The following is a 72,089-nucleotide window of genomic DNA, read 5'->3' as shown; positions in this document are numbered from 1 at the left end:
AAAATCTGTATGAGTTTTTCTTCAGGTGTCATTCAACCAAATAATATAATTAACATTGTTATAATATTGAGTCTATCTCTCAATTAATTCAGTTATTTCAGAGCTCTAAATGAAATTTATTTTTCCACAAAATCTGGCAAATCTCTGCTACTTTATATTTCATTCTATTGTAATTGTTTCTTTTAAATAATCATTTTCTATATCTTGCTTCTCTTTTATAAGTATTCGTATTTCTTTATTGGCCTGTTGAAACCAATTGCCTTCTTAAACATGAGTCAAATGAGATTCTCCCTATATTTGTGCAGGTTGGTTTTTTTAAAACTTTCTCAATAAAAATTATGTGCTGCTAGTGAAAAAAGGCACATGCAAATACGCTCAGCATTACTAGCTATTCAGTAAATACAAATCAAAACTACAATGAGATATCACTTTACATCGATTAGCCTGGCAGCTATTAAAAAAACAAGTTTTGGGTGATCCCTGGGAACTTTGTTGTGTGGGGAGTTCCCAAACCCTGAGCGGGCTGTTTCGGGGGTTTGCAGGGCAGGAATGGTCTGGATGTCAATTTGGTGAGACAATGATGGAAGAGATTCTTGCAAGAGGTGGAACTTTCGGATTCTGACATGGAGGTCAGAAGTTCTAGGTGGAACTCTTCCCCCTAGGGCTGGCAGCCCATTCGCGGTGGTCCCTGAACTCTTTGTAGTGCAGCGGCGCTCCCAGCAGGCTGTTTTGGGGGCTTGCAGGGCAGGAGGTGTCTGGATGTCGATTTGGTGAGACAGTGACAGAAGAGACTCTTGTGAGAGGTGGAATTTTGGATTTCTGACACGGAGGTCAGAGGGTGTGGGCAGGCACCCAGCTTCTGGGATCCCTGAAGGCTGTGTTGTGCTGCAGTGCTCCCAGGCCCCCTGTTAACTGGATGTGTGGTTCCCAGGTCTATGTCCCCTAAACCCTGGTGGCCCACGCTCCAGAGACTCACACACGTTAGGTCTGCAATATCACAGACTTCCCATCCCTGAATCCACCATGCCCTGAGGTCCATCCGAGGTCCTTGGTTACCCTAGCCCTCGGCATTTGTGGGTTTTTTTTGTCTTTTTTCTTTCTTTTTTTCTCTTGGTTGCCAATATTGCATTGTCTCATGGTCTTTTCTCACATTTTATCCCTCAAGGTCCTTTTTCATTTATTTAGTTTTTTTCTCCTTTTCTTTTTCTTTCTTGTTTTCCTCCCTTTTCTTTGCCAAGCACCTTTATTTTTCTTCTTTTTTTTTCTTTTCTCTCTTTTTCTTCTTATTTTATTTTATTTTATTTATTTATTTTTTATTTTTTATCTATTTTTTTATTGACTTTGTAATAATATTACATTAAAAATATATATATATGAGATCCCATTCAACCCCACCACCCCCACCCCACTTCTCCCCCCCCCCCCCCCACCAACACTCCTTCCCATCATCATGACACATCCATTGCATTTGGCAAGTACATCTTTGGGCACCTCTGCACCTCATGGTCAATGGTCCACATCATGGCCCATACTCTCCCCCATTCCATCCAGTGGGCCCTGTGAGGATTTACAATGTCTGGTGATTGCCCCTGAAGCACCATCCAGGGCAGCTCCATGTCCCAAAGACGCCTCCACCTCTCATCTCTTCCTGCCTTTCCCCATACCCATCAGCCATCATGTCCACTTTTCTCAATCCAATGCCACCTTTTCTATGTGGACATTGGATTGGTTGTGTCCATTGCACCTCTATGTCAAGAGGAGGCTCAGATTCCACATGGATGCTGGATGCAATCCTCCCACTTTCAGTTGTAATCACTCTAGGCTCCATGGTGTGGTGGTTGTCCTTCTTCAACTCCATCTTAGCTGAGTGTGGTGAGCCCAATAAATCAGATTGTAGGTGCTAGAGTCTGTTGAGGCTCAGGACCTGGCTATCACATTGTCAGTCCAGAGATTCAAATCCCCTAAATATATCTTAAACCCCAACACTAACTGCACCTCCAGCACATTAGCATGAAAGTCTTATGAAGAGAGATCCCATCTGAGTCCAGATTCATCACACATAAACACCAGTTCCAAAGAGGGGCCATCTGACCTGGTAGTTAACCCCATCGGCCATGACCATAACTCCCATGGGTCTCTTTAGCGCTCAAAGGAACCAATACCTGGGGGTTGTATCTGCTTTATCTGTCTCTCAGACTCTGCTCAGTTGTGCATAAGGGCAATCCTTCTGACAGCCTCCAGACTCTTTTTTAGAGACTCGTAGCCATATAAACTCATTTCTCCTTTCCATTTCCCCCTTACATTAGGTCAAACAGCATTTTAAAGTCATGTTATTTTATGTAGACAGGGATATTCTGCTGATCCGCATTGAACCTTCCGTATAAGGTCATTTTCCAGTTGCATCATCAGTTGGTAGTTGATAGTGGTCCCTTGGTGCCAGGGAGGCTCATCCCCGGGTGTCATGTCCCATGCTGGGGGGAAGGCATTGCATTTACATGCTGAGTTTGGCTTTGCATTTGGAGAAGGACTTAGACAATAATGGGGAACTATTCAGTGCAAATGAGTTTTTATGGCTAAGAGATTTCAGAGTGTGTCAGTAGGTCATTCCAGAGATTATGCTTATGCATGTCTCATGAGGATCTCACTGATTGCCAAAAAAATAGTACCTCAAGTAGGGGTGTTCCTGGGGGCTCTAGAGATAGCTAGACACTACAGGTAGGGCAGACAATGCCAGGAAATTGGCACCCCATTGGTAGGTCTTACCTTGGAATATGTGATAATCCATCTCCCCCAATGTATCAAACATAGACTTTTTAGACATATGGCTCTTCTACCCCATTTATTTGAAACTATAATTAGCACTATACCCATTAAAGACATGTCTGAGAGATTTAAATCTTCTGGCTGTTCATATGCTAGGTGACCCCTGAATCTCAAAAGAATTGAAGTCAACACCTTCTCTCCAGTTCATCGGACTCACCCAGGACAACTAACAAAAAGATGATGATGGACAATGCCCATCCCAGAAGCAGAGGGTATCTACAACTGCAAGCAAGACTTTTCCATCTATCTGCCCCATGGGATCTAAGGACTCTCTCAATCAGAAGCAGGGTGGCCATCACCATCCCAAAATCCTGACAAGAACTTGCAACATTGATATAAAGACAGTGGTCACCAGAGATTCTAGGGGAAGGCAGAGAGAAAAATAGCTGTAACCATAGGGCATATTTGAGACATTAGAATCATTCTGCATGATATTTCAATGATGGACACAGGCCATTATACATTTTGTCAAAACCTATAAAATTGCATAGTGCAAAGTGTAAAACATAATGTAAACCATAGACCATGCTTAGTAGCAATGCTTCAATATGTATTCATCACTTGTAACAAATGTAGCACACTAATGAAAAATGTTGATTGGGGAGGAGGCGGGAGGGGGATGGAGTGGGGCATATGGGAATCCCCTTTATTTTTGATGTAACATTTATGTATCTAAATCTTCTTTAAAAATAAATTTTAAAAATGTTTTCCAAAAAAGTAAATAAAAGTGTGAAAACAATGTCTTACCAAATAGATAATATGCTAAAGATATCTAAATAATATAAAAGAATCAAATAGAAGTTAGCAGTTTACAAGTACAATAAATAAAGTGAAAAGTTCACTAGAGGGCCTCAACAGCAAATATCAACAGTAAGAAGAAAGTCTATGAACTTGAAGGTAAGTCAGTTGAGATTAACTAGTATGTGAAACAGAAATATAAAATAATAAAAAATTTAACAAAGCCTTAGAAAGCTGTAGGTCCTGTGGGAGTTACTGCTAATGAGTAGCAATTAGATATCAGTGAAGGTTGTACATACCTGTAAGTATAATAAAAAATAATTGAATTTTATACTTTAAAATGTGTTTCTTGATTAATTTATTCCCCAAAAGAAGAAAAATAGACCTCAAATAGATTTGGAACGTTCAATAAATTTAATAAATGGTATTGCTGTTGAAAAATGAAAGAAGAGGCATTTCCACCTTCTACACTCTGAAATCATGCAAAAGTAACAGTGAAAACAAAATTCAGTAAAATTATATATCAGTGAAATTTAAGAAACATTTCAAACCACAAACACAAAATAGGAAACAGCTTCCATGAAGATGTAGGTAGTATAGTTGAGAGAGAGGAATCTGAAAAAGAATACCAGAGGCTGAAGATCTCATAAACTTCAGGAGAGTATACATTTCTTAAGTGAGGGGCACCATGATTTGCACATCCAGAATGTTTTATGAATAATTTAAAAAAATGGGATACTTGGATTGGCAGGAGGAATTTCTTTGTTCAAGGTGGTCCATAGAAGTGTAGGAGACCCCTGTATTTTTAGAAATCAGTCTGTTTGTGCATGTGGCAGAAGCTATAGTGCCCTGGGCCACCTTCAATTCATTAACTTTCGACTTCAAATGCCACTGTGATAGTCCTTGTGCATGCTGCCAGCATACCAACTCAAGGGCTCACTATGCCTCTCTGGTTTTCTTACTCAAGTTTTTCTCTGAAGTTGAGGGAACTCATTCAGCTGGTGCAAAGTTGCAGCACACAACTATGGCAGAATTAATGGATCCAGACACAAACCTCAGTGCCAGGAGTGAGTTGGAAGGTAAATGAACAACCTCAGTTATCATTCAGAGGGACAATTCTGAGGCACATTCAACACAATTCCTTAAAAATTCCAAGGTGGAAATGAATCTAGTTGCCTAAATCAGTAACCAACTCAATAATGCACACTTCATTCCTTTTCCTCCTTCTCTTACTCTTCCTGCCCCTTTTCCATTCTCTTATCCTTCTGGGACACCAGTAATGTATATATTTGTGCATTTCACATTATCATTCAATTCACTAAGACCCTCTTCCTTTTTTTTTCATTTTTTTCTTTCTGTTCTCCTGTCTTTTCAAGTTCAGATGCCAAGTCCTCCAAGTCACAAATTCTGTTCTCCACCAGTTCAAATCTGCTGTTGTATGCTTCTAATGTATTTTTAATCTCATCCATTGTGTCTTTCATTTCCATAAGCTCTGCTATTTTTCTTTGCTGGCTTTCCAATTGTTCTTTATGCTCACCCAGTGTCTTATTAATATCCTTTATCTCTTTGGTCACATTTATCTTAAACTCTTTGAACTGGTTTAGGAGATTTGTGTGATTATCATTGATTACTTGTTTTAAATCCTGTGTCTCATCATGATTTTTTGTTTGTTCTTCTGGCTGGGCCATCTCTTCCTGTTTCTTGGTGTGGCTTTTAATTTTTTGGTGATTTCTAGGCATCTGAATATGTTGGTGAACTTACTCTAACGGTCAATTTCTCACACTCATCTAGTGATTTTGTTTCACAGCCTGTAGTACTCAGCCAAAGGGGTACTGATGCAAAATACCAGAAATTGGTCGATTTTTATAAAGGGTATTTCTTTGGGGTATAAGCTTACACTTACCAGACCAAAAAGCACAAGTCACCTCCCTCACCAAAGTCTGTTGCCACATGTTGAAGCAAGATGGCTGCCTACCTCTGTAAGGGTTCAGGCTTCCTGGTTCCTCTCTTCCTGGGGCTTGCCTCTCTTCAGGCTCAACTGCTCTGGTATCTCCACAAGGCCCGCTGTAGACTATTAGGCAAATGGCTTGTTTCTTTTCCCAGGGCCTTCTCTCTTTTCTCACAACAAAGCTCCTCTGTATGCTTACTGCCTGGGGCTCTAGCTCAAGACTCCAGCATCAAAATCCAACTCTGTCCATTGCCATGTCTTTTATTTGTGAGTCCTCTCCCCGCCCCCCCCCCCACCAAGGGGACAGGGATGTAGCATCCTACTGACGTGGACCATTCAAAGCCTTAATTATAATTTAATCTTGCCCACATACATACCAGTTTACAAACATAATCCAACATCTATTTTTGGAATTTATGAACCATATCAAAATGCTAAACTCAACCCTCTGAATTCCAAAAAGACATTACAATATATATATATTTTAAATCCCTTAAATCACTACCAATGTTAAGTATAGAATCACATCACAATTGTGTTGGGGCAAAGTCTCATCTGCTATAGACCTCTGAAACTTACAAAATAATTTATCTGCTTCTGATACACAAATGGACAAAGGATGAACATTTTCATTACAATAAGAAGAATTTTGGAAGGAAACATGAGTTATGGGTCCAGAACAGTTCAGTAAACCTGCAGGGCATCCTCCATTCGATTTCAAAGTCTGAAAGTCAGTCTTTTAAAAATATTTTTAAGTTTGCTTTTAAAAGATACTTAGAATACATAAAATGTTACATAAAAAATATAAGGGATTCCAATATTCCCCACTCCCCACACCTCCCACTTTTCCTCACATTAACAACATCTTTCATTAGGGTGGTACATTCACTGCAATTGATGAATGCATTTTGAAACATTGCCACTAAGCATGGATTATAGTTTACATTGTAGGTTACACTCTCTCACACTCAATTTTGTAGGTTATGGCAGGATATATAATGACCTGTATCTGTCATTGCAATGTCATTCAGGACAATTCAAAGTCCTGAAAATGCTCCCATATTACACCTCTTTTTTCCTCTCCCTGACTTCAGCATCTCCAGTGGCAACTCTCTCTACATCAATGATATAATTTCTTCCATTGATAGAATCACAATGTATCTATAGTAGAATACCAGTAAGTCTACTCTAGTCCATATTTCATTCTGCAATCCTGAGGATTCTGGGATAGTGTTGCCCAGTCCACCTCTAATTGGGAGCTGGCTTTGATCCCATATGGCTAATGGATGCAATTCTCTTGACTGCAGTTGTAGTCTCTCTCAGTTCCTTGGTGTGGTGGTTGTTCATCTTCACAACCTTGTTAATTGTCCTCAGTGAGTCCAATGAACTGGACAGTTGGTGTTGCAACTATGCTGAGGCTCAGGGCCCAGCTGGCACTTGGACAGCCCAGAGATTCACGTCTCTTGGACATACACCTACCAACTCCAGCACCCACTATAGGTTCAAAAAGAAGGGACAGAAGAGGCATGTGTAGAGAAGTCACAGCTGAGTACAACTCTGTCACACACAGGAGCACAAACTCCCAAACAGGCCTACTTGCAAGGCACCAAACTCCGGAGCTATCTATCATGATCGTAGGACCTGGGTGTCTCCAGACAATATTTGGGGTAGCATCAGGAGCCCCACTATTTGGGGTAGTATCTACTTTGACTGACTATGAGATCATGCTGAGACATGCATAAACATTACATCCCTGGTGACCTCCCAACTTACTTTGAGGTCTCTTAGGCATATAAATTCATTTATCTTTACCTTTTCCTCCTTTTATTCAAGGTCTTTTTCCAGTTTCATCACCAGCAGGTGATTGGTAGATTTTACTTGGTGCCAGGGATGCTCATCCCTGGGAGTCCTGCCCCATGCTGAGGTGAAGGTAATGCATTTAAATGCTCATTTTGACTTACAGAGAGGTCATATTTGAGCAACATGGAGGCTCGCAGGAGGTAACTCTTAGGCACCCTAACACACTGGAGAAGAAATGGAAGAAAATGCCATTGTACATACAGGGTAATAGATACTACACTGAGTGTCATTCTTAAGACTTTGGTTTCTTCTCCCTGGGGCCACATGGTGACCCACATTTTCCACAGGCTTGTTCAATGGCCATTTTCTTGGTTCCACACTCATCAAGCATCTGGGTGTCAAACAAGCTCTAGACCTCACCCTCCAAGAGCACTGGGGTAATTGCCACACCTTATCCAATCTTTGGGTTAGAGAATTAAATCCCCTAGTACAGTGAGGTGAAGGCAACATCCTCCCCAACCTTTGTCTTACAGGTTCAACCCTCTTAGAGAACCAAGTTGACCACCTAGCCTTCTCTGATTCCTGGGGCACAAAGTTCTATATTGATTGTTGGTTCAACTTTTTCTAAGTCTTTAAAACTTCTGAGCTTAAGTTATCAAAATAGGGCCAAATACTCACTAATGAGGCACATATCTGATCCAAGGGGCTTTGGACTAGAGACTCCAAAAAGCATTTTTCCTCATTACAGTTCCCCTTCAGCACTTGCTGGCAAATCTTTCTACAGTGGTATTGCTTTCAACAGCGATATCTCTTCCAACCTCCAATTGTCTCTGATTCTGGTCTGGACATGGCTGAAATTCAAATCAGGTTCTGATGGTCAAACTCTCTCAAGGGAAACCATTCTCCACGCTCCCTCTTCCCAAAGAGGAAGACATCTGTTCCCCTCTCAGTCAGCTGCTGTGAGCCACAGGTTTTATCCAGGCTATTTGCCTTGAAGGTGGAGGATGAGTGCTGTTACTGGCCACCAGGTTAAGTGACTTGGCATCATTGTGTCTTTGTCTCTTGCCCTCCTGGAGGATGTGCAGCACTCTCCTGGCCTGCAGATCCCCACAGCAACTCCTTCAGGCAGTTTTTTGCCCTTCTTCCATTGTTCTTCTGGGAGAATCTCTCCAGTAGTTCTTCTCTTATTCTTCTTGCTCCCTCACTCACACAGACTATGATCACCTCCCAAAATACTAGGATGTAAGTCCTTGCCTTGTTAAAAAGGGAAAAGGACAAATACCCTGCATTGTAAGTAGTCCTAGATCAGCCAATATCACCATTGACAGAGGGTAAAAAAAAGCTTAAAAAATAATAAATTAAGGCATACACACACAAGTAAGTGAGCATGTGCATGCATACACACACATACAATTGTGAATCTTAAGAAAAACTCCTTCTGTCCTTGAACACTATCCTAGCACCTTCCCCATTCAGAGAGCCTGTAAACAGCTGATCCAGGAAAACCTCTCTTCATTCAAAGATGAGTGTTCAAAATGGGGAAGACCCATATCTATTAAAAGAAAAAAGGAATAGAATAGAAAAAAAAATCAGATGAAGTAAAATGTTAAAGGTTTTCATAGAACAGATAAAAATTTCACCAACTTCTCTGTTCCATATGTCTGTCAAGTTTATGTGGAACAACAGTCTCAATAAAATAATTTAAAATTCTGCAAGGAGGGAACATTAATGTCTAGGAAGGAACTACCAGCCTCACAGATCAAAGGAGAGAGTAGTTGAGGTCCAGAGTACATCTAATGAGAGGAGTTTTAGAGCAGAGTCTCTCCAAACTGATCTTGGATGACATATCTTCATGGTAAGGGTGGAAGAGAAATAAATTTTTCCCAATTTCCAAACCTCAGGGGACTTCAGAGAAGGATGCCTTGGTGCTGAAAAGTACAGGGAGAAAAGTAGCAAAAATGCATGTCCCTAAAACGGCATGGCCACAGGCTGGCTGTCACATAGATTTGTAGTACAGTGTCATATTGCCTGAGCGCTACAGGGAACCTCAGTACATATATTTTGGTGGAGGTTATCCCAGATTAGCAGGGTTCCCAGGCACCTAGCAGAAACAAGCTTCCTCCTAAACCTCAAAGAAGGCATCCACACATCCTTTCACATTTGGGATTTAATCATTTGTTTCACAAATGAGATTAACTTGTAATTTTCTTTATTTTATATTTTATCTGTGTGGTGTTGATATCAAAGTTCTGCAAGTCTCATAGAATGAGTTGATGGTGTTTTCTAATTTTTAGAAATCTTCATATAAATTGGAATGCTCTGCTTTGAAAAGCTCACCCACTGAACCATCTGGGCCTAGTACTTTATCTGTTGGGACAATTTTAACTAATGTTTCACTTCCTTTGGTATTTATAAGATTGTTCAGGTCTATATTTCTTCTTCAGTACTTTTGCTAAGTAATATAAGTAATATACTTATAAAATCTGACCATTCTAAGTTTTCTAAAAATTTTGGTACAAATTATTTATTATATCTTCTCATTAGTGTCTTGATCCACATTTTATCTGTACTGAGTTTTTTTCATACCTAATAATTTTATTTTCTCCTTCTGTCTTTTTTTACTTCATCTTGCCTGAGATTTATTTAATTTGTTAGGTTTTATTCCTAAGAACTTAACTTTGGCTTCTTCGATTCCATTTCATTTCTAAATTTCTACTGCATCATTATTATCTCCTTACTTTAGGTTTTCAGAATTTATTCTGTTGTTTCTTTTCTAATTCTTCAGTTAGATGCCTAGTACATTAATTTTCAAGATAATATTCTTTTCTATTATAAGCATTCAATCCCATAAATTCCCAATGAAATACCACTTTTGCTTCTACACACAAGTTTAATCTGTAATATTTTCAGTATCATTAAGTTCTACGCGCAAGGAGTGTGCCCCGTAAGGAGAGCCGCCCAGTGTGAAAGAAAGTGCAGCCTGCCCCAGAATGGCAACTCACACACGGAGAGCTGACACAACAAGATGACGGAACAAAAAGAAACACAGATTCCCGGTGCCACTGATAAGAATAGAAGCAGTCACAGAAGAACACACAGCAAATGGACACAGAGGGCAGACAACTGGGGGAGGGGGAAAGGGGAGAGAAATAAATTTTTAAAAAGTTCTAATTATTTTAAAATTTCTACTATGATATTCCATGAATTACAGAGAAGTATATGTTTATTTCTTGACTTTGTTATGGAACTCTAACTTAATTGCATTGTAACCTTCACTAATTCACCTGTAAACTCTTTACTAAAGTATTTAAATTTCCTTCCAAGATTTGCACTCACACAGTTGTTCTATAAATCCTATCATCTTGAAGAACACTCCTGGAGTCTACTGACCTGAAAGGATCTTAACTGGTTGCCCTTTACACCTGGCTCAAAGTTGTCATCCTAGGATCTGCCCATATCACCTTGTGTTGGAATCCATTTATCTCTCTCGTATTGTGTATCCTATTCTTTGGGTCCCACATCTTCCTCTTTCTTGGTTTACTTCTTCTTTTGGTAGAGAAAAATCTCTGGTAGCTTTCTGAGAAAAAGTGCACAAGGAAATAAAATTTCTAAGAACTCATATGTCTGAATATGCCTTTATTCCACTTACATATTTGATTATTGTTATTTTCTACTTACATATTTTATTATTAGTAGAAAATATATGTCAGAAATAATTTTCCTTCAGAATTTCCAAAGCATTGCTCCATCCTATTCTGCTTTCCAATGAGGGTGTTGAAAATTCTTAAGCCATTCTGGGATGTGAACCTCTGTGCTTGTACAATTTTGTCTTTGTTCCTAGCTTTTAGAAATTGCAGAGTGAAGTACCTTTACATGAGTTAATTTTCACTCATTTTTCTGAGTACTAATCTAAAAATAAGTATGTATTCTGAGAATATTTCTAAAATTATTTTGTTGGCAATTTCTTCACCTCCATTTTATATTTCTCTTTCTAAAACTCATATTATTCAAAAATTAGAGAAGATATTGGAGAAGAAGGGAGCATCACATTGATTTTTGAGTGTGTGTGCATATGCATATACATATACCCTGGAGTCAATCTATCAAAATTTGAGATGGTCACATTTTTAATAAGTAGAAATATTGCTGCATATCTTGGTGCCCACACCTAGTGTAACCAGGAGAAGGAAAATGAAATGGTCAAACATTGGACTTAATGAGTGATAATTGGAAGATGCAAGCATTTGCTCCTCCAGAGCTACAGTGCACACAAAACTTGAAATTCCAGGAAAGTTGATTTGAGATTTAACATTCTCCCTAGCTATGCACAAATGAACTTATCTGGGCTAAACCTTGACAGTGAAAAATGATTAAGACAAGATCCTTGTTTTCAATGAAGTCCAAGTCCAGGCATAACTAAAAACCCTATATAAGGAGGGATATATAAAATGCAATGGGAATCCAGAAGAGGGGCAGAGTAATTGTGACAAGGAACTTAATTGGGGAAGATGGAGATTTAAGGATGTCTCAGAATATGTCTCCACTGTTTTACATTTCAGCATAATCAAGAAAAAATGATTCAGGCTTTATGGTGCTATACTTTTCAGGATCTGATGAAATCAATTAAACTTCTTCAAAAAAATGTATATAATACATGTACACACACATGCATATTTTGCTTCCTAATTCAGAGTGTCCATATTTAGTAACTCCTACTCTAGGAAAAAAAAAGAGCAGTTTTTGAGGCAGATGAGAAGGGGAAAGGATCCAAACAGAAGAAAGAGCATGTGTAAAAGCCTTGAGAAATAAAAAAAGTTTGTGCCCTATAGGGAATCTTACATAATTCAACGTGATTGGAACATAAGCTGGAAGGAGAATTGGAGATGACATAAAATGAAAATAGAAGATAACGAGGGATAAAGCATGAAGTATCTCAAATGTCAGTCATGCAGCTTTGTTTACCCAGAGATTAGACCGTGATTGATAGGGATTATGCACGGCATGTCAAATCTCCACTAACTGTTAAAAATATAACTGGAAGAGCTAGTGTCCAATGGAATAGTAATTGATATTCTATGAGTGTGGAGTTTCACAGGCATTCATTATAGATATTGAGTGTGGAGTGCTCGCATCTCAGGTTTACACCTTTATAAGAGGAAAAACAATGTAAGAATGATATTTTAAAAGCCCCTGAATGACCATATCAACTATTCAACTTAATATCCTGCAGCAGAATGGCAATCTTCAATGGACTGCCATGGTTTTCAGCACTGGCTGAAAATTAGATTTATCTGTGGAGTTCTCAAAATGTATATCATGCCTGAGACCAACCCCCAGACCTATTAAATCAGAATAAGTGGGGGTGGAGTTTGAACATATAAATTTTTGAAAGTTGTCCAGAAAACTTTGTGCAGCCAAGACTGAGAACTACTAAATTAAGAAAAATACCCTATATGGGTGGCATTGGCATGCTTAGAATCTCAGGATGCTATGAATGCAAGTGGGGCAATGTAGCAAGCTTGGGGCAGTTGTCTTCAATGCTCAGCCAGATATCCCAGAATCCCAAATGATTTCTTAAACTTATAAAATAAGCAACTACCTGTTCTGAGCTAACTTTTCTATGAAGACTTAGTTCGCCAGGGCTTCTATGACAAATTTCACAAGAATTTCTTTGCTAGGAGAAATGATATCATCAACCTGGCAACCTAAGAAAGGTCCTGAAAAAAATTCCCCAGAGAATCAGTGAATACAATGACAAATTCCACTTGCTTAGAAATCTGGAGTATGGAAGAGACTGGAGAAGGATTCCTCAAATGCTGAATTGAAGAAAGAGAAAAATATCAGGTAAGAAACATCCATCCCATACCAGCTGCTACTCTTCCCCTCCGCCTCACTCAGTCCCCCTCAAAGCTTGGGAGCTCTTTGGAGGCAGCTGCTTGGGTTTCTCCCACCAGGGACACAGATGACAGGGAACTCACAGCTCTGAATTAGAGCCCCACGAATATCCAGGCACAGGACCCAAGTTCACAGATACTCAGGCTGTAACACAGGCCACTTAGGACTTGTGTATGCAAAAGGGACCCTGTGGGGGTGGAGAGAGAGAAGGAAAAAACATAGAAGAACAATGGCATTTCAGTGCTGCACTCAATCCAGTTACTTTTTGTGGGAGCCCCTAAACACAAAAGAGTCTATTCCGATGTGGCTCACATTTCTGGATTGACCCCATCTGGGTCTCCAGGGTGGGATAACATATGGGGGAAGAAACTGGAGACAGAAAAAAACTACACAGAGGAAAAATGGGAAATAAACTCAGCTCCTGTGAGACAAAAGGGACCCAGAACTGAATACTGTAAGGAAAACGAGGCACTAAGTGAGGGAGAGAATTCATAAAAGTTATAGGAGCTATGGATAAAATTCTGAACAACAGAAAAAAAGAGAACCGATCAAGGGACCCAAAGAATCAGAAGAGAGGAAAGGAGGCTTTCTCCTGGAGTGAAACAATTAAGCAAAAAGTACAACCTTAAAAATTGTACTGCATATCCAGGGCAAGAATCAGATGAAGAAGAATCAACATCATTTAAACTCAGGCTATTCCAAAGGTCCAGAATAAGTTGGAACAAACATCAAAGAAGAGCCTAAGCACAAACCCAATCAACAATAAAACCCCAAACAAGAGGGAAAGAAGGCCTTTCAGAGTTAACTCAACAAGATAATCAGATACCTAGACATCAGTAAGAAAATTACAAGCTGTTATAAAAAACAAGAAGAAATGACTCAGTCAAGGGAAAAAATTAAAACTTCAGAGGAGACACAGAATTTGGAGCAAGTAATCAAAGAAGTTCAAACAAATCTAAATCAATTCAAGGAGACTGGAAGAAAATATGCATAAAGAGCTGAAGGATATTAAGAAGACAATGTGTGAACATAAAGAAGAATTTGAAAGCATAAAAAGAAACATAAACTATGGGGATGCAAGGCAAAATAGTAGAGATTCAAAATATGCTAGAGGCATGTAACAGGAGATTTGAACAGGCAGAAGAATGAATCAGCAAACTAGAAGACAGGGCATTTGAAATCATACAGTCAGAAGAACAGTGTTTTGGTCAGCTAAGGCTGCCAATGCAAAGTATCAGAAACAGACTGGATTTTACAGTGGGAAATTTATTATGGTAAAAAATTCACTTCTGGGGCTGTGAAAATTTATAAATTGAGGCATCATCAGAGATGTTTTCTCACCAAAGATTAGCTATTAGGAGATCCTGGAGTACTGCCACATAATGAAGCAAAATAGTGTATCTACTGGTCTCTCTAATTTCTCCTCAAGCTCAGCCAGGGGCAATCAGGCAACCCTCCCTGGGCCTCATCTCCTTGAACCTCTTGGGGCATCTCTATCTTTCAGCAGATGTAGGTGAATCTGGATTACTGTCTCTAAAATGGCTGGGTAAAATGGCAAGGCTTCCTTTCTCTGTGGGTTTCTGCTTCCAGTTCTCATTTTATCTAAGTCCCCAGTATGAGGTTGGAGACCCAACCTTGTTCATATCTCACTGATATAGTACAACCAGAGGCAATAAACTGATCTAATCAAGTGATCTAAACAAAGGATCTCTTAATGAAGTCAAAGGAACCCAAACAGACAGGAATGGGTTAGTTTAAGAACATGATCAGACCATCACAGATAGAGAAAAGAATAGAAAAAATTGAGAAGCAGCTCAGAAATTTGGGTGAGAGTACATACATGGAAATGTACACATCATGGGTGTCCCAGAAGGGGAAGAGAAGGGAAAAGGAAAAGTAAGAACACCTGAGGAAATAATGGCTGAAAATTTTCCAACTCCTATGAAAGATAAATATACATGTCTAAGAAGCACAACATACTCCAAACAGAATAAATTCTAATATCCTACTATAAGATATTAGATTAGGCTGTCAAAGGGGTGACAATGCAAAGTACCAGAAACCTGTTGGCTTTTTAAAAGGATATTTATTTGGGGTAAAAGCTTACATTTACAGGTTGCTTTCTCACCAGTCATTTGCCACGTGTTGAAGTAAGATGGTCCCTGATTTCTGTGAGGGTTCAACCTTCCCCTCTGGCCTTCCTTTCTCTCAGCTGCAGGCTGGCATAGGGCTTGTCCTTCAGGGCTTCCTCTCTCTCCTGGCACAGTGCTTGTTTTTCCCAGCCTTCTAAATCAGGCTTGGCTCTCTTCCCAAGGTCAGCTGCAAACTAGCCTGCGAATGGCTCATCTCTCCCCAGAGTCACAGGATCAAAAATGACAGCGTTCTCTCTCTTCCTGTGTGTCTTCTTGAGTGAGTGTCCACTTACATCAGCTCACCAAGGGAGTAGGAACTTAAACTGAGTTACACCTTACTGACATAGACCAAACAGAAACTCTAAATTGATTGTATCAAGTAAACTTAATAAGAAGCCCCTCACTGAATTTAATAAAATCAGAGGGAATCACATCCAAAGGAATAGATTAGTCTAAAAACATAATCTTTCTCTTTTGGGGATCCGTAAATAATCTCAAACTGCCACAGACACATACTAATCAGAATGTCAAAGGTCAAAGATAAAGGAAGAATCTTGAAAGAAGAGAATAGCATTTTGTCACATATGAGGGATCCTCAGTAAGACTAAATGCCCACTTCTCATCAGAAACCATCAGGGGTGGGGAACGGACTTTGGCCCAGTGGTTAGGGCGTCCGTCTACCACATGGGAGGTCCGCGGTTCAAGCCCGGGGCCTCCTTGACCCGGGTGGAGCTGGCCCACGCGCAGTGCTGATGCGCGCAAGGAGTGCCGTGCCATGCAGGAGTGTCCCCCGCGTAGGGGAGCCCCACGCGCAAGGAGTGCACCCATAAGGAGAGCCGCCCAGCGCGAAGGAGGGAGCAGCCTGCCGAGGAATGGTGCCGAAGAAACAAGACGCAGCCAAAAGACACAGAAAACAGACAACCGGGGGAGGGGAGGGGAATTAAATAAATAAAAATAAATCTTTAATAAAAAAAAAAAACAGAAACCATCAGGGGTGCTTGCCCTGCTAACTTCCCTTTCACCACTTTCCTCTTCAGCACTAAGAGAAACTGCTGAAGAAGCTCCAGCCTGGGAGGGTTGGAGGGTTGCTTCCAGTACTTCTTCCATCTTATCCCTTTTTTCAAAGCAAAAATGATCCAAGGTGAGAAGATTCGTATTGGTAGAAACCACTACCTGTCTTGTGGTTTTGGTGTGATATAACAAAGGTTGAAAAAAATTAGTAATTCCTCATGTGGGGCATCAGTAGCTGGACTGGGATCTTCCAAAACAGCTTGGTGAAACACTGCAATTTAGTGATTTCTCTAGCAGTTTCTTCTTTGACTGCAAAGAGGAGTGGGTTGTTTCATTTCCATATATTTGTGGATTTTCCATTTCTCAGTCTGTTATTCATTTCCAGCTCCATTCTATTATGGTCAGAGAAGATGCTTTGCATAATTTCAGATATACCTAAAAAAAACAGAAGATACTAGTGTTCCCAAAACTCCAGAAAATGAAAAAACACAAGTATATCATATTTCAAGAATCAAAGAGGAATACGGTATTGATGTACTATAAGAAAATTATTAAGAATTCTGAATTGCTAAGCTTTCTAATCAATAGTGTCTGCTGTTTTAGCCTAGAACTATGAATGATTAACTTGTCCATTGTCCTTTGGAATGTTGTACTACTGCTATGCAGGCAACCCCTCACCTAGTAACCAAAAAACAAATGTTTCAAAGGAACAAGTTACCAGACATGGTATTTGCACGTCCTGTTTGTATCCCCTGTAAAATTAAAAGCTGAAAACCTTATGTTTCTGTTCAGTGTACCATGAATATAATAGAACAAAGACCCCTCAAGATACCATGTCTTTTCTGTGGAGGACTGGCTACCACCCCCTCCCCCGGATGGATTCAGTTACTTTCGATGAGGTCATTCCTCATGAGTTGTAAGACTCATTGGAGTTCTGAGGTTTGGAACCCCTTAAAAAGGATGGTTCCCAAGCTTCCAGTCAGAGCCTCACCCAGGAGGGGATGCTCTACGTGGGACCATTTTTCCAGTCACGACTCTGATGGACTGCAAAGGGGTTCTCCAGCCATGTAAGAGATCAAATGTTGAGTTTTCCCCTGATTTGGGAAATGGTTATATATACTTTCCTTCTCTCCTATATCTCTAATTATTTTCTACTGTGAATATCTAATTATTATAATCATTTCATATAACCTGAAACTCAGTTAATTGAATAAAGGTGCTTTTATTTAGCATTTAGAGTTTCTGCCTCTTCCTTAGCAAAACATTTTGGCATAGTTGGCAGGATTCATTAGATATTAAGCTTCCATTATTGTTAACCTTTGTTTAGCAAAACAAGAATATTAATTTATCTTCTGATAGTGAAGATGTCATTCCCCAAAATTGTTCCAATACAGTTAAAGAGAAAAAATTCAACAAAGACACAGTAATTATAGTTTCTGAGCTATCTGATGATGAAGAGTCTGAGAGTCTGAAGGTCATTCTACCATGGCAGGTAGAAATAATGATGATATTTCAGAATTGGAAGACCTTTCAGAATTGGAAGATCTTAAAGATGCTGCACTTCAGACCTTGAAAGAACTTTTTCCACAAAGAAATGAGGATAATTTACCTAAGTTGATTGAATCAACAAGCACAGTGGATGGAGCAGTTGCTGTTGCCTTGTTGATATTTAATGATGCAGGTGGTGGACCCAGGAACAGAAAATTATCTTCTTCTTCAGAGCCATATGATGAAGATGAATTTAATGATGATCATCTCTAAAAAAGAAAAGACTGGATCATGGAGAGGAATCAAACAAGTCTGCAGAATCTAGCAGTACCTAGGAAAGGCAGGAACGCATTGTCTTGAAATTGCAAAAGGAATTTCCTAATTTTGATAAACAGGAACTAAGAGACATACTCAAGGAACATAAATGGATGTATACAGAAGCTTTAGAATCTTTTAAAGTGTTTGCAGAAGACCAAGATATGCAGTATGGTTCACTAAATGTCATTTCAAAAGGAAAAGGAGTTTCTTCAAGGAGTCAAAAGTATCCTAAAAATACAGCTAAAACAAAACTAAACAAGAAATGTTCCATGAAACCAGAAAATGGTTTTAACAAAAAACATTTAAAAATGTATTTAATCCTTAAGAGAGTTATGGAAGACTGAATATGATTCAGGTTCTGATGTCAGTAGATCACTTGATGAGGGCTATAGTACTGGTGAAGAAGTGATGGAGAATAGCTATAAAGGTAAATTTTTTTTACTTCAAGATGCTTCAACTGGTGAGCTTATTTTGATTCATGAGTGTTCTCAAAAAAGAGTCTCAGAAGATAACAGAACTCTGGCCCTTTAATAGTTGGGAAACTCTATTCAGAAAGATGGCCAAAACTACTGTTTATCAAAGATTTGATATGGCATTGTAAAACATTGATCCAAGAAAGGGATGTGGTTATAAGGCTTATGAACAAATGAAAATACATTACAAATAAATTGACAAAACAAGTTACCATGCTCACTGGAAATGAAGGTAGATGGAATATAGAACAACCCTCCATTTTAAACCAAAGTCTGCCACTCAAGCCCTATCAGAAGGTTGGTTTGAATTGGCTGGCATTGGTACATAAACACGGACTTAATGGCATTTTCACAGATGAAATGGGCCCAGGAGAAACTATTCAAGCAAATACAATACTGGCATACCTCTTGCAGGAGGGCAATAAAGGCCCTCATTTGATCAATGTTCCAGCCTCAACTATAGATAACTGGTTAAGAGAAGTTAATTTATGCAGTCCCACATTAAAGGTACTCTGATACTGTAGTTCTCAAGAAGAACATAAACAAAGGAGCTATAGCATTCGTAGTAAATATGAAGAATACAATGTAATTGTGACCACATATAATTGTGTAATCAGCAGTTCTGATGACTGTAGTCTCTTTCAACAGCTGAAACTTAACTATGCAATATTTGATGAGGGAATTATGCTGAAGAATATGGGTCCATACACTACCAGTACTTTATGCCTATTAATGCAAACAATAACTTGCTGCTCACAGGCACACCTGTACAGAATAATCTGTTAGAACTCATTTCCCTGTTGAATTGTTATGCCACACACGTTTAGCAGTAGCACCAGTGAAGTAGGAAGAACGTTTTCTTCTAATATAAAATCAGCAGATAAGCAAAGTATACACGAAAAAGAGAGAAGGGCACATGCAATACAAATTATAAAGCAATTTATTCTCAGAAGAGTAAAAGAAGAGGCTCTAAAGCAGCTACTTCCCAAAAAAGGTCTAAGCGGATTATGTACAATGTTGGAGAAGCAGGAGCAGCTCTATTTGGGTCCTTTCAACAGATTGAAAAATCTACCAATAACATGGGGGGAAAAACACAGAAATATGCAATGTCATGATGCAATTGAGAAAAATGGCCCATCATCCTTTACACCACCAATATTACATAGCTGAAAAACTCAAGGAAATATCTCAGCTTATGGTAAAGGAAACTACACATTATAAGGCTAACCCTGACCTGACTTTTGAAGATATGGAACTTACGACAGACTTTGAGTTGCAAGCACTTTGTAAATAATAATGATATATTAATAGCTTCCAAATAGATATGGGTTTGATTTTAGATTCTGGAAAATTCCAAGTTTTGGGATATATCTCAAATGAAATGAAAGAGAAGGGTGATAATGACGTATAATTTAGCCAATTTACCATGAACCATTAGAGGTTCTCTTAAACATCATCAACAAAGAGATCTCAGATTAAATGGAAAGATTCAGATTTCTGAAAGGTTTCATCTAATTGATGAGTTTAATATGGATATGGTTATCTTTGTGTTTCTGCTATCAACAAAAGCTGGTGGACTAGGAATACATCTGACCTCAGCAAATGTTCTTATACTTGCTTGTAACCCTTACAATGACAAACAAGCAAAAGATAGATGCCATAGAGCAGGCCAAACTAAAGAATGACTAGTTATAAAGTTAATAAGCCAAGGTACAATTGAAGACTCCATGCTAAAAATTAAAAGAAATTGAAACTAGAACAAGATATGACCACAGTAGATGATGATGATCAAGAGTACACCAACAGGTCGGGCCGCTGTAGCGAGCGGAGCCAGGCGGAGCCGGGTCAGGCCCCGGCGGGTACGGAGCCGGGCGGGGCCGGTCCAGGCCGCGGTTGCGGGAGGTGGACGCGGGAGCCGGCTGGGCCGCTGTAGCGAGCGGAGCCGGGCGGAGCCAGGCCAGGCCGAGGCGGCTCCCCGGGCAGAGCCGGTCCAAGCCTCCGCGGCGGGCGGAGCCGGGCCTGCGGAGGGGTTTCTGTTCTTTTTTTTTTTTTTTTTTTAATTTATTTTACTTTATTTTATTTTATTTTTATTTTTTTGGAGCATCTGCAGTACTGGGGAGTTCGTGGGCCCTGGGCGGCCTATTGGGGGTTTGTGGGAAGGGAGGTGCTTGCAGACCCATTTGGGCAGACAGACGGGGGGTTTTAGGGCAAAGCGGGGGGAAGTTGTTTTAGATAGTGTTGCAATTGTGACACGTGTATACCTGTATCTCTCTTCTCCCTAACCGTTCCCCACCGTTTGCCCATCCTCTTTTTCTTTCTTCCTTTCTTCTTGTCTTTCTTTTTTCTTTATTATAATTAGTTTTTTTTCTTTTTTTTTTTCGGTTTTCTCTTTCCCTCTTGTCCCTTATCTTCCACTTATTTTTATTTTAATTCAAGTATACAATAGGTGCTACAGGGAACACCTCACATTTGCTGGGTTTTCCGATCCTCCACTGCCTCATTTCTGTGTGAACTGATTTAGGCTACCTACACTATCCCCCTTCCCCTGCATCTTGATATCCACTATCATCTACTGTCTCTCCTATATTCCACCCCCAACCTCCCGTTCTTTGATCCACAAAGTGTCTAACTTAATTTCTAATACCTTTGTTCTGTTTTCTGTCTATTATCCACTCTTGAAACTATTACCTCTCCTTTCTTTCTCCCTCTCTCATGAAAACAATAGCTTTGTAGTTCATACCATATTCCTCCCAAATTCAGTCATCTACTTCATAAAAGGTACTCTACCTACAGCTATAACTCTATACAATCTACATGAATCTAACCTCCATCCTTCCAGATCTCATATTCTTGCTTTGTTAACATACATCACCAATACAACTTTACACTTTTCCCTTGCTTACACAATTGCCTTTCCCCAACACTAATACTTTCCTCTAAAGTGAACTTAACCAACAACAAATAACTAGAATAAGAAGAAAAATCTGACAAAGAGAAGATATAACACCTATGCAAAAATAACAACTAATTAACCTCCAAGAGCAGACAAAGAAGCTAAGGAACTGATTAAATTCGTCAAAATAAAGAGATGACCAGAAAGCAACAAAAATCTACAAACCAAACCAATAATCAGGAAAACATGGCTGAATCCAATCAACAAACCAATAATCACAAAGGGGAGCAAAACTTGGCACAAGCAATGAAAGATCTTAGAACATTTATCACCGACAAATTTGATGCAGTAATGAAAGAGGTTAACAACATGAAGATATCACTTGGAGGGGAAATTGCAGACATACGCAAAAACATAACAGATATGATGGGAATGAACACCACAGTTCAAGAAATCAAAAATACACTTGCAGCAAATATCAGCAGACTAGAAGAGACAGAGCAGAGAATTAGTGATGTGGAAGACAGTACATCAGAAATCAAACAGATAGTAGAAGGGGTCAATAAGAAGATAGAAAAAATCCAATTAGGATTTAGGGAACTGAATGACAATGCAAAACGCTCAAACATACGTATTATAGGCATTCCAGAAGGTGAAGAGAAGGGAAAGGGGTCAGAAAGAGTGTTGCAGGAAATAATGGCTGAAAACTTCCCAAATCTACTGAAAGAGACAGATGTACATATCCAAGAAGCACAGCGCACTCCACAAGTCATAAACCCCAACAGGCCCACCCCAAGACATATACTTGTCAAATTATCCAATGCTCAAGACAAAGAGAAAATCCTAAAAGCAGCAAGAGAAAAGAAAACCATCACATACAAGGGAAGCTCAATTAGATTAAGTGCTGATTTCTCTTCTGAAACCATGGAGGCAAGAAGACAGTGGTATGATATAGTCAAGGTACTAAAGGAAAGAAATTTCCAACCAAGAATACTTTATCCAGCTAAACTAGCATTCAAATATGATGGAGAGTTCAAAATATTCGCAGACAAACAGAAACTGAAAGAGTATACCAACAAGAAACCTCCCCTTCAAGAAATTCTAAAGGGAGTGCTGCAGGAAGAAAGGAAAAAACAGGAAAGGCAAAGTTGGAGGAGAGTATAAGACCAACAACAACAACAACAAAGACAAAAAAAAACATACAAACAAAATACGACAAACACAAATCCAATCAAAGTATGGCTGACACAAATAATTCCTTGATAGTAATAACACTGAATGTCAATGGATTAAACTCACCTATCAAAAGATTCAGACTGGGACATTGGATAAGGAAATATGACCCATCCATATGCTGTCTACAAGAGACACATCTTAGACCCAGAGACGCATGGAGATTGAAAGTGAAAGGCTGGAAAACAATCATACAAGCTAACAATAACCAGAAAAAGGCAGGAGTAGCTATATTAATATCAGACAAAATAGACTTTAAATGTGAAACAATTGTGAGAGACAAAGAAGGATACTACATTTTAGTCCAAGGGAAAATCTGTCAAGAAGATCGAACAATCATAAATATCTATGCCCCTAACAAGGGTGCCTCTAAATACGTCAGGCAAACGCTGGAAAAACTAAGTGAAAGAATAGATACATCTACAATTATAGTGGGGGATTTTAATACACCACTATCAACTCTGGACAGAACATCTCAAAAGAGAATCACCAAAGAAACAAAACATCTGAATAGTATATTAGAGGAGCTCGATCTAATAGACATATATAGATCGCTACACCCAAACACAGCAGGATATACATTTTTCTCAAGCGCACATGGATCATTCTCCAAGATAGATCATATGCTAGGCCACAAAGAAAGGCTGAACGAATTCAGAAAGATTGAAATCATACAAAACATTATCTCTGACCACAGTGGAGTCAAGCTGGAGATTTGCAAGGGACAGAAGCCCAGATTTCACACCACGATTTGGAAATTAAACAGCACACTCTTAGAAAAACAGTGGGTCAAAGAGGAAATCTCAAAAGAAATCAATGACTACCTTGAAACAAATGATAATGATAACACAACATACCAAAATTTATGGGATGCAGCAAAAGCAGTACTGAGAGGGAAGTTTATAGCCATAAATTCATATATCAAAAAAGAAGAAAGAGCAAAAATTGAAGAACTAACTGCACATTTGAAGGAATTAGAAAAACAACAACAAAGCAACCCAACAGGAAGAAGAAGGAAGGAAATAACAAAGATAAGAGCAGAACTAAATGAAATAGAAAATAAGAAAGCACTTGAACAGATAAACAAGACCAAGAGCTGGTTTTTTGAGAAGATTAACAAAATTGACAAACCTTTAGCAACACTAACAAAGAAAAAAAGAGAGAAGATGCAAATACACAAAATAAGAAATGAGAAAGGCGATATCACCATTGACCCCACAGAAATAAAGACTATCATAAGAGGATATTTTGAAAAACTATATTCCAACAAAAATGACAATCTAGAGGAAATGGACAAATTCCTAGAAACACATAAACAGCCCATATTGACAAAAGAAGAAATTGATGATCTTAACAAACCAATCACAAGCTGAGAGATAGAATCAGTTATTAAAAATCTCCCAACTAAGAAGAGCCCAGGGACAGATGGCTTCACAGGTGAATTCTACAAAACATTCCGGAAAGAACTGACACCAATCCTGCTGAAACTATTCCAAAACATCGAAACAGAAAGAACGTTACCCAACTCCTTCTATGATGCCAACATTACCCTAGTACCAAAGCCAAACAAAGACATCACAAGAAAGGAAAATTACAGACCAATTTCTCTAATGAACCTAGACGCAAAAATACTTAACAAAATACTTGCTAATCGTATTCAACAACACATTAAACGTATTATACACCACGACCAAGTGGGATTCATCCAAGGTATGCAAGGATGGTTCAACATAAGAAAATCAATCAACGTAATACACCATATAAACAGATTGAAGGAAAAAAAATCACATGATTATATCTATTGATGCAGAAAAAGCATTTGACAAAATACAGCACACTTTCTTGATAAAAACACTCAAAAAGGTTGGAATACAAGGGAATTTTTTGAACATGATAAAGAGTATATATGAAAAACCTAAAGCCAATATTGTTTACAATGGAGAAATCCTAGACTCCTTCCCTCTAAACTCAGGAACAAGACAAGGATGCCCACTGTCTCTGCTCCTATTTAACATTGTCTTAGAAGTACTTGCTCGAGCACTGAGGCAAGAACCAGAAATAAAAGGCATTCAAATTGGAAAGGAAGAAGTCAAAATTTCATTATTTGCAGATGACATGATCCTATACATAGAAAACCCTGAGAGATCTACAACAAAGATTCTAGAACTCATAAATGAGTTTAGTAAAGTCGCAGGTTATAAGATCAATGCGCAAAAATCAGTAGCATTTCTGTACACCAATAATGAGCAAGATCAGGAGGAAATCAAGAAACAAATACCATTCACAATAGTAAATAAAAAAATCAAATACTTAGGAATAAATTTAACTAAAGAGGTAAAGAACTTATACACCGAGAACTATACAAGATTGTTCAAGGAAATCAAAGAAGACCTAAATAAATGGAAGACTATTCCTTGTTCATGGATAGGAAGACTGAACATTATTAAGATGTCTATCCTACCAAAACTGATCTACACATTCAATGCAATCCCAATAAAAATCAATGCAGCCTTCTTTAAGGAACTAGAAAAACTAACTATGAAATTTATTTGGAAAGGAAAGAGACCCCGAATAGCCAAAGACATACTGAAAAAGAAAAACGAAATTGGAGGAATCACACTACCTGACTTCAAAACATACTATAAAGCCACGGTGGTGAAAACAGCATGGTATTGGCATAAGGAGAGACACATAGACCAATGGAATCGAATTGAAAGCTCTGATATAGAACCTCACATATACAACCACATAATATTCGATAAAGCCACCAAACCCTCTCAACTGGGAGAGAGTGGCCTATTCAACAAATGGTGTCTGGAGAACTGGATAGCCATATGTAGAAGAATGAAAGAGGATTACCATCTCACACCTTACACAAAGATCAACTCAAGATGGATCAAAGACCTAAATATAAGAGCCAAGACCATAAAAACCTTAGAAAGCAGTGTAGGGAAACATCTACAGGACCTTGTAATAGGAAATGGATTTATGAATATCTCACCAAAAGCACGAGCAGCAAAAGAACTAATAGATAAATGGGACTTCCTCAAAATTAAAGCCTTCTGCACCTCAAAGGAGTTTGTCAAGAAAGTAAAAAGGGAGCCCACACAGTGGGAGAAAATATTTGGCAACCATATATCTGATAAGAAACCTATAACTTGCATATATAAAGAACTCCTATATCTTGAAAATAAAAAGATAAACAACCCATTTAAAAAATGGGAAAAAGACTTAAACAGACACTTCTCCGAAGAAGAAATACAAATGGCAAGAAAGCACATGAAAAAATGTTCCAAATCTCTAGCTATCAGGGAAATACAAATCAAAACTACAATGAGATACCATCTTACACCCATAAGATTGGCAGCTATGAAAAAAACAGAAGAATACAAGTGCTGGAGAGGATGTGAAGGAAGGGGAACACTCATCCACTGCTGGTGGGAATGCAGAAGGATCCAACCATTCTGGAGGACAGTATGGCGGTTTCTCAAAAAACTAGCCATAGATTTGCCATATGACCCAGCAATACCACTGCTGGGTATATACCCAGCAGAACTGAAAACAAGGACACAAACCGATATATGTACACCAATGTTCATAGCAGCATTGTTCACTATCGCCAAAAGTTTGAATTAACCCAAATGTCCATCAACAGATGAGTGGATCAATAAAATGTGGTATATACACACAATGGAATACTACTCGGCTGTAAGAACAAACACACTACAAACACATGTGATAACATGGATGAATCTTGAGAACCTTATGTTGAGTGAAGCAACCCAGACATTGAAGGACAAATACTACATGACCTCAATGATATGAAATAAACAAGCTGCCCTAGATAGCAAGAGACTGAACGATAGGCTTACAGGAAATCGGAGGGTGGAGGAAGGATATGAGCCGATGTCTGCAGGGGTCGAATTTAAGATGAGATGGTGGTAAGTATGAACACAAAGAAGAGATAAAAGGGGGGCAAGGGGTTGCCTTTGCTTGGGGCTTTGCGGGTTTGAGGGTGGCTGGGGAGGTTCGGATGGGTAACGTTGCCCAAAAGTGGGGGGAGGGAGAGGTAGCATACGAACCAGGAGAGGGTCAGGTGTTGGTGGAGAGTAAAATGCCGAGAAAATCATATCAAAATATAATAAAGAGGGTTACCTGTTTAGAATGCTCGGAGGGGAGGGTCTGATGCAGGACGGGCTCCTGGGGAATGTCTAAATGCTCATTCTGCCAGAGTGGGTGACACCATGGGGTAGAAACCCAAGTAGTGAGAGTGGGGGTGGACCCACATCCTGGGGAGGACTAATGCCATCAAATTGAGGGAACTGTATCCCTCGAGAGAAAGGGTGGCTCCCAGGGCATTGGGGCAGTTGAGTAAGTTAGGACCTGAACACTATTCCATCTATCTCTGGAAGTGGCTCCTCAGGAAACGGAGGTTGGCTATCACTGAGGACACCAAGGTGGAAGGGAAAATGGACGTTAAATGTGTGGAACCAAAGTAAATGGGGGGTAAGAGAGGAGTTTCTTGAGAGTACACAAGGATGGATATAAAACATGTAATATTACACTATAACATATAGGAGATGACAGACTGATAATGTAAACCATAATGTAAAACATAGGATAACTAAAAATGTAAAGAACTGTGTATCCTAAAGTATGCACCACAATGTAAGCACAGATGTCACCTTGTTAGAAAGCTAATGTCTCAGACTCTGTACATCACTTTAAGTAAATATGATATGAATAGGGCATAAGAGTATCACTGTGGAAGGGAAAAGGTTTTCTGGTGGATGTGTGGGAGTGCTGTATATTATATATATACATTGCTGTGGTCTAGGACTCCTGTGAAGAAAAGCTGAATAATTAGGGGGGGGGGGGGGGGAAAAAAAAGAAAAAGATAGGATGTGGAATTTTTTCAAGTCAACATTCTTTATCTAAGTTCTTTATCTAACTTTATCCAAGTTCTTTATCTATCCTTTAAGCTCATCACTATATGCCATTCCCTAATAAGGGACCATGAAATTATATTGGGCTTCAAATTTCGGGGAGTTCTGGGTCACAGAGTGTTTCAACAATGGCAATGGAGGGATACTGGTATGGGGTACCAATGACAGGTGATATATGGCTGACAGGGAGCTGTACAGAACATATGTCCAGGGTGCATGGTAATGTTTGGATATACTCATAGTGGCAACAATTAAAAACCACAGTAGGGGGGGGTACTGGGTTCCTGGCCAGTGGTGCTCTGTCGTGGTCCCTAGGGGAGCAGCGACAGTCTCCCAGGTACAGTGGCGGGGACCGGGAGGGAGTGAGAGTTCAACAGTGAGCCCCTGATGCTAATGACTATGCTTGTGAGCTGATAAACCCAAAATAAGAACAAGGCCTAGAACAACTTTGTGCCTGGGAATTTCCTCCTGTCAGCCTTCATGTTACTCAAATGTGGCCAGTCTCGAAGCCAAACTCAGCATGTAAATGCAATGCCTTCCCCCCAGCGTGGGACATGACACCCGGGGATGAGCCTCCCTGGCACCGAGGGACCACTATCAACTACCAACTGATGATGCAACTGGAAAATGACCTTATACGGAAGGTTCAATGCGGATCAGCAGAATATCCATGTCTACATAAAATACCATGACTTTAAAATGCTGTTTGACCTAAAGTAAGGGGGAAATGGAAAGGAGAAATGAGTCTATATGGCTACGAGTTTCTAAAAAAGAGTCTGGAGGCTGGCAGAAGGTTTGCCCTCATGCACAACTGAGCAGAGTCAGAGAGACAGATAAAGCAGATACAACCCCCAGATATTGGTTCCTTTGAGGGCTAAAGAGACCCACGGGAGTTATGGTCATGGCCGATGGGGTTAACTACCAGGGCAGATGGCCCCTCTTTGGAAATGGTGTTTATGTGCGATGAATCTGGACTCAGATGGGATCTCCCTTCATAAGACTTTCATGCCAATGTGCTGGAGGTGCAGTTAATGTTGGGGTTTAAGATATATTTAGGGGATTTGAATCTCTGGACTGACAATGTGATAGCCAGATCCTGAGCCTCAACAGACTCCAGCACCTACAATCTGATTTATTGGACTTACCACACTCAGCTAAGATGGAGTTGAAGAAGGACAACCACCACACCATGGAGCCTAGAGTGATTACAACTGAAAATGGGAGGATTGCATCCAGCATCCAGGTGGAATCTGACCCTCCTCTTGACATAGAGGTGCAATGGACACAACCAATCCAATGTCCACATAGAAGAGGTGGCATTGGAATGGGAAAAGTGGACATAGTGGACGAAGGGTATGGGGAAAGGCAGGAAGAGATGAGAGGTGGAGGCGTCTTTGGGACATGGAGCTGCCCTGGATGGTACTTCAGAGGCAATCACCGGACATTGTAAATCCTCACAGGGCCCACTGGATGGAATGGAGGAGAGTATGGGCTATGATGTGAACCAATGTATATGAGGTGCAGAGGTGCCCAAAGATGTACTTACAAAATCCAATGGATGTGTCATGATGATTGGAACGAGTGTTGTTGGGGGGGGGAGAGGGGGGAGTGGGGGGATGGGGTTGAATGGGACCTCACATATATATTTTAATGTAATATTATTACAAAGTCAATAAAAAAAATGAATAAATAAAATAAAATAAAATAAAATAAAGAAACCTGAAAAAAAAAAAAAAGAGTACACCAACAGATGTAGTCATATTACTAAAAACTTCAATGGCAGGATATATATGCATCATCATCATCATATATATCCTGCCATAACCCACTGAATGTCCTGGGGGAGAGTGTGAACTACAGGGTGAACTATTATCTATGTAGTGCAGCAGTGACCCAAAATGTGTTCACTGAGTGAGATGAGTGTGCCACAATGATGAGGGAGGTTGTTGGTGTGGTAGGAGTGGATGGTATATGGGAACCTCTTATATTTTTTTGATGTGACATTTTTTGTGATGTATATATATCTTCAAAAAAACACAATTTACAAAAATGATGAGGTGGGGGGTGGGGAGTGTGTTACATGGGAACCTCTTATGTTTTTTGTTTTTTTATGTTTTTAATGTCACATTTCTTATGATCTATTAGAAAAAAGGTGAAAAAGAAACTTCAATGGGCCTGTAAAATAATTGTGAATTCCCAATCGATGAGAAAATATTAACTTGGTGCACTCAAAGACATTTACATTGTGATGACCATGTGATTTATGAACATTTATAACTTTTCATAATTTCCATATTGCATTTCTCATAGTATGGACAACTTTTTTGCCACTAACAGAATTCTCCAGATGCTCACCCATGAAATTTCCAAACCAAAAACACAAAACACAAGTATGTAGTCTTTAAGATGTTGAATAATTTTACAAAGCAGTTTTCTGAATACGGGATTAGTTGGTGATTGTAACAAACATGCTAATGCTTTAGAAATGTCAGTATTTTTGTAGTTATTTCTATCTCTAAATTTTATATATATATATGTCTTTCACTGGAAAAAAAAAACAACTTATGGGATGCAGTGAAGGCAGTCCTGAGAGGGACATTTATAGCCTTAAATGATTGCATCACAAAAGAATAAAGAGGGTCGGTGGACTTGGCCCAGTGGTTAGGGCGTCCGTCAACCACATGGGAGGTCCGCTGTTCAAACCCCGGGCCTCCTTGACCCGTGTGGAGCTGGCCCACGTGCAGTGCTGATGCATGCAAGTGGTGCTGTGCCACGCAGGGGTGTCCCCCGCGTAGGGGAGCTCCATGCACAAGGAGTGTGCCCCGTAAGGAGAGCCACACAGCGTGAAAGAAAGTGCAGCCTGCCCAGGAATGGCGCCGTACACATGGAGAGCTGACACAACAAGATGACACAACAAAAAGATTCCCAAGCCGCTGACAACAACAGAAGTGGACAAAGAACACTCAGCAAATAGACACAGAGAACAGACAACTGGGGTGGGGGGAGAAGGGGAGAAAAATAAATAAATAAATCTTTAAAAAAGATGTTACATTAAAAAATATAAGAGGTTCCCACATTCCCACCCCCCACCCCCGCACTCCTACCACATCAACAACCTCTTTCATCATTGTGGCATATTCATTGCATTTGGTGAATACATTTTGGAGCACTGCTGCACCACATGGATAATAGTTTACATTGCAGATAACACTCTCCCCAAGTCCATTCAGTGGGTTATGGCAGGATATATAATGTCCAGCATCTGTCTCTGCAATATCATTTAGGACAACTCCAAGTCCCGAAAATGCCCCCATATCACATCTCTTCTTCCCTCTCCCTTTAATCATCTTTCATCAAGTGAAACAAAGGTAACTACTGTTAAAAAATAGTATAATTATTAAGAAGTGCTGTCATAAATTATAAAAAATTTTCCACATCAATGCAAGGTATTTGGGGAGGGGTATCTTGTATTTTATGCATGAGTTTTCTGTAACCCCACATCTTCTTTAATAATAAAAACAGAATAAAAGAGAAAAACACCCCTCAAAGATAAGTTGCTACCTACTAATTTGATGTTTTCATTCAGCATTATAAAACTAAAAAATGTGGAAATATCAATACAAAATAGACTTATAGTTAATACTCACTAAAATGATCTTTAAAACATAAATTTGAAAATATATGGTTGCCAATTTCAATTGGTTTGCTTAAGTTACCAAGAATGTCACATGAAGGACTACAGAGTTGTTGAAGGGAGCCTGAACAGCATGCTTGGGGTCAATATCAGGACCTGCAGGTATCCAGTCTGTGCTGGAAATGTTTAGAGTGGGCTTTTTCACTCTTTATAATCCCATCTCCTGAGTGTGCTGCCTGAGGCTACGATTGTTCTCTTAATATCTTGCAGATCTGTCTGGCAAAAAGGCTACATGCATCAACAGTTTTTTTTTTTTTTTTTGCTAAGGGTCTTATGATTAATTGCATGGTCTTTTAGTTGGACAGTTCTGAGAACAAGATTTTTCCTATTTTGGCTCAAGCAGCCATGGGAATAAGTTTTGCAAAACATTCAGCATCACCAGAGCTAATAAGTCATCCACTGCCTTAAAAGAATATACAGGACCCAATATTTTAATTTTAGTTACACCAAAACACTAAATCGGTTTGCAATCAATCATTTTTCATATTCTGTACTTTGTTTAATTCTGAACATAAAACTGCAAGAAGATGGTCACAAAATGATTTAGTCAACAAATATTTATAGAGCTTAGTATGTGTTCAGAACTATAAGTGTTGAGATTAGAAAACATACCATGCACCTGCCCTTAAGGTTCTCTCATTCTACTAAATGGTATAATTCCACATTAAGTCATAACATTCTATAAGAGAGGTTACATTAAAAAAAAGAGTTAGGTGTATTCATGGGATGCCATGATCACTTATAACCAAGACCGACTGATTAGAGCCAGGTCTTCAAGAGCCATGAATGACAGTAGGGAAACTTAAGAAACTCTCTAGACAAAGGGGAGCCATTTTGCAACGATAAATTATTTTTTAAAAGTTTATAAGGCTAACTGCAATGTATAAAATGTATTGAACATGGGCAAGAGAAGAGAAAAGTAGATGTCATATGATTTTTTTTAATGGTTAAAGTAAGAGGTGATGGTGACTTTGGAAAGGGAAATGAAAGTGAGAAGAAAATGCAGGAGAAAGATTCTAGAATAAACATAGAGATCAAGTATACAAGAACTGAGAGTCATTTTCGAGTTAAAATTACTAAAATAATTGTGGGACTATTAACACTCATCTATCCATCATTAATTCAACAAATCTTTTTTGAATAACTGCTCTGTATCAAGTACTATGCTAGGTGATGGAGATACAGCAATAAACATAGCATAATGGCTCCTCCCTTCACAGAGCTTCAACTCCTGGAGGAGACTGCTATAAAGAATTAAAAGGCACATAAACAATAAACAAACAGTCATAAGTGATGTGAAAGAAAATTTGGGATGCTGAAACAGAACAAGAGGCAATAGTAATTTTTGGGATGACAAAACTACTTTATTTTGAGAAACAAGTGAAATCCCTTCTTTGGAAGTATTGTTTAAATGGAGACCAGAAGCATAGGGAAGAGCCAGTCTTGAAGAAGAGGGAAGAGCCAATGTAAAGGCTCTGAAAGGGGCTAGTCTTGGCATGTTTCTGGGTTTGAAAAAGAGGCACTGGCCAACATGTTGAATGTTGCTGAGGAGTTGGGTAACATAAAAATGGTAAAGTTAACATTGGTTTTGGTAACATAGTTATTATTGTTGACCTTAATGAAAGCAATTCCAGTTTAATGAGAACTAAACAGAACTGGAATGAATAGAAAAGTGAATGAGAAGTAATGAAGGGAAATAGATAAAATATGTTTGATGGAGAAAAGAAATGAGGGGGTAGCTATAGGAGGATTACAGTGGGGGTATTTCTAGTTTGCTAAGTGATTCAAGATTTTAGATCATGTCTATATATTGCACTGGTAGAGAAGAAGAGATAAATGTATATGAGCAAAGGAAATTGAGAGCAGGGAATGATGATTTCTAGCACCTCCAGTGCACTCTCATCTTGCAATTGGGTTGGACAATGTGTCAGAATTGACTCTTTCCCCTAACTGGCTTCTACTCACCAGAAGATGGGTACGGAACAGAAGGGCATTGGAGACTACAGAAGGAAGTAATGATATTGAGCACTGCAGAGGTGGAGAAGGGTGCAAGAAAGCTAAGATCTTGGTCACCAAACCCAATGCTGCTTACTTTCTAGTCTAGCTTCACATCATCCCTGCCACAACTTGCAACAGAATAAAGATTGCTTCATTTGATCTAACCAAGAACTAGATGGGGAGATGGGACACATATTCTGTGTCTCTCTCCACTTTAAAAAGCCAGAGCATTGAGCACAGAATGCTATTTCACCAACCAATACAATTTCTACAATATTTGGGGGGAACTATGAATGCTTTATTTTGTCAATCAAGAATACTTTAAACATCCCACCATATATATAAAAGTGATGATATTTCACAGGACCATAAAGCAGGATGGACATAATATCAGAATTAAAAACAAATCTAGCTTCATAGATAATCTCTCTACACTTTTCTAATTGTGCCATGGATTGGTGAACATATCATCCCAGACTGGTGTCAGTCTGCAAATCAATGTTAGGAAATCACTGGACTGAATGACTCATAAAATCTCCTCCAATTCAAATTCTATGAATCAGTTAATAGTAAAATAAAAAGTATCAGACTAAAGGTAAGGTAGTTTCTCTATTATGCTCTATTCAATGTTCTCATAAATAACTTTTCCTCAAGTCACCTTTGCAGTTCTCTCAGCCATAGGGATCTAAAGCAATGTTCTGCCATTTGCATCAGTTTCAAAGTCTTCAGAGAGCTCAGAGCATTTACAATAAACACCTCTATCAGCACAAAAGATAATAGCAGGTTTAACTGTTTTTGTCGGCTTGAATGTTGATTAAGACCTCAGTAATAACACTCCTCTCTGTACAAATCCAAAATCAAAAACATACTAATTTACGAACAACTGGGAGAAAAAATAAACCACTGCCATGTCAGAAGAAAGGAAAACATGAAAGAAGCTTACTAGCTAACACATTCTGGGTATTTTGTTTCTAAAGTATTCAAATTGCCTAGTATTTTGAGCACTCTTAAAGAGACATATTAAAATATCATCAAATAGGATATTCCAAAGATGACTTAAATTATTACAGATGAACTCTAAATACCAGAATTATTAGTTGCTTAAGGAGAGCTCTGATCTGTGGGCATGTTCCTGATAATGATGCCTTTCTAATTCTATCAGGAAGGGCCTGGAGCAAAGTTCTTCAACTGGAGGGTCTGTTTTATTGAATTATCTGCCTGCATTAATTCTATATATTTCCAATTACCTAACTTTCACAGCTGACAGAGGAAGGGGATTATTTTTTGACAGGCTAATATTTAAAAGCTAATGTTTTTTTAATAAGCAATTGAGTTTGCAGCATTCAGCCCTTGTTATGTTCTACTGATTTCTGTGCTTTAATTTGGTGTATGTTCTTTGGCACAACTCCTTGGCAGGTGCAATTTTAAAAATGGAATCAATAAGATTCACTGTGATATATGATATGAGCACTCATACTTAGCTTTCAAAGCAAAATAATAGGTTTTGGCTCTTCCAGAGCCCTGCAATGAAAATGTATTGATTCCTTTGGGTTTTCTCTGCAGTACTTTTTGAAATCTTGTTCACACTCCTTAAATGTCCAAATCCACCTTCGCCTACACAGCCCTCTCTCAGACTGATGACCTCATTCATCCCTCTCACTGAAGAAATTAGGTCTATCTAAGTTGAGACCTTGAATATATCTTGTTTCCATCTTCAAAATCTCTCTCTAGCACTTTCTAAAGCATTGCCTATTATTAGGGTCCTAATAAATTTTTGTTAAATGACAGGTTGAGTGAACTTGTCCTCTCTTCTTAACTGAGTCACAGAAAGAGAAACTCCTCCTTTTCCAAGACTAGCACCTGTCAGTGATGTAGAATTAATCGTATTCTCTCCCTTCCCACATTCTTTATGATCTTGCTTCACCATGTATTCATTCCTTCTTAATCTAAGTAACAAAGACAGATATTTCAAATTTATTCAACAACAGTCTGAGGGAAGAAAGAGTGATGATTAGGAAAGTGCACATACACAGGTTACTGGGTTAGATGGAAAGTTCCTATTGTGTCATAACTGGGTGGTAGTGATAAGGGCATTAACCTTATAATTCATTAAATCATATACTTATTTTGTTCACTATTCTATATCAGTGCCTTATTTTACAATATAAAGTTAAAAAGAAAAGGACAGAGGGAAGCGGATGTAACTCAAGCAAATGAGCTCCCACCTACCACATGGGAGGTCCCAGGTTTGGTTCCTGGTGAGTCCTAGGGAGGATGGGTGGGGCAGCAAGCTGGCACAGCGGGATGATGAAGTAAGAGACAGGACACAGGGGAAAGCCTAGTGAGGGACGTAGCAAGTTGGGGAGCGGAGGTGGCTCAGGCAATAGGGCACCTCCCTTCAACATCAGAGGTGGCAGGTTCTGGATACTTCCTAGAAAAAGAACAAAAACAAGGAAGACCAACAGACACAGCAAATGCAAACAATAAGGAGGTGGGAAGAAATAAATAAAATAAATATGTTTCATAAAGTAGAAAAAAGAAAGGAAAGGGAAAAAAAAAAAAAGGGAGTGGGAATACCTCCAGAGCTTGAGGTATTCATACTGATTGTTAATCAGTATGAAAAAATGGACAACTGCAATGACTCAGTAGTAAATGTTTTTGCAAGTCAAGAATTGATCAATACTTTGTTAACAACCAAATTGAAGAATATATTTCAGTTGTCAAGTATATAATTTTGAGTATGTAACTCACACAGATAAATTAAGTGACAGTACTGTAAAAGGAAAAAAAAACCCTTCATCTATTCCCATATATTTATCTACACTTTCATCCATTAAAAAAACCTCAAAAGACAATTGATAATGAACCCTGGCTCATTCTAGCAATAAATAACAATTATCATCGATGTTCGCCAGATTAAATGTGGGTGGGGACAAAAGAGTTCCATCCATCTCATTAAGAAATGCATTTTCAGTAAGTGTTAATATTTTAAGTTTAGTAATTATTTTCCACATATCTTTAATATTTTGGAGAGACCTATGGCCACTTGAAATTTTTAAAAAAAGTCAATGTGTGTATTTTTATTTTTAAAGAGAGTAAAAATAAGGTGATCCATAAAGGACTTTTAAGCATTAAGAAACAACAGCTTGTCATGGAGGAATCTTACAAATATAATGTTTGAAGGTTTAAAAAAATCAAATCACAAAAGAGTATACACTGTATGACTCTCTTTATATAAATTGCAAAACTGATCTATATCAGGGGTTGGCAAATCTTCCCTGTAAAGAGCCTGATAGTAAATAATTTAAGCCTTTTGTGCTGTATGGTCTCTGTCTCAAAAACTCAATTCGTTGTTCTTATGTGAAAAGACTCAGAGATAAAACAGACAAAAGAGAATAGCTCTGTTCAAATAAAACTTTACAAACAACTAGCAGCAGGTCATATCTGGCACATGGACTGTAGTTTGCTGACCGGTGATCTATTTAGGGGTGCATATAAAGGTGTAGCACAATCAAGAAAAGCAGGGAAATCATTACTAAAAATGTCAAGCTATTGTTACCACTGAGGGAGAGGCAGTGTTAAAAGTGTCCATAAGCATACAAGGAAAGTCCAAATATGCAGTATTTTTTTTTCATTTCTTGACCTCAGTGGTTACTACATTGTGCTTCACTATACAAACATTTGTTACTTTATATATATATGTTTTATGCCCATTTCTGTGTATTATATTTCACAAGAAAAATTTTAAATGGTTCTTCTGTTTCATTATATTCTGTTAAATGACACTTTACAAAAGTTATATGAATTTACTTTTCTGTTAATAATGCGTAAATATACCCCCCCCCCCTTTTAAACACAGGACAAAACAGGTTGCTAATCTTTTAACCACTAAATCTCTCTTCTAAGAATTCATCCAAAGGAACTAATTGCCCAAGGGAAAAATTACATTGCACAAGGAAATTTATCCCAATGATACTTATCATAGCAAAATCCTGGAAACATCCTTAACATTCCACCAATAAAATAACTGAGAAATAAATTTATGTACCCTATATTTCCATTAAAAGTGACAATGTAAATCAATTTAACACCTAATTACTGAAATGGAGACTATATCATTAAATGAAAATGAGCATACCTCCAAACAAAAGGCCTCACCAGTGACCCCTGAGAGTGAACATGTCAGGCAACTAATCAAAACAGCAAACTGCTGGAGCCCCTCCCCAGCATTAGGAAAGGGGAGGGGAAAGGTCTTAAAAGGCCTAACCTGGGGCCCTACGTGCATGACTCATCCTGTAGCATGCCTGCAATCCAAGTCTCAGATTGTGTACTTACCTCTTTAAACTCTTTACTCCCTTAAACAAATGAAAATGAGCAGGTTCCAATCGACCATGAGGTGCAGTGGTGCTCAGAGATGTATTCAAGAAATGCAATGAATGTCTCATGATGATGGAGGAGATTGTTGTTATGGGGGGAGGAGTGGGGTGAGGGGGGTGAGGGGTATATGGGAACCTCATCTTTTTTTAATATAATATTAAAAAATAAATAAAGACAAAAAAAACACAAAAAGACAACATACAGTATGATGCCATATGTGTAATGATGTGTGCATATTTGCATATAGAAATTACTTGTTAAAGTTCTCTCTGTGAATATCTAACCTCAAGGATTGGAATAAAAACTATGATACAGGTTCCAGCCTGTGAAGGAGCTTCTCCTTCTGCAGATTTTTAAAAGAAGCTTTAAATTCCATAAATGATAAATTGAAAATATAGGGGGATTGCCAAATATCTTAACCTCTACTCCCTCACACTTTTCCCCATTAACATTTTTCATTAGTGTGATACATTTGTTAAAATTGATGAACACATATCGAAGCATTGCTACTAACCATTGTCAACAGTTTATATTATAGTTTACACTTTGCACCACACATTTGTACAGGTTTTGACAAAATGTATAAAGGCTTGTATCTGGCATAGCAATGTCATGCAGGACAATTCCAATGTCCCAAAATGCCCCATGCACTACATATTCTTCCCTCTCCCTCCCCTCAGAAACTTTGGTGGCCACTGCCTTTAAATCAATGATACAAGTTCTTCTATTAGTAGAATAATAATAAGGCTACTTTAGTTCATAGTTACATTACCCCCTTATGTTCCTTCAATGTCATATAGTCAAAGGCAAGAGTTCAGAAAGGTGATTTGGCTTGTTGTTTATCATGAATCAAAATATTGTACTCTACTTGGTCAAGAGCACCCTTCAGAAGAATGTTCTGATTTATTAAACTTGTCTTTATCTATGAACAAACATGATAAAGTAGATGAATGAATAATTTTAGACATTCTCTTCCTTGGCTGGAAGCAATAAGCTAGTACGAGATAAGGCTCCTACATCTGATAAGTCAGCCTTAGGTGGAGATACCATGGAAAGGTTGGTTCAATTCTGAGGACATGAACCTGACCCCACCTTCAGAGAGTGACAACGGCTCTAAATGTTTTAAACCCTGGATATAATCTGAAGTTTAGAATACATGCATGATTTCAGGGAAGATACCCTGACCCTGAAAACCAAATCTCTTCTCTTGATCATGCTGAGACAGCAAAAAAGGAAGGTAGGGAAGAGGAATTCATACAGCTCAGCCATGGTCCAGAGTGAGCCATTGGTATTGTATTCCCAACAAATAACATTCATCGCAAGGGGAAGCATATCCAAACCACGAGTCTTCTATCAGGGACCAATGTGCAGGGGAGAAAAAGGTAATTTTGTCCAATTGATCCCATTTTTATCCTTCTTTTTTTCTGCTATGCCTAAGAAATCAGATTCTTTTGTCATGTCTGATTTTAATATTTGAACAACGTGGATGAGATGTGAAAACTAAAATAAATTATAAATGTTTCATAGGTAAATGTCTGCAAGGACGTTTAAGAAAACTGGTTATTTTTCTCTATTTTTGCATTTCAAGGTTTTCTTTACATTCTTGACAGTTTTTTTTTGTATTTTTTATTTCAATAAGCCTGTATTATTTTACCAAAAATAAAACAAGTTATTAAGGCTATTTTAATACTTTCTCCTGATAATACCATACCCTAGATCTATTTCTATCCTTTTTTCTGCTTATCCCCTTTTCTTCCTTATTAATGCATCTCTTTTTCAGTCACACTCCCACCCCTACTACTGCACTGAAAAGCACTCTCCAAGGTCATCCTTATTGAAAACTTCTCAGTCTTCATTTTTTTGACAGCTTTCTCCAGCATTCAGCAAAGTCAACCCCTCTTAGCTTTGCAATGTGTCTCCCTTGGCTCGTCATTGCCGTGTTCTTTTCCCAAACTGTTTGCATCTCATCTCTCTCTTCCAATAAGCTTTATTTCCTCTACTTGTTAGAAAATGTAAACCACAGTCTCAATCCTTGGAACACTACTCCTGGTTATGTCTTTCAGAGAAATTACCTCCCTCTGAATGACTTTCCAGCTTGCATCAGCTTTCAGAGTGCTTTCTGAGCTTGACCCCCATCGCGGTAACTGCAATTTCCACCAAGATATCTTGACATCACCTTAAACCTAACATGTCTGAACTATATTTGTTTCCCCAACTCGGTTTTCCTTCTAGACCTCTCTCATTCTTCCCATTGAAATAGATAATTTTATTGCTCTTGCAATAGCCTTTGGCCAAAAACAAACAAAAAAAAAGGTACCAAGTGATCTTTAGATACATTAGAAAGATCAAAGTAGAACAAACAGGGAGTCTAAGTACAAGAATATTTAGTATTTTAGAACTGATTTCATAAAAGAAATCAGACCGATAAATCACCATGTCAATTTAAGTGTATCCATAAAAGTAAATTTAGAGCCAATTTTGGAATCAGTCAGTTTCTGGAGAGAAATGCACTCATTATCATTTTTAACACACCTTGTCTTCCACTTATGAGGATTCAGAACCATGCTGAGGTCCTATTCTTCCCTGATTTCTAGCTCTCTTATCCAGCCACTCACCAACTCTTGGCAAGTCTTCCTTAAAGTCTTTCTTCGTCTATTAACTTTTTACAATTTTCACTCACACAAAATACCTAACTCAGGCCCTGTTCACCTTACACCAAGACATAAAAAAATCAACATTTTAACTGATACTATTTGCCTCCTTTTTCTCATATTCTGCTCTTTTTTCACAAATTTAACCTACTCAAAAATTATCTTTAGGACCAGCTGCATACACCCGAGTATTCAAGACCTATAAGGTTGATTTAAAAATTGTCTTTCCAACTGAAAGCAGGAGGATTGCATCCAGTAACCATGTGGAATCTGAGCCTCCTTTTGACATAGAGGTGCAACGGACACAACCAATCCAAGGTCCACAGAGAAAAGGTGGCAATGGAGTGGGAAAAGTGGACATGGTGGCTGATGGGTATGGGGAATGGCAGGAAGAGATGAGATGTGGAGGCGCCTTTGGGACTTGGAGTTGCCCTGGATGGTGCTTCAGGGGCAATCACCGGACATTGTAAATCCTCCCAGGGCTCAATGGATGGAATGGGGGAGAGTGTGGGCCATGATGTGGACCAATGACCATGAGGTGCAGAGATACCCAGAGATGTACTTACCAAATGCAATGGATGTGTCATGATGATGGGAGTGAGTATTGCTGGGGGGGGGGGAGGGGTGCGGTGGGGGTGGTGGGGTTGAATGGGACCTCATATTTTTTTTAATGTAATATTTTTACAAAATCAATAAAAAATAAAAAATAAAAAATAAAAAAAAATAAAAATTGTCTTTCCAATCTTATCTACCACTATTTCCTTCACAAACTATTTTTGATCAGCTTTTGATAAGTGCTATGTATGAGGGAAATAAAAATGATGCATGGTTAGCAATAATATCTGTAAAGCAGGGATGAAGCAGGAGCTACTTAATCATTGTAGAAAAATAATGGAGACCCTAGGACCAGTGTTTAGCAGTTGAATAAAGGCGATGGTAAAGGAAAGTGAGAAAGGGAATCCAGTGAGTTGGAGGAAAAGCAGATTAAATGTGAAGTTACAAAAGATAAGAGAAGATGTTCCAAGAAAGAGGAAGTAACAAACTGTGTAGTTTTCTGGTGACCTTGACAAGAATGAGATCAGTGGAGTGGGCAGCTAGAAGTCTGGACTGGGTCAGGAGAAAAAGGGATGTTGGGAAGAGGAGATAGTGTAAGCATCCACAACCTGCACTAGGTTTTGAAGTGAAGGAGAACAGAGAAATTAGTTACAGATAGAGATATAGGATGAAGGGAAATTTATTGTTTGTTCATTTACGATGGGAGCTATTATGGCATGTTTTTATGTGAACACAAATGATCCAAGAGAGAAGAAGAAACTGATGTTGCAAGAGAAAGAGGGACGAACTGTAAGAGTGAAACATTTGGGTAGGTGAGAGAGAATGCACTTATGGAGTGACTGCCCTTTGATAGGAACAGGAATACATGCCCGACTGTGAGGACAGAGAAAGAGTATATAAACATGAAGCATGGGGATTTTCTGTCAAAAGATACAGCAGGATATACTTCATGGCTCCCATTTTCTCATTAAGGTATATGACTAGAGGTAAGGGGATTCTAGTTTCCTAGCCACTAAAACGAATACAATACAATGGGTTTGTTTAACAATTGGGAATTTATTGGCTCGGATTTTGAGAAAAAGTTCAAATTTCAGGCATCATCAAGGTGATGTTTTCTTCATGAAGACTGTGGCATTCTGGGGCTGGCTACCAGCAATCCTTAACCCTTGTTTTTTCTGTCATATGGCAAAGCACATGGCAGCCTTTCCTAGCATCTCTTCTTGTCTGAATTTCATTCTGCTTATAAAGGAATCTAGTAATATTAAATAAAGCCTAACTTGATTCAGTTGGACATAAACTGAAGTAACATATTGAAGAGGTCTTATTTACAACGGGTCCAGACCCACTAGAACAGGAGTTCTTAACTAGGGGTGTGTGAGTTTGACTTGAAATTCAAAAAAACCATTATTCTTGTGGGGACGTGTTGGTGTGGGTGTGATACATTTATTAAATAATACCCAGTATAGTGGGGCCTTAGTAAGTGGTCCGTGGTTTACACCTGACTGGCAAAGGAGTATCCGTGGAACAAAAATGGTTAAGAACCCTTGCTATAGAATGTGGACCAATACCAAGAACAAGCCCAAACTGGGCTTCAAAATTCAATCTACCACAGTAGACATGTAAAACTTGAAGAGAGAATGTATGAAAATAAGTTAGCAGAGAGTGGAAACGTGTGCTTCCTATATAGAAACAGTGGCAGTATTGAGAATACATTTGAGTTTTGAGAGCATTAATTTAATGAAATTTGCCTTAAAGTGAAACCAGGGTTTCTGCTTCTTTGATTTTCTCCAGCTATGAGAAAGGGATAAGTAACATGGAGGGCAGAAATGAGACCAAATTACATGATTTCTGAATTTATGTTCAATATTCTTCCCATTGATACATTTCTAATAGTACTTTTTACTTATTTCCCTCAAGAAAATCACAGCTCTGGTTCTAAATGAATAAAACATTTTATTTAAATTTAAAAAACTGTATATCAAAGAGGAGCATGAACAAGAATAGCTACTGGAAAAAATTGAACAGGTTCCCAATATGAAGCCAGTTGTAAACCTGTATGCCCAGTCAGGGTACATTTCTTGCTGTAAATATTGCAAAATGTCCATATGTTCATGCTGCAAAAGCCCTCTTTGAGTCTTGTAATCAGGCCAGTGGACCATATTGTCATGCACAATCTCACCTCTTTTTGTCTTGGCCCCCAACAAAGGACAACAGGCTTATCCGAGCTAGAACTAATTAGCACCCCATTCATCTTGCCTTATGCTTAGAATGCCTAAAGGAAGCTTCTGTTTTCCTGACTGATGATAAAACAGAACCAGTCTCTTTGCTCTCTGGTTTGAGTCATGTATCAATCATAATTCTGCAGACACACAAAGAAGCAAAATATATATACATATATATGTATATGTATATATATTTTTCCTATGTTTAAAATGGTTTGTGTCATGTGTGAATATTTGTACGTTTGTGTATTTATCACCACAGCATAATGAAAGGGGAACATAAATGGGGAGGGATTGAGGGAAGAGAAGTCAGGAAAATGTGACTAATAGCTATTCTTGGAGAGGCAGGAAAGTGGAGTTTTAAAAGCATGGAATCTGGCGTCAAACTGCCTAAGTCAAATCCTGGCTCTGACACTTACAATCATATAGCATTGGGCAAGTTACTGACATTTTCTGGACCTCAGTTACCTTCTTTTAAAAGTAGTAATAGTATCTAAATTAAAAGACGCTTAGGAAGGTTAAACGTGATATTGTTCGCAATTCTAGCATTTACTAGCTAGGTGATCCTGGGCAAGTTGTTTAATCTAGGCTCAATTTCCTTATCAGTAAAATTTAAGTCCTATGGTTTTGTAAAGTTTCTCCTCTCACAAGGTCCTACATTTTCTGGCTTTTTGGCAATATGCTTTGCCAAATTCATGGAGAAAATTAATACTTATTACTCATAGAACTCTCTCAAAATTCCCTCTGTTACCTATGACTGTTCCCACCAGTGGCCAGATAAATCTAGTATCCTTTACATTCAATTCAATGATGTTATATGTGAACACGGAAAGCAGATATAGCTTCATAAGAGTGCATCTACATTAATAATGAAGTCAGTTGAAGTCTTCTCAATGGAGGGCAAAGAGGTATAAAACTGAAAGAGCTAGGTCTGCACAATGAACTGCATAGCAGAGGCCTCACATACAGAGCTAAGAGGAGTTCTAAAAATATCACTACCGGAAAGTAGCACTTAGTCTCAGTGACTTTGGACCCATGCGTCATTAAGAAGTTTTGCTATGGCTCCATAAAGATAAGTCTGTGTCTTCTTCACCGCTGGCTAGCACAGATTCAGGCACAAAACAGGTCTCACAAATGTGTTAAAAGTGGGAGAGTGAGGAAATGAATGACTAAAAGGCCCATTTGATCTTTGAAATCTGTTTCCATAATCCAAATCCTTTTGGGTAGCACTATAGTCAATATTTATTCAGATATGATAGAGGCAGATTAATAAATAAGTTTGTGTAATCAATTCCTAAGCAAAGTTTAGAAGGCTCACAAGAAATCCCCAATCATTTACAATGCTTGGACTACCACCTTTGTCTGTTACATAAAATGTTGCTTCTTTCCCCACAATATTTGTTGCCCCTAATTCCCTTCATACATACAGCACACACACATACGCATGTACAATCTCTTTCTACAATAAAGAATGTACTTCAGCAGTAATGCAAACACACATACTCAAAATGTTAAGGGAGAAAGCAAAACAACAAGATGCTGGTTCAAACTTAAGGCCCCAAGCTTTTGTGTTCCATATGGTTGTTGAGCTTACAACATAGCAAATACAGATTCCAAAGATCTTTTTATCCCTCTGTTTTGTGGTTTGTGCAGTCAAGCATGTTAAAAAGAATAAGTAACCAGAACAAAGAAGTGACCAGCCAACAGACAGCAGTTTGTAATCAGTGAAGAAAATATTTTCCTCAAGTTCCAAGATTTTCTTTTTTCTTTTTTAAATCCTGCACTTCAGGACAGAGCCAGTACAAATGTGCAGTATCCAATTATAAACAACTGCAACCACTATCAAATAAGACTCTGGATCTTGGTTCAGAAGGAGAGTGTCAACATACTGCAAAAAAAAAAAATGGGGCAGCTCCACAAATATAATTTGGATATGAGAAGTCTTGCAATTATTTTTTAAAACACACTTTTGTGGCTTAACCACAATCTCAGAAATACCCTTGAGTCATTAATGTTGAAAATTGTTTGGGATACTTAAAAGAGTTTCTGAAAGATAGTGTTATCTAGCAAAAATCATTTGCTCTATTGATTTCTATCTTAGAGGACCAAAACCAAAATGAGGCATACTGAATGTAAAAAAGAAATGGCATGCATTAGAAAGGACAAGAGAATAGGAGTCATAAGAACTCGAGTCTTATCTCAAATTAACCCCTGTGACAGTTTGCAGTTCTTTTATGAATCCCAAATAGAGAAATATTATGTTTTTGAACTAATCCATTCCTGTGGGTGTAAGACCATTTAATGGAAGTACATCAGTGAGGCATGACTCAGGTTGAGCCTTCGCCCTCTTACTGGAGACAAAGAGAGAGACAGAAGACACAAGGAGGAAAAGAAAGCTGCCATGTTATATTGATCCTGTCATGTGAGATAGAGGACTGCAGGAAAATAGAAGCCTGAGGGTCTGAGAGAGGTTCTGGAGTCTGGAGCCAGGAGAGAACAGAAAGAGGCCCCTAAGGTGTTGGGCCCTTGGAGCACCTCAAGAGTTGATGAGCCATCTGCCTGGGAGCTCACCGCTGAATTTGGGAAGAAGAGCAGCTGAAATTTAGAAAGGAGGCCCAGCCAGAGACAAACCCTGTACCTGCCCACAGCTGAGCTCCAGGAGATGGTAGATTCTGGAGGGGAAGGCAGAGACCTCAGCAGAGATCTGCAGCCATCTTGCTTCACCACATGGCAGGACCCAGAGAAGCCACTTCTGCTGATGCCTTGATATGGATATTTCATGGCCTCTGAACTGTAAGCTTTTACCCCAAATAAATACCTTTTATAAAAGTCAACCCATTTCTAGTACTTTGTATCAGCACCCCTTTGGCAAATGAAGAAAATCCCAAATGGCTTTCTGACCTAAGGTAAGCCAACTCTCCTTCTAAGAGATTTCCATTCCCATGAATAAAAGGGAGGCAAAGAGTGGAGAGGCTCTTTCAGTGAGTTCCTTTGTAGGTCTAACATTAATTTTTTTTAAAGTCCTTCACATTTACAGAACATTATTTAGTTTACAAAAATTTCCCATTTGCGTTATGCCATTTGGTCCTCACCACAACCCTGTAAGAGTTATTATCCCCACTTCTATATGAGGAAGCTCAAGCTCAAGAGAAGTTATCAAGGGAGGCAGGGCAAGATGGTGTCAGGATGAGCACCCATTATCATCGCTCCTACAAAAAAACAGCTGAGTAGGGACAAAATCCTGCCTGAGTGAGCTCTTTTGGGAACCCACAAAGCAGGAGGCTGCTGGACATCGATCTGGAGAGAGCATGACAAGAAGAGTGGTTTCTCAAGGTAAAACCGGGGGTTTCTGCCCATCCCCCAGGGCAAGAAGCTGCGGCTTTCCCCAAAACTCGCCGGTCACACAGGTGGAGGAGAAAAACTCTAAGAGTGGGAAGGTTCTGGTAAAGGGTGAGAGGGGTCCTACGAGTGTGGGTTCAATTGTCTGGACCTCCCTTTTTGAGCTTTGAGGAGCATACCAGCTAGCTTGAGGGGAAACCAGGAAGAAGGAAGAGGTGAATCTGCTGAGGTAGCCCAACTTACCTAACCTCCATGGGTTAAGTCAGGGAGAAGGTGGAGCCAGGTAATTAACTAGATCTGTGTAACACAACTAAGGGAGGGGGATAGGAAATGTTTGGTAGGCTTCCAAGAGCATATTTAGGGTTCCTGGCAAGGTGTGTGTGCTTTCTCTCAGAGACAGAGTCATTATTTTCCGTGGTGCTTTGGTTCACCAGCATCCCACTTGAATTTTGGAGAGGAGCTCTCACACAGACTACCTGCTGCCCTGAGAGAGAGGGAAGTGAAGAAGGCAGAAAGGGGGAAGAACAAATTCCTCATCAGTTTATACAATTGCCAAGAGTCTATTCTGCCCCTGGAAGGGGACTTTTTTTGAGGAGCAGGTTGACCCTGAAGGAGGGTTTGGCTCAGTGGAGGAATTTCAGCCTTGAATGTTCAAGATCTCTGGTTCAGTTCATAGCTTCTCTTACAATAGTGACCCACTGGAATATTTTTTTTTAAGATTTATTTATTTATTTATTTCTCTCCGCTTCCCCCCCACCCCCCTGCCCTAGTTGTCTGTTCTGTGTCTATTTGCTGCATCTTCTTCTTTGTCTGCTTCTGCTGTTATCAGCAGCACGGGAATCTGTGTTTCTTTTTGTTGTGTCAGCTCTCCATGTGGGCGGCACCATTCTTGGGCAGGCTGCACTTTCTTTCATGCTGGGCAGCTCTCCTTACGGGGAGCTCTCTTTGCATGTGGGACTCCCCTATGCGGGGGACTCCTTGCGTGCATCAGCACTGTGGATGGGCCAGCTCCACACAGGTCAAGGAGGCCCGGGGTTTGAACCGCAGACCTCCCATGTGGTAGATGGACTCCCTAACGACTGGGACAATTCCGCTTCCCCCACTGAGATATTAGCTGATACTTTGATACAGGGAAAACATAGATAATATCCTTGTATTAGCTTCCCTTGGGTCTCTCATTTATCCCTAAATAAGAGTTTAAGAGGGAAGGCTGGCTTTTTATTGTTTGGTTGACTCCTTGCTTAAGAGCTTGTTTTTTTTTTTCCCTTGTTATCTTGTCTTTCCTTCCTTTTTATCTGCTTTAGTATTTTGATATGGTTATGAATTCCAAAAATAGATATTGGATTATGCTTATAATCTGGTCTGTACCTAGGCATGATTAAGTTATGATTAGGGCTATGATTGGGCCAAGACATTAGAGCATTGAGTCCTAAAAAGTCCTAAAATATATGGCAAAGGACAGAGTTGAAAGTGTTTGATACTGGAGTTTAATGCTGAAGCCTTAAGCTGGAGCCCCAAGAAGTAAGCTCACAGAGGAAAGAGAAGCCAGCCCCAAGAAGAGAGGAACCCTGAGCCCAGGAAGAAGCAAGCCCTGGGAAGAAAGGAAACTGAACCGAAACCCTGAAAGAGAGGGACCCAGGAAGCCTGAACTCTCACAGATATTGGTGGCCTTCTTGCTCCAACACATGAAAATAGACTTTGGTGAGGGAAATAACTTATCCTGTATGGCCTGGTATCTGTAAGCTCCTACCCCAAAAATACCCTTTATAAAAACCAATTTCTGGGATTTTGCTTCAGCATCTCTTTTGGCTGACTCGTATATCCACCCCCCTTTTTTCTCTTTTTCTTTTATCCTATTTTCAATTAGGTTCTGCCGACTTGTTTATTGTTTGCTGCACTTCCTCATCCTCAACCTCCTCTTTTCTGTGTGTACCGATTTTGGCTACCAACACTATCTCTTTTCCTTCCTACATCTTTCTACATTACACCATCTGCTCTCTTACATTCCCTCTCTTTTTTTATCCCCCAATTTTTATGGCTTTTTAATTTCTAACACTTCTATTCAGTTTCTTTTATTAATTCTTTTCCTTATTGTCCTTTCTTTTTCTCTTTCCCTCTCTCCTGATCATACTAGCCTTTTAATTCATACTATATTTTTCTCTATATTCAGTTTCCCATTTCATTGTAGGTACTCCACTTTCTTGTTCCTATAACTATTCACTGCTTACATGAGTTTAATCTTTATTCTCCTAGGTCATACATGGTTCTTCTGCTAACATTTACTACCAATACTACTATTATACTTTTTCTTTTCTTAACTATTTTGCTTTTACTGGCACTAATCTTTTTCATTCAGGGTAACTCAGCAACAAGATAATAAAATAAGAAGAATGAATAGTCAAAGAGAAAAATTAACACACACACACAAACCACCTAAAAAAAACCTGAGACTAGAGGAAGAAGATAATGAAATGAACAAACTGACAAATATGAAATGATGACCAGAAAGCAACAAAAATTACAAACTAAACCAATAATCAGGAAAACATGAACCAGTTCAATAAACAAATTTAAAACAAGAAAGAGGAGCAGAACATCGAATAACTAACCAAAGCTCTCCAATCAAATATGAAGGAACAACTTAGTGAAGTAAAGGAAGATATATTAGTCAGCCAAAGGGGTGCTGATGCAAAATACCAGAAATTGATTGGTTTTTATAAAGGGTATTTATTTGGAATAGGAGCTTACAGATACTAGGCCATAAAGAATAAGTTACTTCCCTCACCAAAGTCTATTTCCCTGCATTGGAGCAAGATGGCTGCTGACATCTGTGAGGGTTCAGGTTTCCTAGGATCCTCCCTTCCTTGGGTTTGCTTCTCTTTCTTCGGTGTGCTTACTTCCTGGGGCTCCAGCTTAAGGTTTCAGCATCAAATTCCAACATCAAAACGCCAACATCAAAACCACTCCAACTTTGTTTTTTTCCATGCCTTTTATCTGCGAGTCCTCACCCACCAAGGGGTGGGGACTCAATGCCCTACTGACACAAGAGGTTTACCTGATTAAGTAATAAAGTTAACCTCTGAATCCAATATAATCTCATATGCCCAGAAGAAAAGACCAGTTTACAAACATAATCTAATAGGTCTAGTTGGAATTCATAAATAATATCAAAATTCATCATAAGAGATTAAGGATATTAAGAAAACACTTGGAGAGCCTACTAAAGAACTTGCAAACATATGTAAAAAGATAATGGATTTGCTGGGGAACTATTGTGATTAGTAAGGGAAGAAATTGTAGTAGTGATGTGCAGAGGGTTGCTACAGTGGCCGCTGATGGTAGGGAGATGGAAGAAGAGATATGGTGTGGGGGCATTTTCAGGATTTGGAGTTGTCCTGGGTGGTGCTGCAGAGATGGATGCTGAATGTTGTGTATCCTGCCGTGGCCCACTGAGTGGACTGGGGGAGAGTGTGGACAACAATGTGGACCACTGTCCATGTGGTGCAGTGGTGCTCCAGAATGTATTCGCCAGGTGCAGTGGATGTGCCGCGATGATGGACGAGGTTGATGTAGGAGGGGTGGGTGGGTGGGGGGTATATGGGGACCTCTTATTTTTTGAATGCAACAGTAAAAGAAAATAAAGAATAAGATAAATAAAGATAATGGATATGATGGTGATGAAAGGCACCATTCAAGAAATCAAAAATACACTCTCAGCAAATTACAGCTATTTGAAGAAGCATAGGAAAGAATAAGTGATGTGGAAGACAATATATCTGAAATCAAACAGATTAAAGAATTGATAGATAAAAATATAGAAAAAATCAAGCAGGGAATTAAGGATTTGAGTGTCAATGCAAAATGCACAAAGATATGCATTATAGGCATCCCAGAAGGAAAAGAGGAGGGAAAGGGGACAGAAAGCATGTTGTAGGAAATAATGGCTGAAAATTTCCCAAATTTATTTAAGGAGATGGATGTACATGTCCAGGAAATGCAACACACCCCAAAAAGTATAAATCCCAATAGGCGTATCCCAGGACATATACTTCTCAAATTATCCAATGCTCAAGACAAAGAGAAAATACTGAAGGCAGCAAGAGAAAGGAGAACCATCACATACAAGGGAAGCTCTATAAGATTAAGTACAGATTTCTCATCTGAAACCATGAAGGCAAGAAGGCATTGGTATGACATAGTCAAGGTACTAAAAGAAAAAAAAAATCCAGCCAAGAATATGCTATCCAGCAAGCCTGGCATTCAAAACTGGTGGAATGTTCAAAATATATACAGATAAACAGAAATTAAGAGAGTATGCCAGTAAAAAAAACCTGCCTTTCAAGGAATAAATACTCAAGGGGGTACTGTAGGAGCAAAGAAAAAAAACAAGAGAGACAGTGTTGGAGGAGAATGTAAGAACCACCAAAAAGAAAAAAAGAAATAAAAACAACATATGAAACACAAATCCAAAGAAAATATGGCTAATGTAAGTAATTCCTTGAGAGTAATAACATTGAATATTAATGGTTAAACCCACCTGTCAAGAGACACAGAATGGCAGAATGGATAAGGAAATATGACCATCTATGTTGTCTACAAGAAACTCACCTTATACACAAGGATTCAAGAAGGTTGAAAGTGAATGGCTGGAAAACAATCTTAAAAGTAAACAATAACCAAAAAAGGGCAGGAGTATTTATACTAACATTGGACAAAATAGACTTTATTTTTTTAATAATTTATTTTTTTTATTTATTTCTCTCCCCTCCCCCCCCCCCCAGTTGTCTGCTCTGTGTCCATTCGCTGTGTGTTCTTCTGTGACCACTTCAATCCTTATCAGTGGCACTGGGAATCTGTGTTTCTTTTTGTTGCATCATCTTGTTGTGTCAGCTCTCCATGTGTGCAGTGCCATTCCTGGGCAGACTGCATTTTCTACTGAGCTGGGTGGCTCTCCTTACGGGGCACACTCCTTGTGCGTGGGGCTCCCCTACGTGGGGGACACCTCTGTGTGGCACGGCACTCCTTGCGTGCATCAGCACTGCACATGGGCCAGCTCCACATGGATCAAGGAGGCCCGGGGTTTGAACCATGGACCTCCCATGTGGTAGGCGGACCCTGTGGCCATTGGGCCAGGTCTGATTCCCCAAAATAGACTTTAAATACAAACCTATTTTAAGAGACAAAGATGGACACTACAAAGAAGAAAGAACAATCATAAACATGTATGCATCTAATCAGGGTGCCTCAAAATATGTGAGGCAAACACTGGAAAAACTAAGTGGAAGAATAGAAGCCTCTACAATTATAGTAAGGGACTTTAATACACCATTGGACAGAATGGAGATAATGATTATCAACAGAGAACCAATAAAGAAACAAAAACTTTGAATAATATATTAGAGTATCTGAACCTAATAGACATACACAAAACATTACATCCAAATATAGCAGGGTATACATTCTTCTTAAGTGCACAAGTGAATCATTATCCAAGACAGAACACATACTAGGCCACAGAGAAAATCGCAATGAATTTAGAAAGATTGAAATCATACAAAATCATTTCTCTGATCACAGTGGAATGAAGCTGGAAATCTGCAAGGGTCAGAGACGCAGATTAGGCACCAAGATATGGAAGTTAAGCAACACATTCTTAGACAAACAGGGGATCAAGAAGGAAATCTCAAAAAAAATCAGAAACTACCTTGAAACTAAAGAAAATGACAAGACAATATATCAAAACTTATGGGATGGAGCAAAAGCTGCACTGAAAGGGAAAGTCATAACCATAAATTCATACACCAATAGAGAAGAAGATTTAAAATTGAAGACCTAAATGTACACTTGGAGGAATTAGTAAAAAAACAACAAACTAATACCAAAGGAAGAAGAAAGAAAGAAATAACGAAGATTAGAGTAGAATTAAATGAAATAGAAAATAAGAAAGCACTAGAAAAAAATAAAACAATGAGCTGGTTCTTTGGGAAGATAAATAAAATTGACAAACACTTAGCTAGACTAACATGAAAAAAAGAGAGAGGAGGCAAATACACAAAATAAGAAATGAGAAAGGGAATATCACCACTAGCCCCACAGAAATAAAGACTATCATAAGAGGTTACTTTCAAAAACTATATGCCAAAAAGAAGGACAATTTAGAGGAAATGGACAAATTTTTAGAAACACATAAGCAGCCTATATTAATGAAAGAAGATTTTGATGATCTCAACAAACCAATCACAAGAAAAGATATAGTATCAGCCATTACAAACCTCCCAACAAAGAGGAGCCATGGGCCAGAAGTTTTCACAGGTGAATTCTACCAAACATTCAAGAAGAAGTAACACCAATCTTGGTTAGAATCTTCCAGAAAACCAAAATAGAAGAACACTGCCTAACTCATTCTATGATGTCAACATTACACTAATACCAAAGCCAAACAAAGAAAATACAAGAAAGGAAAGTTACAGACCAGTCTCTCTAATGAATCTAGATGCTAAAATCCTCAACAAAATACTTGCTAATCATATTCAACAACACATCAATGAATTATACACCATGACCAAGTGGATTTCATCCCCAATGTGCAAGGATGGTTCAACATAAAAATAAAATCAATGTAATATGCCACATAAACAGATCAAAAGATAAAAATCACATGATTATATCTATAGATTCAGAAAAAGCATTTGACAAAATATAACTCCCTTTCCTGATAAAAACACTGCAAAAGATAGGAATAGAAGGAAACTTTCTAAATATATGAAAAACCGACAGCTAACATTGTGTACAATGGTGAAATCCTAAAATCCTTCCTTCTAAGATCAGGAATGAGACAAGGATGCCCACTATCACTGCTTCTTTTTAAAATTGTGTTAGAACTATTTGCTCAAACACTGAGGCAAGAACCAGGTATAAAAGGCATCTAAAGTGGAAAGGAGGAAGTAAAAATTTTACTTTTTGCAAACGACATGATCCTATACATAGAAAGTCCTGAGAAATCTACAACAAAGCTTCTAGAACTTAAAAATGAATTCAGTAAAGTTGCAGGTTATAAGATCAATGCACAAAAATCAGTAGCATTTCTGTACACCAATAATGAGCAAGCTGAGAAGGAAATCAAGAAAAAAGTACCATTTATAATAATAAATAAAAGTATCAAATAACTTGGAATAAATTTAACTAAAGATGTAAAAGGCATACACAGAAAACTAGGCAATGCTTTTAAAGAAAGTCAAGAAGACTTAAATAAATGGAAGAATATTCCCTGTTCATGGATAGGAAGACTAAATATCATCATGATGCCTATCATACTGAAAATGATCTACAGATTTAATGCAATCCCAATAAAAATCAGCACAGAAATTTTCCTGAACCAGAAAAACTAACAATGAAATTTATTTGGAAAGGAAAGAGGCCCTGAATAGCCAAAAACATATTGAAAAAGAAAAGTGAACTCGGAGGAATCACACAACCTGACTTCAAAACATACTACAAAGCTATAGTCATCAAAATGGCATGGTATTGGCACAAGTATAGACACACTGACCAATGGAATCAAGTTGAGAGTTCGTATATAGATCCTTGCATACACAGTCATGTGATATTTGACAAGGCCAACAAGACCACTGAACTGGGAGAGAATGGCCTCTTCAACAAATGGTGCTTGGAGAACTGGATATCTATATGCAAAACATTGAGAGAGGTTTACCATCTCACACCTTATATAAAAATCAACTCAAGATGGATCAAATAATTTTTTGAATGTAACATTTAAAAGAAAATAAAGAAGAAAAAAAAAGATGGATCAAATGTCTAAATATAAGAGCCAAGACCATAACAACCTGGGAAGACAATGTAGGAAATCATCTACAGGACCTTGTAATAGGAAAAGGCTTCATGAATTTCACACCCAAATAACGAGTAGTGAAAGAAAAAAATAGATAAATGGGATCTCCTCAAAATTAAATCCTTTTGCACCTCAAAGGAGTCTATCAAGAAAGTGAAAAGACAGTCTACCCAATGATAGAAAAAATTTGGTAACCATATATTTGATAGGAGACTAATATCAAAAATATATAAAGAAATCCTATATCTCAAAAATAAAAAGACAAACAACACATTCAAAAAATAGGCAAGAGATTTGAACAGACCCTTCTCCAAAGAAGAAATACAAATGATTAAAAAGCACATAAAAAGATGCTCAACATTACTAGCTATTAGGGAAATGCAAATCAAAACTACAATGAGATACCATCTTACACCCATTAGAGTGGAGGCTATTAAAAAAAACAACAGAGGACTACAAGTGTTGGAGGGGATGCAGAGGAACGGGAACACTCATTCACTGCTGTTGGGAATGTAGAAAGATCTAGCCGTTCTGGAGAACAGTTTGGCAGTTCCTTAAAAAAACTAGCTATTGATTTGCCATATAACCCAGCAATTCAACTGCTGGGTATATAGCCAGAGGAACTGAAAACAAGGACACAAACTGATATATGCACACCCATGTTAACAGCGACATTATTCACTATTGCCAAAAGTTGAAGCCAACCCAAATGCCCATCAACAGATGAATGGATAAACAAAATATGGTATATACACACAATGGAATACTACTCAGCTGTAAGAAGGAATACATTACTAACACATGATAACATGGATGAATCTTGAGGACCTTATGTTGAGAGTGAAGCAAGTCATGCATTGAAGGACAAATACTACATGACCTCACTGATATGAATTAAGCAAATCAAGCTGTCTCAGAGAGTGAGAGACTGGATGATAGGCTTACAGGAAAGAGGAGGGGAGTGGAAGATTGTGACCTGATGCCTATATGGGCAAAAGCTATGATGAAATGGAGGTAAGGATTTGTGCAGTGAAGGGATAAGACAGGGGCATAGGGATAATATTGGCTGGGTCTCTCCAGGTTTGAGGGGGCTAGGATTGGGAGGATAGGTCAGATGGTCAAAGAAATTGGGAGAAAGGTTGGGGAATGCAAGTGAACACGGGAAATTGTTTGGGTATGTGGTTCAAACTATAATGTTGAGAAAACTCTTTAGAAAATATAAGGAAGGGTTACTGGTTGAAGGTGTTTGATGGGGGGCATCTGGCACAGGGTGCACCTGAGGCAGGCTTCTAGGGAGTGTGTGTGTGCTCATTTTTTCATATTGTGTTATATCAGTAGGTGGAGACAGATACAATGAACAGGAAAGTTTTGTACGCCCATCCTGGGGCAGACTGATGTTCTCAAACAGAGGAGAGGTTGTTTCTTGAGAGCATGGATGACTCCCAATGAGGGAAGATAGACTAGAGTGTCAAGACATCAGAATTGTTGTAAGTATCTATGAACCTTGTACTTCAAGCAGTGAAATTTAGTTGTCACTGTGGGGTCTGAGGTGAGGGGGAGAGAGAAATAGAATAGATGGAAGAGGGGCTAATTGGGGGGCAGTGGAAGTGTTCCGCATGTTAAATATCAGCAAAAATTTATAAAACGGTATAGTCTAAAATGAAAACCATAAAGTAAAGCATTATGCACGTCTGAGCAGGATCCCAGAGACAGCCAAAGTAGATACAATTCTAGGTACTGGTGTTCCTGAGGGCTATGGAGACACAGATTCTATGGCCATGACAGATGGCTCTGGAGTTCATTGCCTTGCTAGTGGGCCCTACTTTGGAATTTGTGTTCCTGAATGTGATGGAGTTGGACTCAGATGAGGACCTCTCTATATGTGCCTCTTCTGTCACTTTTACTGAACCAGTGATTGGCACTGGGGTTTGTGTATGCTCAGGAGACTTGAATCTCTGGACAGTCCATGTGTCACCTGCACCCTGAGCCTCAGCAGAGTTGCAACACCTACTCTCCGGTTTGTTTCACTTACCCAGGTCAGCTGACAGGGAGGTGAGGATGGTTAACCACCCCACCAGGGAACCAAGTGTGTCTACAACTGCAAGCAGGAAAATCGCATCCATCAGCCATGTGGGATCTATCCCACGGTCCACAGGATTGAGGAATATAATTCGATTATAGTGAACTTGCTGGTATTCTACTATAGAACTATTATGACTTTAGCAATGGAAGAAATTGTATCATTGATGTGGAGATGGTGGCCACGGGTGTTGCTAAGGAGCAGGAGGAAGAGGTGTAATATGGGGCATTTTCTGGATGAGTTGTCCTGAATGATATTGCAGGGACAGATGCAAAACATTGTAAATCCTGCCATAACCCACTGGATGGACTGGGGGAGAGTGTGAACCACAATGCAAACTATGGTCCATGTGGTGTGGCAGTGCTCCAGGGTGTACTCACCAAATGCAATGAATATGCCTTACTGATGAAAGGGATGTTGATGTAGGAGGACCTGAGAAGGGGGGAAGTGGGGTATATGGGAACCTCTTATGTTTTTTATGTAACATTTTGCGTGATCTATTTATCTTTTTTAAAAAAGACAATGAAAAGCAAACAAAACAAAACAAAACAGATAAGTTAAGGAATTTCCCCCAAACCTTGTTGCTAGTATGTTGTAAATTCAGATTTTCTCACAACAAACTGTGTTCTTTCAACTCTGTTACACTGACTACCAGATATTAAATATTTGTCCCAATCTACATAACATCTCTCAAAGTTTAAACTATTCTTTGACCCACATTTAGTGAGGTAGTAAAGCAGGATAAGATTTAATTACAATGTAAATGACCTTTTCTACTGTATCAAAAATGCAGTTTGAATAAGAGCCAATGTGTTTTTATATAAACCTCTCAATGCCCTCCAGGCAAAGACCATGAGGAACACACTTGTACTTAAAAAAGTTGAGTTTATTACTCATTGCAGTTATACAGAATACACACCATAGGAATCCATGAGGTGTCTCAGTAAAAAGTTGATAGAAATATATAAGATTTGGGTTTGTGTTAGTTGATTTTCTAGAGGTTATAATGAATTAGGGCTTTGCTCTGGATAGGATGTTGTCTGGAAGTGGGGGTAAATCTATGATTGAATAATTAATAAAGCTTATCTATGGGGAGAGAATTCTAGAGCAAGCGTGAAGTTATAATGGGCAAAGAAACAGTAGTTACTCATATTAGCCAGGATGAGGATGTTTGTTTATTTGGGGACTTGAACAATGTTCATGTTTTGTCTGTACTCAGACATGATTACTGAGTGGTCTTGTTGTGTCTTGATCCATCATGGTGATAAGGTAGCCTTGTTCAATTCTGATGTTCTGTGAAATTGTTTATGTTCACCAGGAGAACATCAAGGTCCACCTGTGAGTAGACAGGTAACCTCCTAGCAACACCAAAGCCTTGTTGTTAGTACTAAACCATCTCCCAAATGCCAGGAACTGCTTTTCTCTTTCTCAAACACCACCTAACCATTTTAGTGCTTTGCCCTGCAGCTGGTGAAAGAGGGGAAATACTTTAAAGGGAATATAAGAGAAAGAGGTTTATTTTTCCTCAGAAGATACTTTTTCATGCACTACTTAATACGGCAAATAGTGCCATAAGCAAAGTTAAAACAAGAAACTGTGTGAAAATAATTGCAATACATATAATAGACAGATGGATATATAAAGTGCTCATATAAATCAAAAAATAAAACCAAACAACCAAATTGATAAAAGCAATGGATAAAACACAGATGACTTACAGAACAACAACTACAAACGGATAATAAAAAATATTCAATTTCACTATGTCTCAAGGAAATATAAATTAATATTAAAAGGTAATGTTCTTCCATCAGACTGACAAAGGTGTGGGTAGTAGGAAATGTTCCTATTTTGTTGGTTATAAGTGAACATTGGTAAAATTATTTGCAGAAACTAGCACCTCCTATCAAACTTTCAGGAGTCTATCCTACAAAAATATACACACATGTGCAGAAATAATTATGGTTCAAAAATATTCATTATAACATTTATAACATTGAAAAAATGGTGAATACCCTTATATACATCAACAGGGCAATAACTAAATAGCAAAAATCAGTGTATCCATACTGTATTAGGGTTCTCTAGGGAAATAGAATCAACAGGAGATATCTATAAATAGTACGATATTCTATAAGAGTCTCTCACATGACCGTGTGGATCCACAAGTCCAGGTTCTGCAGGCCAGCTGCAAACCAGGGCCTCCAATGAAATTTCAATGAAGGTCCTTGAGGAGGAGACGTTGGCTGTCCAAAGACGAGCTGGGAAATTCTCACTCAATGCTGAAATCACTTCCCTTTTAAGGCATTCAGCTGATTGGATAAAACATCACTCATTTCCCTGGTTGATTGTAGATGTAATCAATCATTTATGCAGTAAACTCACTGAAGACTAAAGCACATACATCCTTGTATTACAATTAGCCCAGTGCTTGCTTGACCAAACAACTGGGCAAAATTACCTGGCCGAGTTGACACATTAGCCTAACCATCACACGTACTATGAAGTTCTATGCAGATATTTCAAATAATTAGTTTGATCTGTCTAGCACACATGGAAAAAAATTAAAGATACAGAGATTTGATGGTAAATTTCATGCATCAATATGGCTAGATTATGTTGTCCAGCTGTTTGTACAAGCAAGCACTGGCCTGGTTGATACTGTGAGAGTCATTTCATGAATCTAAATCATCAGTAAGCTGATTCCATCTATGGTCAATTACATCTACAATCCTCAAAGGAGATTGTCTTCAGCAATGAGAGAAGTCTCTTCCAATCAGTTGAAGATCTTAGAGGGAGAACTGCTGATTTCAGCATTCAGAAAGAATAATTTCTATCTCTACTGTAGCCAGCTAGCTTCTCCTGGGAATTTATTGAATTCTCATCAGCTTTTGGCCTGGCCTACAGAATTTTTTTTTTACAGATTTATTTTTTATTTATTTCTCCCTCCCCCCCGCCCCCAGTTGCCTGCTCTCTGTATTTGCTGTATGTTTTTCTGTGACCATTTCTATCCTTATCAGCGCCACCGGGAATCTGTGTTTCTTTTTGTTGCATCATCTTGTGTCAGCTTTCCATGTGTGCGGTGCTATTCTTGGGCAGGCTACACTTCCTTTGGCGCTGGGCGGCTCTTCTTACGAGGCACACTCCTTGCACGTGGGGCTCCCCTACGCAAGGGACACCCCTGTGTAGCAGGGCACTCCTTGCGCACATCAGCACTGTGCGTGGGCCAGCTCCACACGAGTCAAGGAGGCCCGGGCTTTGAACCGTGGACCTCCTATGTGGTAGGTGGATGCCTTGCCCATCCTTACTGTCTCTGCTTCTCTGGAGAACACTGATTATTACTATTTTTGGTGCTGGAAAGTGAGGTGGTACTATTAAACCTACCTAAAAATACGGATCTGGCCTTGGGATTGGATAACGGGTAGAGGTTGAAAGAATTGTGAGGTACTTGGTAGACAAAGTCTGGATTGCTCTGAAGAGATTGTCAATAAAAATATGAGCATTAAACATACCTCCAATGAGACCTTAGAAGGAAATGATGACTATGTTATTGGAAACTGAAGAAAAGGCAATTGTTGTGTAGAGAACTTAGGGAAATTTTGTTCTGAGTTCATTTGAAAGGCAAAACTTAAAAATGATGAACTTGGATATTTAGCCGAGTTGATTTCAAAGCTAAGTGTCAAGGTGCAGCCTGGTTTCTCCTTGCAGCTTAACATAAACTGTGAGGAGAAAGGGATAAGGTGAAAATTAACCTCGTAAGCAAAAAAGAACCAGAAAGTGATGGATTTTGATAATTCTCAGCCTATCCTAGTACTCCAAGATTAGGACCTGTATCAAGGACTTCCTTGAGCTTCCAGGAAGTGAGTCCCTAGAAGACAAGGCTCCTTATGAGGGTTCAGTTGAACATCCTTTGTTAAAGAGGCTGTGCCTGAACATGGATACAGTCAGATATCCCAGAGAAATCAGGACTGGAAATGCACTTATCCAGGAAATTCTGTAGAAGATTCTATTGTCTAATGACTTGAACTCCCTGGAAGAGCATTCAAAGCCAAAAGAGTTTCTGTAAAATTTCTGTGAATAGAGGCAATGCCTGAAAGGGATAGAGAATGGATGAATTGAAGGAAGAATGACTTTCAAGGGCAGAACAATGGAAGCCAAGTTCTGGACAGAAGAGATGTCCTCAGGCCAAGACAGCAGGCCCACTCTATGCCTGTCTCACCATTTTATTTTGGAAGGAGGTAACTTGTTTTCTAGGTTTCACAGTTTCATTGGAGAGGAACTTTATCCAAGGACAGATCACATCCATAACTGATTTTAGATAACGTTTCTTTTTTACTTATCATTGTTCTAAAATGGTTTAAGGCTTTGGGGGTATGATAGAGGGAATGTATTTTGCATGTGGGAAGAACATGTCTTTTTGGAGTCCAGAGGGCAGAATGTGGTGGCCTGGAGTTATGTACCACAGACCTAATGGTTCTTTTTTTTATTTATTTTTAATTTTTTAAATTTATTTATATTTTTTATATTTTCTCTTTATTTTTTTAATGTTACATTCAAAAAATATGAGGTCCCCATATACCCACCATCCCCCTCACCCCACTCCTCCACCCTTAACAACAACCTCCTCCATCATCATGAGACATTCATTGCACTTGGTGAATACATCTCTGAGAACTGCTGCACCTCATGGTCAATGGTCCACACCATAGCCCACACTCTCCCACAGTCCACCTAATGGGCCATGGGAGGACATACAATGTCTGGTAACTGTCCCTGCAGTACCACCCAGGACAACTCCAACCCCCGAAAATGCCCCCACATCACATCTCTTCCTCCCACACCCTACCCCCAGAAGCCACCATGGCCACTTTCTCCACCCCAATGCCACATTTTCTTTGATTATCCATTCCTATAGGTGTGGACCCATTATAAAAAGTGCCTTTTGATGAGGTTATTTCACTTAAGATGTGGTCCAACTGAATCAGGATGGCTCTTAATCCTATTACTGGAGGCTTTATAGAGAAGGTCACAGAGAGAGAATTCACTGGAGAAGCAAGAAGCTGGAAGTCAATGGAACATGAAAGAGAAAGGAAAAGACAGCACCATGTGCATTGTCATGGTACAAAAAAGCCAAGGAGCAAAGGTCATTACCAGACAGCCCTCAAATATGACAATCTTTGGGGGCACTGCCATGCTGACTCCTTGATTTTGGACTTCTCCTAGCCTTAAAACTGTGAACCAATAAATTCCTGTTTTTAAGTGAACCCACTGCATGGTATGTATTTTAGCAGCTAGAATAGAAAAGATAAGCAGGAACACCAATTTACAAAAGAGGAGCATAATTTTCCATTTATGATAAAATATTTATGTATACATCAATTTTGTTTGGATGTTTATGATTATATATATGATATATGTGTGCATATATTTTAAATGAATATTAAATTATATTTAAGTGCACATACTAACTGCAAACTGTGATTTCCCCTGAAGACTGGTAATGCACTTGAACTGTGGTAGAATAGAAGGTGGTGAGAATAGTAGGGATGTACTTCTTCCTGTAAGCACATCTGCATAGCTTGAAGATTTTACAAAAAAATATTATTTTTGTAATAAAAAAATAAAGACACATAACTACTTGGGGGACTTCAAGCCCACATTGAGAACTTGGAAAGGAGTTACCCTCCTGGAAAAAACAACCAAAAAATTAGGATAATATTTATGAAACAATGATCTTCACGTAGTATGAGAGAATAATACTTGAGAAAGGGAAAACAGATTGAAGATTTAGGATTGCACCAGATTACTATCTGAAGAGAGATTCCAGGCTGCATGACAGAGAGGGAGAACCCAGGAAACACCTAGTAATTACAGAGCTGGGAATCTATGGAGGGCAAAGCAGACCTGCACTACAAGAAATACTATAATAAGTCTTTCATGCAGAAGAAAAAAGATAACACGTGGAAATCTGAATTTATAAAAAGAAATAGGGAGTGGGTGTAACTCAGTGGTTGAGTGCCTGCTTCCCATATATGAAGTCCCAGGTTCAATCTCCAGTATGTCCTAAAAAATAAAAAAGGAATAAAAAACACAAGAAATAGTAAATATAAAGGCAAATGTTTATTTTATTTTTATTTAAAACTTTTAAAAAGATAATCTATTGTTTAAAGCAAAAAATAGCTTAAAGGTATTTTGAAGTTTAAGGCATAGGTATAATTAAAATAAATGACAGGAAATGAATGTGGTTCAAATAGTTGAGTACCTGCTTTCCTCATGGGAGGTCCTGGGTTCGGTCCCCAGTGCCTCCTAAAAAAAAACTACAAAACAGAAAACAAGCAAACAAAAAACCAACTCAGAGGAGTCAATATGGCTCAGTGGTTGCAGGCCAGCTTCCCACATACAAGGTCCTGGGTTCAATCTCCAGTCCTGGTACCTCAGATAAAAAATGAAAATAATAAAACCAATATTGGGAGAAGGATATGGCGGTAACTTGTTTTAAGATTCTTTTATTGGATGAGGAGTAGTATATCATTCGATGCTAGACTCTAGTAAGTTAAAGATGTATAGCAAAAACCCTAAAGCAACCATTAAATAAAAAAGCAAATGGTTATAGCTAATAAGACAATTGAAATAAAATAATACAGGCCATGGGGTGCAGCGATGCCCAGAGATGTACTCACCAGATGCAATGGATGTGTCATGATGATGGGGGAGAGTGTTACTGTGGGGGGAGTGGTGGGGTGGGGGCAGTGGGGGTGAATGGGGACCTCATATTTTTTTAATGTAATATTTTTTAAAAAATGAATAAATAAAATATAATTTTTTAAAAAATGCAACTAATCCAAAAGGGAGAAAAAGAGAGAAATGAGAACAAGGAACACATGATACATATAGAAAACAAATAGAAGGATGATAGATTTAAACCCAAACATATAAATAAGCACATTAAATATAATGTTTTAAACCACCACAATTACAAGACATAAAATGTCAAAATAGATTTTAAAAAAAGCAAAACCCAACTACATGATGCCTATAGGAAATGAACATTAAACATAAAGAACCACATATTTTTAAAGTAAAAGGATAGCCAAGATCAAGTGGGATTTATTCTAGGCCTGCGGGAAGACTGGTTCAACATTCAAAAATCAGTTAATGGAGGGAGTGGATGTAGCTCAAGTAGTTGGGCACCTGCTTCCCATGCTTGAGGTACTGGGTTTAATACTTGGTACTTCCTTAAAAATATCAATTAATGTAATCCATCACATCAACAGGCTAAAGAAGAAAAATCATATGATAATATTAATAGATGCAGGGAAAAAAATGAACAAAATCCAGTACCTATTCATGAAAAAAACTCCCAGCACACTAGGAATAGAGGGGAAGTTCCTCAATTTGATAAAGGACATCAACAAAAAGCCTACCGCGAAGTTTATACTTAAAGGTGAGAAACTAGAAGCTTTCCCCCCAAGATCAGGAACAAAGCAAAGATGTCCTCTCTTGGTACTGCTATTTAATGTCACAGTGAAAGTTCTAGCTAATGCAATAACACAAAAAATAAGTTACACAGATTGGGAAAGAAGAAATGAAACTGTTTCTGTTCACAGATGATATGATTTCTATGTATAAAATCACAAAGAATCGACCAAAAAACTCCTGAAACTAATATGAATATATACACCTCCAGACTGTTGCACTTGCTACAACACTCTTTCCACAGATATTTACTTACCTCAATCCTTTATGTCATTCAAATGTCACCTCTTCATAGAGGTCTTCTACACACCCATTCTTCTGTCCACTCTCTACTCTAATTTTATTCAAAGAAATACCTGAAATTATGTATTTGTTTGTTTCTGGTCTATTAGCTACATGAGGGCAGGTGCATTTGCTTCGCTTTACTCACCACTAAATCACTCTGTGCCTTAGAGAGTACTTCACTAACAGTAATCTCTCATTAAACACTTGAATGTTGTATAAATAAATTTTGGTTGAATTAATATACTAAACAAGTACAGAAATAATATAGTAGCTCTTAAGACAAAAATTATTTTATATTAAGCCTTAACATAAGATGTGAAGAGGGAGTTCAAGTACAGAAATATTGCAACTAATAAGAGAAAGGACAAACTTGGAAGCTTGAAACTCACAGACTGGGTAACCCAAAGAATTTGAAGATTTTAAATGAGTAAATTTCCTCCAGAACTTTGTGGCTTCCTCCAGTACTTATGGCTACAAAGGTGTGTGAATATTTCCCTTAGGAAAGAATGGGAAGTGGGAAAGTGATATAATAATTATATATAGTCCATATATACATTGATTATTGGTATTAGTGTCTTAATTTGGTCTTTTATATATCCAGGATCCACCCATTCCTCTCAATTTAATTCTGAGTTCCCAGCATACCTCATAGTTCAATAGGTCTTGATCTGTTTATTTAATTTAATATTAAACTGTTTATCTAACCTAATACACAACTATTTTATGTCTACTCCTGATGAATTTACATTCCATTTTAACTATCATTCTTTTCTACATTTTTATAAAGCAATCATTATTATGAAATACATAGTTAATATATTTATGCCAATGACTGAGATGAACTATTCTGAGTATTGCTAAATGGATAATTTCATTTTCTCCAAAGAGGGTTTTTTCCAGAAATGTCAGGAACAAATAGACAAAAATTTGTTCACTTCTGAAATGCTATACATTGCTGGCATTGACTAGCTTCTCTTGTAATGAAATTATTGAAAGAAATTATCAAAAAGAGAGGATATGTATATTTTTAACTGATAAATGTACCCATAGACTAAATGGAAAAAACAAAAGTACTCAAAGGCAGTAAATTCTCCTCTCAACAAAACTTATTCTTAGTATAAAGAAACAAATAACCAAACCATTAAAAATATTTAAAAAACACACACACACACAAAAAGCAGGAAGATGATATTTTAAAACTCTGTATTTCCAATGTAAATCAATTCTATACTCACTAATATCTTCATTTTACCAGTAGGCTATGACAAAACCTTTTCAAAATCTGTAATACATTAAAGAAACAAAATAATTCAGCCCATCTTTTTTTAATCATCATAAATACATTTGCACATAGATTTGAAAATGCTTCCCAGATGTTTTCCATGTGATTATTTTTCTGACACAGAAAGCAAATGAGCATTTTCACAGAAAACTTGTTTTTTTAATAAGTCGGTGGCTGATTGTGCAGGTGTTTGAATGAATTTCAAGAGGTTGCCAGCATTCCTTGGGCTTGTCCTCCAGGGGATATATAGTTGAGCACAAGCATAGGCCTGGGCTTCTGACTCCCTTTTCAACACCAAAAATGTGAAAGTGCCTCTCTGATATGCCTATAGTCATCCACACAAGGATTTAGGCTATAAAAATATTCCAGAGCAATCCAACTGTGATTGCTATTTTTGTTCCACCCAGCACTAAGTAATGCTCAGAATGTTTTGTCCTCTAAATTTTAATAGGCAATGTTTCTTCCAGACATAACTCCTAAATGATTTTTTTAATGAGCTTGAGTAGAGATTTACAAAGCACCCACACAAAGCTATTTCAAAATTGTGGAAGGATATGAGTTTTATTATAACAACTATAGAATTCAAGGTAATTTTTGAGATGTGACTGTGCTTATATCCTTTTCTTCCAGTTCCCTCATTTTACAGATGAGGAAACAGAAGCCCAGAGAAGGGAAATTGCTTCCAGAAAAACATAAAGCCAGATAAAGAATTAATAGTACAAACCAGGTCTCCTGCCCACCTCTCTCAACTCCCATTCCCTTGTTTTTTGCACTATATCACTCAATCTACTCTTGCATTAAAAGTAGAAGATACAGCAGAAAATGTTCAAAGTAGTTTATTGATTTTAGAGCTAATAATCCGTTTAAGCCTAGGAGAATAAGAAGTGTCATTCTATTTTATTACTAATAAACTGAAACATGTATATTTTTCTTAAGTAGAGATGCATAAACCAAGTTCTGCGCACAGTATCATTTTCAAGCATATCTCTGACGAAAAAATTGGAATAAACAATACTGACTGTTACTTGCAGCATAAGACAAGTTGGTAAATGATTTTCATCCTTTGAGTGGGAAGGAAAAATGGGGCAGATGACCTCCATAAACCTGTGGAATAATATCCACTTCCCTCCACCCTGGGAGTCTGCCTTCTGCATGCAAACATAAAAGGAAAGCAAAATAAATTAAGCTATTCATTTTTGTATAGCTAAATATATAGTATATGATGTCATGGATGAGAATGTAAAATGTGAAGGTAATCATCACAAGAAGAGAGTCAGCTAACAAAAAGAACAAAGAGAAATAGGATGAAGGAGACACCATGAATAGCACTATGGGCTACCAAAATAATAGACTAAGTGAGGTTACATGCAATTTCGCAGGGACAAATCCAAGGTCCAGGGTTTGGGTCAATACTCACAAGTACAGAATGGGAAGAAGTGCCTTCCTAGTAGACCTTTGAAATAAGACTTGGGAATTTGAATCGATAATCAATAAGTCTATTAGCAGTTAAAACAAAAACTAATGTGATGTTAGGCACATACATTGATATATGTTATCCACAATAAGAGAAATTCTAGTCCCTCTGTATTCAGTGCAAACTTGGGGAAATTACTTCTCCTCCATGTGCCTTAGTTTCCTCACTTACCAAACAAGGATAAAAAATGTCTGCTTCTTAAAATTGCTATTTGGATGAAATGAGTTAATGCATGTGAAGTGCTAGATTCTATTATTCTATCATATGACCAATAAAAACTAGCTTCTATTATTATAAACAGTATTATCATTGTCATTCAGTCCACTCTAAGATACTAAATTTAGGGACACATTTGGGAAAAAAAAAACAACTTAAATCTGCATCAATTAAGTATCACTTATGGGAACCAGAATGTTCAACGTTGAGAAAAGATGACTTGGAGTATTGTAGAAACTGTCATCACATATCAGAAAGGCTGTCATGTGGAAGAGGAGCCAGATTTGTTCTCTGAGGCCTGAACACTGGTAGAAACTACAGGGAGACAGGATTTAGTTTAACATAAAAAAAGACTGTTCTAATCAACAGAAATGTTCACAGATGCAGTGAGCCGCCTTAAAAGGCAGAGTTCAAGCATTAGTTGGATGCTTGTTTAGCTAGGATTTTGAAGGCAGAGTTTACACATCAGATGGTTGGGTAAGACTAAATGACAGCTAAAATTCAGTTCTTTCCAGACATGAGGTTCTATAATCCCGTGTCTATTTTCTAAGCATACTTTGGTGGACAAGACAGTCCAATAATATCTAAGCAAAAAATTGTCTGTGGGAAAGAGAATTCCCATTACATCGCCACTCTTAGCACTCAACAATGCAAAATTGAGACCATGTTTAACCAGATTAGACATATAGCTAGATACTTAGAACTATAGACTGTGATAATTCACAGGAAACAAAAATTCCACAATAGTCATAAATGGATGAAAAGCTGTTTGACCTCCCTTCAAATGAGCCAAATGCACATTTAAAACAAAGACTTAATTGGTAATGTTTTTAAAGTGTAATGATATTAATGGCTGGTAAAGATGTGGAGAAGGAGGAACCCTCATGTACTACCAGTAGGAATATAAACTGGCATTTCTTAGTATCTGTGCTAGAACACTCACACAAAGGAAATACGGACAGGTTTGTCCACAGCAGCCTTGTTTGTTAATAATGAAAAAAAAACTATCCAAATATCCATCAAGAGGTTATGGATAAACAAAATGTGGTAGACCAATACTGTGGATTTTTATAAAAGAATGAAGTAGATCTGTAGGCACTGACTTGGAAGATCTGCAAGATTTATAGTTAAATCATAAAAATAAGTTGCAGAACAATGCATATAGTGAGACAATTTAAGTTAAAAATACACATAAAGGCACAAATCAAACTAAATATTTCTATAGAAACATACATATCTTTGTAAATGGGTAAAAAACTCCTAGAGAATAGACATTAAACTAATTGGAAAGGAAGAAGGATTATTTCATCAGTCAATGTTTTAGTTCAATAGTTAATGTTTGAAACTTTTACAGTGAGAACTTTTCATGTTTTTCTTGTTTAATTAAAGATAAATATTTAAAATGAACATGAGAAAAAACTAGGGCTGGTAGGGCCACTGGAGATAATTGATCCAGCCACTTCATTTTAGAGAGGCTTAGAGTCACTAAACAATTTGTTCAAACCTTCATAGCTATGCAATAGTAGAGCTAGGACTACAGACCAGTTGTATAGTAAGATATAGAATTTGATCAAAACACCTGTATCTGTTGTCCCAACTCAGACACACACTTGATATATGACCTTGGGGAGCACATATAACCTATACATTGGCAGTTGTTTATTCAGGATTCACTCAGTTGCAAGGAACAGCAAACCAACTTAAACTGAGGCATAAGGGAAATATGCCACCTCAGAAAAGAGTAGAGCTGACACAACAGCATAGAGAAACACAAACAATATCTTCAAGACTATTTGCATCCTTCTTTAAACATCAGTAAACATGCATTGATTTCATTCTCTCCCACTGCAGAACCCTGTGGTTCTGGTGGTACAATCACTGTAGCCTGCACTCCTTCATAGACTGAAGAGGGAATATTCTCCAAATAAAAAGAGTTGCTGTAACCAAAAAGGGGAGATGAAATTCAGATGGGCACAAAATTATCCATGGCTTTAGCCACTTCATAGGGTTGATGGAAGGAAGGAGCAAATAAGAAAACTTACGGGATGGTACTATAGACACTGTATAATGCTATATAAACAAGAAGAGTTATTAAACCAGATATTTCAACTCCTAGCAAACTAATTTACACTATGCCCTACTGTATCTTTTTTTTAAGTTTTGGTAAATGATCAGTACTCATGTGCTCACTTTGGTCCTCTTCCTTATACTCCTCCACCAGTGTTTGCATCTCATTTTTCCTACTTTGTCAATGTCCAGTGGTGGTTATTGCCGTCCTATTAAAATCACTACAAAACATTCAATGCAAAATATTCCTCCTTCAAAGCTTTGGTGGTAGAGGAGGGAAGATATGCAAATTGAACTGATATTAGTGACAACGTTAAGAGAAATTACCAGACCAGAATTTTACACCTGAAATAATGGCACTAAAGAAAATACTGCCAAGGCTCTACATTTTCTTGTTTTCGCTAATCCTGGGATTAGAGGGTCCAAGTTATTTACACCCTCACCCCAAGGTCAAGTCAATATAGTCTTCAATTGCCTGGGAGATTTGCCCTGAACAATCAGTAATAGATGAAATAAATTTGAGTGTCTTTAAACTTCTTCAAGAAGAAAGTCCATGAAGACCTAGGAGCCTTTAATTTCCCTCTCTCCATGTGTGCACTAAATACTAGCTAAAATGCTCATACATTCAAATATATCCTCCAAGTAATTTCCCTCTTACTGGAGAAGTTCTCTGCATTTGAGACAGGGTAAGGACATAAAAGCTCTAAACTACCATCTCTCTACAACCTCTACAAGTCTTAAAGGTCTCAAATATTATAATTCCCTACAAGCACATGCTAGCATTTTAAACTCTAAAGGATAGTCACTATTAGGATAGTGTATTAGTCAGGGTTCTCTAGGGAAACAGAATCAACAAGAGATATCCGTTGATAGTAAAAGATTTATTAGAGTCTCTCATGCAGACGTGGGGAAGCACAAGTCCAGGTTCTGCAGGTAGGCTGCAACCAGGAGCTCCGATGAAAGTCCAGTGAAGATTCTTGATGAGTTCTGGGAGATGCTGGCTGTCCAAAGACAAGCTGGGAAATTCTCTCTCAATGCTGGAATCACTTTCCCTTTAAAGGGATTCAACTGATTGAGTTAAGCATCACTCACTGCTGAAGGTAATCTCCCTGACTGATGTAATTATAACAAGCTATCTATGATTTACCACTGCAGTAAAGTCAATGGTGACTCAAGTCCATAAATGCCCTTGTATTACACTTAGCCCAGTGCTTTCTTGACCAAATAACAGGGGACAATTACCTGGCTGAGTTTACACAATAGCTTAACCATCACAGATAGCAAGTTGAATATATGCCAACAAATTGAAGACAACTCAACAGAAAATAACCCCGATGATAGGAAGTTCAACTCTAATATGTTAACTTTGATTTCTCATCCTCATTTCTCATTTTCAGCCACTTTTTCCCTTCCCAAGATGAAAATGACTTTCTGGTGTCGATGCAGTCAGTCAACAATGCCAGTAACAGTAATAATAAAACATGTGCATAGACCCTTGCACTTTACAAAGCACTTTCACAGGTGGCGGCTCACTGACCTTTGTTGCAGGATTCAATGAGTTAGTTAGGGTAAAGATTATTATTCATATTTGTTCTGAGATGAAGAAATTGAGGTTCTAATAGATAAAGAAACTTACTTAAAGTCATGGGAGTAGTAAATGTGAGAGCCAGGCCTTGGCTCCCACTTGAGTATTTTTTCTTAGCACAGCACTATGCCATTCAACAAACATTTGAGTGCCCATTGAGTCCAGAGCATTAAGAGGAATAAATGGCATAGAACACATGATGATTTGCCATATATGTCTCAGCACCTGAGAGGACAGTCTAAGCACAAGAATTTCGTGAACTATGAGCAATAAAGGATATATGTTGTTTATGTTGCTCGCTACCATCTCCCCAGTCCTAGACCAGAAGTTCTTAACCAAGGGTCCACAGACTGATTTCAGGGGGTCCGTGAGCTTGAACTGAAAAATGTCAACTTATTATCTTTATTTTCTCTGGCTTCCAATATTGAGTGTCATAAAACTATCTGCTGCTACATTCTGAGAAGGGCTCCAAGGTTTTCACCTGATTGGCAAAGGGGTCCATGGAACCAAAAAAGGTTAAGAACCTCTGGCCTAGTAGACACAATAGGTGCTCCATAAATATTTACAAAGTATTGGACAAAATTAATGAATGAGAAACCATACAAAGGATGAGATAGCAATAATAGTAGATACCAAGTAATATAGTGCCAAGGACACAAGTGCTTGGAAGACTGTCATTTTTCAAAATCTTCCTTAAAACAGACTATGCCCTACAACATTGGGCATAGTCAGAATGCCAGTCAGAATGCCACTTAGATCTGTGGGACCTTGAGAAAGTTATTAAATCTCTTTGAACATCAATTCATTCACTAATTAAACAAATATTTATTGGCAGTCTACTATGTGACACACACTGTCAGGGAATAATAATAATCGGCTCATCGTCTTGTTATGATGATAAAATAAGACCAGATATATAAAGTGCTTAGCATAGTGACTAGCACATAGTAGGCACTTGACATATGGTAGATTTTCTTTTTATTATTATATCTTCCAATATTTACTTTCCTGGGACAGTCCAGATAATTAAACAATTGAGGTAATAGAATGAGCAAACTATTCTATCTTCCCAACTCCAAAGCTAAACAAACAAAAACCCATGATGAAATAAATAACCAACAGAGGTTTGCACTTGGATCCACCAAACTATTTCTGCTGGTATTGGAGGAGAGTTGTCTTGCCTGGCAGCAGCCAATGTCACTGGAGGAGGCAGTCACCACCAAAGAATGCTGTAGATAAAA

The 72,089-nt window shown here is 38.4% G+C and overlaps 1 pseudogene; it reads left to right on the top strand.

Annotated features, from left to right (window-relative positions):
- The first annotated feature begins 15,061 nt into the window (after nt 1–15,061).
- On the top strand, nt 15,062–69,479 carry LOC101439030 (SWI/SNF-related matrix-associated actin-dependent regulator of chromatin subfamily A containing DEAD/H box 1-like; annotated as a pseudogene).
- The last annotated feature ends 2,610 nt before the right edge of the window (nt 69,480–72,089 follow it).

The sequence above is a fragment of the Dasypus novemcinctus genome, chromosome X, assembly GCF_030445035.2.
Source record: "Dasypus novemcinctus isolate mDasNov1 chromosome X, mDasNov1.1.hap2, whole genome shotgun sequence".
Lineage (NCBI taxonomy): Eukaryota > Metazoa > Chordata > Mammalia > Cingulata > Dasypodidae > Dasypus > Dasypus novemcinctus.
The sequence above is the reverse complement of the archived record's forward strand: the minus strand, read 5'-3'. Positions and strand labels throughout refer to the sequence as shown.